Source organism: Mesocricetus auratus, unplaced genomic scaffold, assembly GCF_017639785.1.
Source record: "Mesocricetus auratus isolate SY011 unplaced genomic scaffold, BCM_Maur_2.0 Super-Scaffold_100037, whole genome shotgun sequence".
NCBI lineage: Eukaryota > Metazoa > Chordata > Mammalia > Rodentia > Cricetidae > Mesocricetus > Mesocricetus auratus.
In genome coordinates this window covers 7,162,303-7,234,391 of record NW_024429215.1, presented here as the reverse complement: position 1 = coordinate 7,234,391, position 72,089 = coordinate 7,162,303, and the positions used below count along the sequence as shown (strand labels likewise).

At 40.7% G+C, this 72,089-nt stretch overlaps 1 protein-coding gene across 6 annotated transcripts; it reads right to left on the bottom strand.

Moving 5' to 3' along the window:
* Positions 1-35,141: 35,141 nt before the first annotated feature.
* On the bottom strand, positions 35,142-70,941 carry LOC106022329 (leukocyte immunoglobulin-like receptor subfamily A member 5). Of its 6 annotated transcripts, XR_005872529.1 has the most exons (12): positions 70,589-70,934; positions 70,394-70,429; positions 69,882-70,166; positions 69,426-69,737; positions 68,837-69,121; positions 68,398-68,700; positions 44,286-44,881; positions 44,089-44,124; positions 43,628-43,909; positions 43,185-43,487; positions 38,670-38,845; positions 35,142-35,968 (listed from the first exon to the last, which is right to left on the bottom strand). XR_005872529.1 is itself a non-coding variant. In XM_040734115.1 (7 exons), exons 1-7 carry the CDS (start codon positions 70,638-70,640, stop codon positions 66,696-66,698), a joined length of 1,380 nt encoding a protein of 459 aa, XP_040590049.1. In that variant the 5' UTR covers positions 70,641-70,858; the 3' UTR covers positions 66,201-66,695. The 6 variants fall into 6 exon arrangements, 3 of the variants coding, with proteins under 3 accessions (XP_040590049.1, XP_040590048.1, XP_040590050.1); XR_005872527.1 differs by lacking the exon at positions 38,670-38,845; XR_005872528.1 differs by lacking the exons at positions 38,670-38,845; positions 44,089-44,124 and having other exon boundaries at positions 43,628-44,037; positions 44,140-44,881.
* Positions 70,942-72,089: the final 1,148 nt, after the last annotated feature.

Sequence of the window (72,089 nt, the reverse complement as noted above, 5' to 3'; positions counted from 1 at the left end):
AGCTTTTCATTCTCAGGCTCACTCACTGAACAAGTGCCTCCCTGACAACAAAGGCTGGGTAGGGCAGAGAAGTGGCATATACCCCTTGTCACTTCATTCTGGAGGGCTCTGAGGAGGGGTAGGAAGGATGGCACTAAAAAAGAAAGAGTCTGGCATCACTTGTCACATGAAAAACTAAATGTCCCAAAGACAGATATTAGGGTTCTAGCTTCAAGCTGGATATCAGAAAAGCAAAGCAGCCTGCCACTAGCTTCTTACCTCTACCTCAGGCTGAAAGGGCTGATCTCTCCACGAGCTCTCATCAAGCCTCACACTGCTGCCTCTCCTCAGTGAGGCTGGAGAATGAATGCCTCATACTGAATACTGAAGACGCTGCCTCTATTTTTATACCCCTCTAGTGCTGGAATTTAAGGAGGGAGATATGTTACACTTTTAGACTGATACAATCTTGTGTATCCCTGGGTGGCCTTGAACTCAGAGAGATCCATCTACCTCTTAATCCTGAGTCCTAGAATTAGAGGTGTGTACCATCACCTCCTAGCTTCTGGCTGCTGGGATTAAAGTGTGTGTCTGGCTCCTATTGCTGGTGGCTGACATTACTTTCTGAATCCTTAGGTAAGGATAACTAAATCATAAATTGCATATCACTATGATCCCTGATCACAGCCAGTGTGGGACAGCATGCAGAGCCTCAGGGTAGTTTGGGTAGGACATTGGTTGTGGATACATGACACATTTAGAATTAAAAGAAATCTTTTCAGGATCCAGATAAGTGGCTCAGTGGTTGTGAGCACTGGCTACTCTTGCACAGAACCACAGCCGGAACCCCAACACTCACTTGATGACTCCCAGTTAACTATAACTCTAGTTTTGGAGTACCTAACACCCTTACCCAGCAATCTTGAGAAGTTGATCCATGGAGTACACAGGAACAGGCAAAACATTCATGAACACAAAATTAAATTAGAGTTGAAATGAACCATTATAATATTTGAAGTCTAGACACATTTCTTCATCTAATCAACACTAGGAATTTTCTCATTGGAGAAAGGATAGGGCACTAACAATCTCAGTTCAGGCAAGACAATGGAAAGAAGTGGGTTATTTCTATACCCTATGTAAGCTGGAACCTTTGTGGTATAAGTGAGTCCATGAAAATGGGCTTTAAAGCACAGCCACAATTCCAGTTCTCTGTGCTTCCTGGCTATGGATGATATTTGACCAGCAGCCTGCTTTCCTAGCCATGGTGGACTGTAGCATCTCCTTCAGCCGTAAATCAAAATAAACTCCTCACAAATTTGTTTCCTGTCATTCTGTCACAGCAATTAGAAAGGTAAGAATACAGCACTTTCATGACGAACAGAAATACAATAGAAACTCCTAACTCTACTTCATAGAAAGAAGGAAATATGATCCCTCTCCACTCATTCTTATGGCTTAATTTGAAACCTGAAACAGTCTTGGTTTTTGTCACTGTATTCTCCACAGTACATTTTTTTAAATCTTAATAAAAATTAATGTGACTATAAGGGAGCGGGCTTATTTCTTGGCCATCTATTTTATTCTGTCACCTCCATATATGTATGATGTTGACTCTAATTTTGCTTTATATATAGTCTTTATTATGATGGTATCTTGACATGTATATGAGGAAGAGAATGATATTTTGATTCATGAATGTATTGGTAGTGACCAATTCTTGGAAGTTAGCATTGTGTGACCTTGAACTTTCATCTGGAGATAAGAGGCTGTCTGAACTTTACTAGAAATTTCTTGACTACATGCAACTTCCCATGACATCTGCACCAGTTAAACACGTTAGTGATAACATTATAGACATGCTTCCATTTCACAAAATGACAACGATCAATTGAACAACCATTGCAACTGTGAACTCACAACAACTGAAGTTAAATATTCAAGGTCTGGGCAAGATTGGCCCTGTCAACAACAGTCATGGAATGACAGGGACTCACTAGACAGAGCAATTAGTGATTGACTAATTGGGGGAGAGGTTGGGCCTTTGTCTTCAGTTTTTGGAAACTCTGCTGACCTTGTCAGACACCAAAGTACATCTCCAAACACAAAGTCACACAGATGGTTGTGGTTAAACTCAGGAAGTCAAAGCACAAAATAAATGTACATGAACATACAAAATTTTTTAGGAAGAGAGGGCAGAGAAGAGCTATAGGCATATGAGAGAGGATGAGGGTGAAAGTACATCATGTAATAATGTAATTGTACATGGGAGATTGTCAAAATACAAATTTAATTAATAAAATAGCAGGTTTTTAAAGAAAGGTATTGGGAATAACTAAGGGAAGAATTTGACCAATACTGAACCCAGCCTTGAATTTTCCACTTCTCTCTCTCTATGCTGCCAGTTTCTAAGTAGCTCGTGGTTATAGATTGTCTGTAATCCATCAGTTCTGTGAATCTGTGTCATTATATCTGCCTGATGTATGTCTGTCTGTCCCTCACAAAGAGCTCTTGCTCTGCGTTTGACTAAACACTGCAATCTCTAAGAGTTTTACAAAGAATTTAATTTATTGACTCCAGCTGAAAAGGGCTGACTCCATCTGAACATTATGTGACACAGACAACAAAACATACTGCAAACATACTTTTTTCCTTTAAATTAGAAACAAGCTTCCTTCACATATCAATCCCACCTCCCTCTTCTCCTCCTCCCCTCACCAACCTCCCACTCTGCCCACCCCATCCACCGTACGCTAACCAGGGAAGGTGAGGCACTCCATGGGGGATCTCCAAAGTCTGTCACATCATCTGGGGAGAAGTGATTTTCTCATCACTTCTTTCTCTCTGCAACTGGATTCTAGTTCAAGTCAGTGTTTAGCTGTAGGTGTCTGCTTCTGATTGCATCAGCTACTGGATGGAGGCTCTAAGATGGCATATAAGGCAGTCATCAGTCACATTACCCAGGAAGGGCATTTAAGGTAGGCTCTTGACTATTGCTTAAATTGTTACTTGGCATCAACCTTGTAGACATTTCTGGACATTTCCCTAGTGCCAAATTTCTCTTTAAACCTATAATGGCTTACTCTACTATGGTATCTATTTTCTTGCTCTCCTCTATTCTTCCCTTGACTAAGCCTTCCTGATGCTATGCTCCCAGTAAGTTCAGGATATTCTTGAACCTTTCCCCTTCATCAGGGGATCATGTATGCCTCTCTTACAGTCCTCCTTGTTTCCTAGCTTCTCTGGAGCTGTGGATTGTAGGCTGTCAATCCTTTGCTCTATGTCTAAAATCCATATATGAATGAGGACATACCATATTTGTCTCTTTGTGACTGGATTACATCACTCAGGATTGTTTCTTCCAGTTCCATCTATTTGCTTGCGAATTTCAAGATTCCATTATTTTTTTCCACTAAGTAGTACTCCATTGTGTAAATGTACCACTTTTTCTCCATCTATTATTCAGTTCAGGGGCATCTATGTTGCCTGCACGTTTTGGCTATTACAAATAATGCTGCTATGAACATAGTGGAGGAGATGCCCTTGTTGTATGAATTTGCCTCTTTGGGATATATGCCTAAGAGTGGAATTGCTGGGTCTTGTGATAGACTGATTCCCATTTTCCTGAGGAACTGCCATACTGATTTCCAAAGTGGCTTTACAAGTTTCACTCCCACCAACAGTGGAGGAATGTTCACCTTTCTCCAGATCCTCTCCAGCATAAACTGTCATTGGTGTTTTGATTTGAATCATTCTGATAGGACAGGATGGTATCTCAGAGTTCTTTTGATTTGAATTTCCCTAATTGCTAAGGATTTGAGCATGTTCTTATGTGGTTTGCAGCCATTATAGATTCCTCTATTGAGAATTCTCTATTTAGTTCTGTACCCCACTTTTTAATTGCATTTTTAGTGTTTTGGAAGTCAGCCCTCTGTTAGACATGGGCTTGGTGAATATCTTCTCTCATTCTGTGGGGTGCCATTTTGTCTTGTTGACTGTGTTCTTTGCCTTACAGAAGCTTCTCAGTTTCAGAAGTTCCCACTTATTAATTGTTGATCTCAGTCTCTGTGCTTCTGATGTTATGTTCACGAAGCAACTCCTGTACCAATTTGTTCGAGGGTAGCACTAGTTTCTCTTCTAAGAGGTTCATTGTGGCTGGGTTTATGTTGGGTCTTTGATCCACTTAGACTTAGGATTGTGCATGGTGAGGTTTGCTATGTTGCCAAGTGTGTGGTTGATTTAAGAGAAGGTTCAATATGGCGCTGAGAAGAAGGTATATTCTTTTGTGTTTGGATGTAATGTTCAATAGGTGTCTGTTAAACCCAACTGGGTCATAACTTCTGTTAATTCCTTTGTTTCTGTCTTGTGGTCCTCTCTAGTGGTGAGCCTGGGTGTTGAACTCTACCACTATAATTGTGTAAGGTTTTATGTGTGATTTGAGTTTCAGTAATGTTTCTTTTATGAATGTGGATTCCTTTGTAATTGGGACATGGATGCTCAGAATTGAGACTTCATCTTAATGGTCTTTTCCTGTGATGAATATAAAATGATCTCCTTCATCTCTTTTGATTGTTTTTAGTTTAAAGTCATAATTGTTAGATATTAGGATTGCTACACCTTCTTGTTTCTTGGGTCCACTTGATTTGAAAATCTTTCCCCAACCCTTAGCTCTGAGGTACAGTCTATCTTTGAAGTTGAGACATGTTTCTTGTTTCAGAAGAATGATGGACTCTGTCTTCATATCCATTCAAACACACTTTCCTGAATTATCCACATGCTATTTTCTTCATGAATATTAGATATTTTTACAAGGTTATTGTCTACTTTTTTTCCTTTTTCTTAGAAAATGGTTTTCATAACACACATATAAATATATATACATTGATCTCTGCATCTAGCTTCAAAGAGTACCTATCTAAATATCAACTCTATGCATCAGGTAAGAATATAAAATTTGGTGACATGGGAAAGCCAACGCAAGTAATGTTAGTTGTTCCATAGTTTTCTTAAACATTGGTTAAACTAACAGACTGAAGACATAGCAGGATATCAACCTTAAAACCTAAGTGACTTCAAACTATATTATTGATTATGGCTGTGAGGCCCAGAAAAAAGTTCCCATCTCTGTGAATATGGGTTTTTTCCATTGTAGTCTGACTCTACAAATTTTCCTCCTGTGAATTAAACACCTGACATGTCCCGCGCTACCGTCTCGCCAGCAAGAACGACGCAGAACACTCGGATCCTTCTGCAGTAAAGCTTTAATGCATCTTGAGAGATAGACGATCAGCTTCTTAGAGGGAGACCCCAAGCTAAGAAACCCAGCCCCTTATATAAGCCTAGGAGCTCCGAGTGAGACGTGTAGAGCCGGGATTGGTGGTTTGCACATCACCCCAGATGACACCACGGGAGAGGCACAGCTTAAACGGTTAACTCCAACTGACAGCAGATGTCAGCGCCATCTTCTAACGGTTAACTCCAACTGACAGCAGATGTCAGCGCCATCTTCTAACGGCAATAGCGATAGCGAGGGCAGCTCCTCACATCTCCCCCTATTCATTTATTTTTGAAGCAATAGGACACCCACAACTTTGGAGTGGAGATAGAGGTCAAATCCCCATGTGCAAATTCGGAACATGTACAAAGCTCCTCTCCAGGGTCTTATCACCAGAGAGAGCCCTGACCAGTCCGATGTCGTTTTTCTGGGGGAAGGAGATCATGACATAGAACCTTCATGCAAGATGACTTATCTCCCAGGAGAAAGTCGTTATACCGCAGACCTCTCCTGTGCAGTGCTTAGCCTTGCAACTCCTTGGGCTGCTGAAGCCTACCCACTCTATCCCGTGCAATGAGACTAGCCTCGTGGGGTGCAAGAGCTGGGAGGCCAGCGATCTATTGCTTTAACATGGTTAACCAAATGTCAGGGGAGGCTCCGTGTTCTAAGGCAGCAAGTGCTTGTGCCACCACCACTTTGTCTCTTTTGTTTGGGCTCTGAGCTTACACACCATCCAAAGCATCAACACTATTCCACAGCAGAGAACTAGGCTAAATGATCCTACCCCCACCCATTCCTTAAAATAAGAAAATGTAGATGAAATCCAGGAGGAGAGGCCTTCCATCAGAGAAAGATCCAGATGCGTCGAATTCACTTGCAGGATCGCCACTCTCAACTCACGGAGTGTCTGCTCAAACTCAAAAGTCCAATTCTGTAATAAATGTTGAGACAGAGCTTGTGACAGGTTAGCTGCTCTTGTAAAATTCTCATATTGTACTGAAGTGACACAAAGGCCAGGCAACTTTTGTTCACATCCCAATTGGGCCATCTGCCACAATATATCCAATTGTTCCTGAACCAAATTAATCTGTTGGTTTACCAACATCAGGCCTCCTTGTATCTGAGAATTGGCAGTGGCCTGTTTATCTAGGGCCATGGTCACAGTGGCCTATAGTTCATTAATGGTTTGAGTTGTCTGCACAGTGGCAGAAAGTGCAAGGGCCGAGGCGGTAACCGAAGCAGTAACCGCGGCGGTGGCTATCAGGCCCACAATAATAGCAGAGATCCCAAAAATCTCACTTTTCCCTAAACAAACTCAAACTACTTGGCACCTCAACAGGAACTGGAACAAATCGAGGCATGCGCATTACCAAAGCAAAAGGGTGCTTAATAGCATCCCAGCATAATGCATAAAAACAATTCTAAGCAGAGCAATTTATTTCTTTCTGATTCTTACCTAAGGTATCATTACTCACAACCCAAATAAAGGGCAGCTGAATAATTAGTTCTCTTAAAAGGGGTATACTTAACATTGGAGGAGGACCAATCAGATGATCCAGAGCTCTGTCCCTCACTCAGACTGTTGCCTAATGCCCCTTTCCAATCAAAAGTAATCTGTCCCTTCTCACTATATCCTCCAGCAATCATTGCCATAGGAGAAAGATCAGTACAGCTTCCATTAATTCAAAAGGATTAGCATTAGATCTTTCTGGATCCATATGAATAAAATTATCCTTTAATGAAGAAATCACAGTAAAGCACAAGCTTCCTACTAATGACAAGGTTCTCTCATCCTGAAAACTCTGTATCTGAGGATCTAAAGGCAAAAAGGCAAGCCCCAACTCTCTATTAGTTGTGAAAAATCTAGGGAACACCTGGGCATTCTGCATCACTGGCATCGGTAGGGGGAAGGTAGACATGATGGCCCACCGTAACTCTCCCATCATACTAGGAACCATCATCCCGAGTAGGAGAGTCTTCATCACCCACTTGGCCTCCATCCTTCTTATTCTGGAGTTGTGAAGGAGCTCTTCGAGTGAGTCTTTCAGGGATCCACAGGGGGTTTTCTTCCTCCTGTGGAAAAACACACACAGCTCCCCTGGATCTTATTAGAATAGGATCCGGGCCTTTCCAGAGATCAGTCAAGACCTCTTTCCATTTTACCATTTCTTTTGGCCTATCAGGCTCTAAACTGTGGCGATCGGCCGCAGTGTGGCCTTGGGCATCAGAGTTCAAGAAATTAAGGGTAAAAAGTGCCATGGATACAGCAACTCTTGGTACCGAGGGTAGAACATCCTCAATACTCCCCTTTTGTTTAATCAGATATGATTTGAGTGTACGATGGGCACGTTCCACAATGCCCTGTCCTTGAGGGTTATAAGGTAGGCCAGTTAGATGGGTAACATCCATTTGCCGACAAAACTGTCGGAATTTTTGAGAGGTATATGCTGGTCCATTGTCTGTTTTTAAAATTCTGGGTTTTCCCCAAGCACTCCAGGCCTCAAGGCAATGTTGAATCACATATGAGGCCTTTTCCCCTGTTAGGGGTGTGGCAAACATTACACCAGAACAGGTGTCAACAGAAACATGAACATATTGAAGCCTTCCAAAAGAGGGAATATGAGTAACATCCATCTGCCACATCTGCAATGGTCTAATGCCACGTGGGTTTATTCCCATGTGGGGAGCAGGTAAGAATTCGCAGCAATTCTGGCATTGAGTAACAATTTCCCTAGCCTCTTTCCTGGATAGAGCAAAACGACGGCGCAAGGTCTCAGCCGTCACATGAAAGCGCTTATGGAATTCTTTTGCTGCTTGTGCATGGGTAGACAAGGCAGCGGCCACCAGCTTTGTAGCCTTGTCCGCTAAGTCATTCCCTAAGGACATGGGACCTGGGAGTCCAGAATGTGCTCGGACATGGGTAATGAAAACAGGAAATCTCCTATTTAACAAGGCAGCTTGTATCTTTTGAAAGATGTTAGCAACTCTGCTGGAGGATCTTATTATTCCAGCTATCTCAAGGAGATTAACTGCATTAACCACATAAGAGGAATCTGATACAATATTGAGGGGTCCTGGAAAAGCCTCAAGAACCTCCAGTACTATCAGACATTCTACAACTTGAGGTGAAGTTTCATTATATTGTTTAGATATAACCCTATCCTTGACCACATAAGCTCCCATACCAGTTTTTGATCCATCAGTGTACACCACAGTCCCATCTGGGAGTGGGTCTTTAGCTGTCACTTGTGGAAACACTATAGCCTGGTTTAGGGCAAACTGTAAAATTGGATGCTTTGGAAAATGATTATCAATTTGTCCTGAAAAGGAAGTAACTAAAACTGCCCAATCACTAGATGTGGCTGCCAAGGTCTGAACTTGTGCAGCAGTATAAGGCACAATCAAGGAATCAGGATCCCTGCCAAAATGCGTAACAGCTGCTTTTATTCCGCGAAGCGAGCTGTGCAACAGCATCAGGGTACCAGTCAATAATCTTAGCAGGGGAAGCATTTGGATGAATCCAAAGTAATGGTCCATGTTGCCACAGGACTGCAGTTGGCAATTGAGCTGTCTTAAAAACACACAGATTAAAAGGTAGTGACTCCTCAATACGTTGTAATTGTGCTTCCTGTAAGGCCTCTTCCACCATCTGTAAGGCTCGGTGGGCGGCAGGGGTAAATTTTCTGGGTGAGGAGATATGAGGCTCACCCTCCAGGAGATCAAAGAGGGGTTTTAGATCAGCAGATGGAATTTTTAAAAAGGGCCTCAACCAATTTATATCTCCCAGAAGTTTCTGAAAATCATTTAATGTTTGTAAGTGGTCTTTGTGAATTTCTATTTTCTGAGGAACTATATTTTTGGGAGTAATCATTGAGCCCAAAAAGAGGCCTGTATCTGCAATTTGAACCTTTTCTGAGGCAATCTCTAATCCCCACTGTTTTAATTCAGCCACCAGCATGGGGAAAGCCTTTTGTAAAACATCTAACTCTTTGTGACAAATAAGAATATCGTCCATATAATGGATAACGATTAAAGATGTAAATTGCTTCCTAATTGGCTCCAAAGCCTCCTGCACATACAGCTGACATATTGTTGGGCTATTGGCCATGCCTTGCGGCAGTACCTTCCACTGAAATCTCTTGTCTGGTTCCATATGATTAAGAGAAGGGATAGTGAAGGTAAACCTTGGTCTATCCCGTGGGTAAAGTGGAATAGAGAAGAAACAATCCTTAATATCTATAATAATAAGCTTCCAATCTTGAGGAAGTGCAGAAAGCAAAGGAAGGCCTCTTTGAACAGGGCCAAAAAGATGCATCTGATTGTTAATGGCCCGCAGGTCATGGAGTAATCTCCACTTCCCAGATTTCTTCTTAATAACAAAAATTGGTGTATTCCATGGGGAGGTAGAAGGCTCTAGATGCCCCAGCCGTTCCTGTTCTTGCACTAATCTTGTGACAGCCTCTAATTTTTCAGAGGATAGAGGCCATTGAGAGACCCATAACGGCTCCTCTGTTTTCCACGGTATGGGTCGTGAAGCCTCAACGGCCCCTAAATAAAACCCAGTCCTTTTCTACCCCGATTTCCATGTTGTGTAATGGGTGTTATTCTGCCTTGTTCTTGCCTACCCAAGCCTCTACCCTTTGTATACCCCATCTTTGCCATAATGGCTGATGCCTGGGGGGAGTATTCATTAGTTAGGGCCATGCCCATGGCTTGTAACACATCCCGTCCCCATAAATTTACAGGGAGTGGCAACACATAGGGGGTAAAACATCCCTGTTTGCCCTCAGCATTCCGCCAGGTTAAGGCTGAGGCACTGATGGCAGGAGAGGACTGGTATCCAAGACCTTGTAGAGAATGAGATGAAACAACAGTGGGCCAAGACTTCGGCCACCAATGGAGTGAAATAATGCTTTTGTCTGCTCCCGAATCCATTATCCCTTCAAATTCTTTTCCATTAATTAACAATTTTATTGTAGGTCTCTCATTTAGGGGTATAGCCAGATAGGCTGAATCACTTCCAGAAGATCCCATAGCCCTTTTTTGTAAAGTGTAGGTTTCTCCATCCCCGAGGGAGGGCAGCAACACCAGTTGTGCAATTCTATCTCCCTGCTTTATAGAAAATACACCCCGAGGGCTAGAACAGAGAACTTGAATCTCCTCTTTATGATACGGGTCAACAATTCCAGGATATATAATGAGTCCCTGTAAAGTTAAGGAGCCACGGCCCAGAATAAGCCCAATGGTGGCAGGGGGCAAAGGTCCAGGGGAATGGACTGGGACCGGTTGAACATTCATTTGGGGCATGAGTAAGAAGTCGGAAGCGGCACGCAAGTCCATTCCGGGGGTTCCTCGGAAGCCTCTACTTCCTCTTGATTGCTTTTCTGAAATTGGTTCCCATATTTCTGAGGGCCCTGGGACCATGGGCCCCGTGACCCGTTTTTTGATTGGGGTACCTTGGGTTCTTCAATAGGGGGCAGAAGCCTCCCTTTCATATCCCGGACTGACCTGCACTCACTAGCCCTATGATAACCTTTACCACAACGATGGCAAAGCTTCGATTCTCTTGTTCTTTCAGGGGCTTGACAATCTTTCTTAAGGTGCCCCATTCTCCCACAATTAAAACAAGCTTTTCGACTAGGTAAATCTCTACGCCTGTGCGTTTGTAAAATGGCGGCAGCTAGTCCTGCATTGGTTAGGGGTCCCCCAGCTCCCTGCACACTCTGAGCCAATCTTGTAAACCTTTGCTTTTGCGAGGGCGATAGCCGCTCGACATTCCTGGGTTGCTTGTTCATAGACAAGTTGCTCAATCAGGGGCATAGCTTGTTCTGAATCACCAAAGATGCGACTGGCGGCCTCTGTCATTCTGGCCACAAAGTCTGAAAATGGCTCTTGGGGTCCTTGGACAATCTTTGTAAGGTGTCGACTGGATTCTCCCCTTTTTGTGAGGGCCTTCCATGCTTTAATAGCGGCGGCCGACACCTGACCATAGACACCCCAGATGTAGTTGGTTTGATTAAGGGCATGTTGACCCTGACCTGTCAGCATTTCAAATGTCCACTGCCTCTGATTCTCATCTTCAGCCGTGGCATTAACTCTAGCTTGTGCCTGGGCTGCATCATACCAGAGAGCCTTCCATTCCATGTATTGTCCCATGTTGGGAAGCACTGCTTTCACTGTCGTCTGCCAGTCAGTGGGAGTCATGGCAAAATTAGCAAGCCTTTCCACCTGTAATGTGGTAAAGTTAGCATTGACCCCATAATTACGAACGGATTCGGCCAATTCTTTGATTTGATTGTAATCTACAGGGGTATGTACTCTTCCGCCTTCCACATTCTCGAATACTGGAAAAGCTACTTGTATTTTTCTCCGTTCCTCTAAAGGTAAAAAGGAGTCAGTACCAGTATTCAGCCGAAGCTCATACTGCGGAGGCGCCGAGGGGCGTGAGCCCGCCGGATTTATAGGTGGTGGCCTCACATTCATTTTTGTTTTCAGTGGCCGGTGTCTATCAGGGTGATATCTTTCTTCCTCATACCGTGCCACCTCCTCCTCTAGACCACCTTCTTCGCTAGAATACAGAGTGTCAGAATCAGAATTATCTAGCTCCAAGGCTTCTAGCTCTACTGTAGGGTATGGACTAGATTCTGGCTTTTTCTTTTTCTTAGATTTGTTAGGGGGTGAATGATCACTCCCTTCTCTCTCTCCCCCTTTCTTAACTTCTTGGGGAGGGCCTTTTTTCTTAGACATGTCTTTCTTTTCGCGAGCTCCCATTCTCTCACTCCGTTCAGTTTCTGACATGCTATCCTGAACTTCCTCTAAGGTTCCCTGACTTTCTATTATAGCAGGGTGACAGGCCTCATCCTCCAAGCAGTTTTTAACTAGCTTCCAAATGGCTTTGGTACCTAAGTGGAGATCTCCTTCTGCATGCTTCCTGTCTAGTTCTTTACCTAGCTTGTTCCATGAGGCCACAGTGAGGGAACCGGAACAAGCATACCATGGTGCCACTCTATCTACCTCCTTCACAAAATTTTGAAGTGTTCGTGGTGCAATTTTAAGATCTCTTTGTTTTAGCACAGTCTGTAGGGCAGTAACCACTGACTGTGACAACCCCATCGCGCTGGCGGCTTATCTAAAAACGGCGCTCAACTCCGTTACCAGACTGACAGCACCAGACTGACAGCACCAGACTGACAGCACCAGACTGACAGCACCAGACTGACAGCACCAGACTGACAGCACCGTTCTGTCAGCACCAGCCACGATGAAGGAGAAGGACAAACAGGACTAGCACCAAAGCCTCCACTGACCCGTCCCACGGTGATGACAAACTAAGGCCAAAGTCGAGAAAAGGGGTGTTCAGGATAAAGCATACCTCTCTGAACTTACGTCCCTGCAGTTCTGAATCCGCCCCGTCTTCCGAGGGGTCTCCGCGGCGCCGGCGATGTTGAAGAGTTCCCGGGTTTCGGCACCAGATGTCCCGCGCTACCGTCTCGCCAGCAAGAACGACGCAGAACACTCGGATCCTTCTGCAGTAAAGCTTTAATGCATCTTGAGAGATAGACGATCAGCTTCTTAGAGGGAGACCCCAAGCTAAGAAACCCAGCCCCTTATATAAGCCTAGGAGCTCCGAGTGAGACATGTAGAGCCGGGATTGGTGGTTTGCACATCACCCCAGATGACGCCACGGGAGAGGCACAGCTTAAACGGTTAACTCCAACTGACAGCAGATGTCAGCGCCATCTTCTAACGGTTAACTCCAACTGACAGCAGATGTCAGCGCCATCTTCTAACGGCAATAGCGATAGCGAGGGCAGCTCCTCACACTGACAGATAAGTCACCAAGAAATTGTGCTATGACCATGAGAGAGACAGGTTTCACCAGATACATGGGAAATGAAATTTCTACAAGACCCATTTTTATCTGAACCTTCTATGAAGAGAAGAGCAGAAATCTGAAGAAGGAGTTAAGACAAAAAGGAAGCATGATACAAGAGAGCTGGGTAGGGTTACTATCTAAGCAAAACATTTTACAAATCTATTAAACTGTCGTAAGTAATGGTAACAATAGAATGGCTATCATGGGAAAATAAAAGACATTAAATGCCAGTGAGGAACTGGAAAAAGAGGAACTTTTATGTGCTTCTGATGGGAACTTAAATTAATTGATATGCTATGAAAGCCAGCTTGGAAGTTCCTCAAAAAAATGAACAACCTAAATATAGCATTTCTGGTGCACACCCAAAGGATGCTAATTCAACACACCAGAAAACTGGTTACACATACATTTTTATCATTGCAGTACTCATAAAAAGGAGGAAATGCGACAAGCCTAAATGCTCGCCTCCTGCTACAAGATCCCACATTATACAGCCATTATATCATGAGAAACTCAGAAAACATCAAGAATTATTCTGATGGATTAAACCAGTACAAAACCTGCATTTGGTGTTACTGTCTTGTGAATGAAGTGGCTGCTTCTTGTTGCAGATTTCTCTAGTAGCTTATTCCTTTCTGAAACAAACTTGGGATTTACTTCTCACAGGTTAGCACTACCTGATCATTTACTGGGAAAAATTTCTCCAGTCCATTAGGACTTTTCTGATTACACTCCCTAGCTATGTGTAAAACTTATTATCTATTAGTAGTATGGTTTACTGACTATATTCCTTAGCTATGCTTAAGACCTGTTTCCCACTATCAGGTCCTTGGTCTCCTCTCCATTGTAATTGCAGACATCTGCCTTCCTGCAATTATCTTTATTGACAGGCATTTGGTCAGTGTTTAGAGCACAGGGAAAAGCATTTCATCTAAGACTTTCCCAGATATCCAAGGACATAGAATTACTACATGATCAAAGTTGTTGATTCATAGATACCTAGAAAAACTAGGCATGTCCTGGTTTTACTTCACTGACAGACAGTGAAGTTGTAAACTAAACTAACCCTGTACTATAAGATTCTCAAACTTCTTGTTTTATTAACTCAAGTTCTTAACTCAGATATTTACTGCTCCCTCCTGTTTCCCTGAGAAGATAAAGACAAAAGTAATCAGCCCATTTGCTCATCTTCAAGGAAAAGTAAACTTTCCTGAAGGCCTGATCTGTCAGTGAGGCTTGAGCACTGGAAAGTACCAGGTTCTGTTTCTTGTACAAATTAAACTTACACCCTCTCCTTGACCCACAGCCCTATGAAATTGGTGTTAAGTGTTGCTAGCAGTTTTAGTTTATTGTTCTTAATGTAAATCTTTTATGCCTTTCTGATACTGAGAAACTGAAGCCTCACATTGTATTGAAAAAATAATTACTTTTGCAATAGTACTAGGGAGAATCAAGAAATGTAGTGCAACAGATAAACAGAGATAAAAGAAAAGAAAAAAGAATAAAGGAACATGCATAGGAGCAATTGTGTGCCTAGTATTACAGAATCCTATTATGCTGTTTTCAATTGATATCCTTGGAGGCCTGCTAATTTCTGAAGAGAAATGAGGAGCACTGGATCTGAGGGAGAGAGGGGGCAGAGCTAATAGGGCTGGTAGTAGGAAAGTCTGCCGTCAGGATGTGTAATATGAGAGAATAATTAGAAAGAATAAAGAATAATAGAATTTTATGCCACCATAAAAATGATGAGATTATATCCCCAAGTCAGGTATAGCTTAATCACATCATATGGCTATTTTTAGTTTTTCAACTTTATTCATCATTGATCTATTCACAATAGCCAGGATATGCAAACAGTTTTGATCTCAATCAAGTGATTAATAGTCAAAATGTGATACTTTTACACAAGACAATATTATTCTGCAATTAAGAGAAGAAAATTGATTCAGGCAGTAGTGGAATATGCCTTTAATCTTCGAATCCCATTACTTGGGAGGCAGATACAGACAGATCTCTGAGTTCAAGGCCAGCATGGCCTATAGTGTGAGTTATAGGATAGGCAGAGTAACACAAAGAAATTCTGTCCCAAAAAAAGAGAAAAAATGGAAAAAGTGAGGAGTAAATTTTCAGACAAATTGACACAAGTATTGTGAGTGAGCTAAATAAAGATTCAAAATATAAAGTTCACATATTTTCTCTCATTTGAGAAAGTGAGATCTTAATAATCAGATATGGATCTTTTACTTGGAACAACCATTGCTGTTTAGAAATATTTAAAGGGTCATGTGGAGAGGTTTTTAAAATGGTGAGATATAGGAAGCAATGTTTTACAGTTTAAAAGTGGAGCAGGAAAGGGTAAATAGGTATGGAGGAAGGGAGGTCTGGAAAGAGCTTGAATATGGAAAGTAATTATCTGGCAATAAAGACATTTTTAAAGAGTCATATGGAAATCAATCGGCTATTGTAGGTGCTTCCTCAACTATAAAACCATACAAACATAATTAAAAATAATGTTATGAATACTGGACTAAGGACCCTCCTAAACAGCAAAGACTAGCCAATTTTTCAGAGAGTTGATCAGAGAGTTTCCAAAACTCAGAAATATTACCCGCCATGCCATGCTTCTGGTCACCTTTAAGAACTTGGTAATATGTAAGAATATCTCCCAGAAATCTAAATGATGTCCTCAGTTAAGCCTCCTGGCAATAGTAGTTATGTAGCATGAACTGTAATCTCTTGTGACCAGGCAACACATCAACTGGAGGAAGTAGAAAAACAATCCAGCCACATATTATTCAGTCCCGTTTGTGGGATATAATGGGGTAAAGGTGCCCTAGAGATTAAGGGTGCCCTAGAGATAGAGCAAGTGGCTTATCAATGACTAGCCTAAAACCCATGCTAGGAGGGTAAGCCAACACCTGACATCCTAGAACAGCAGGACACAAAAACTGGTTGACCCAGACACCTGGAATAGAACAAAGTAATAAAGGGAACAATATTGAACAAATTGCTAGACAATTGTGTGGCAAAAGATGTGATTTTGGTATCATGCCATGTATGTATGAAGATGAGACAATGATCTCAGTTACCCCTTCCTCCTGGTATTCAGCTATATCCTTAACACATGCAAATAGTTTTGATAGCAAGATCCTGAATCCACACTGAAAGCTTAACAACAGATTTACCAGCCATCCTGATGTCAATCATCTATGTGTTCTTAAAACCACTACAATTTCTGAAGAGTACATGCAGGAGGTCTGTGATGTACCATGACCTCAAGCATCCCCATACTTTGAACACTCAATGACAGAGCTACTACCAATCCTACAAACCACTCATGCAAGTCATGGACTTTATTTTGATGGCTTTGAATAGCACCTTCTTTCCAAATGTACTTTGTGGATCCTTAACCTTTGACTCAGAAGAAAAGTGATGACATCCACATCTGCAGAAATCACTAGAGAAGTAGGATATCATCAGGAATCAGTGGTATAAATGGTAATGAACTATGTGTTTTCTGTTCCTCAAAATCCTGTGGATTAAACACAGTTACACAGTGGGTCTGGGGCTTGCCCCTGCTTCTCCAGCAAATTTATGAGCAGTTCTCCACCATACAGTCAGAGACATAAGGAATGAGTTATATTTTATAGTCCTATGCAAATGGAATTAGTTACAATGGAATTAGCTACTGAACTTCTGAGACAATAAGATAAACAGATATATTTTAAGGGACTGTATGTTGTCACTTAATAATGGATACATCAGCGTGACAATCTCTAGTCCTCCAGTTGAGGACTATGGTATCCTGGTCTGCTATTTTATCTTTTTTTCTTTTAACTTATTCTTCTCTAATATATTAAATCCATACTGCAAAGTCCCCTCCTGCCCCTTCCCCCAGTCACTCCCTACAACCTCCATATCCTGCCATATCCACCGCCTTCCCATCCCTTCAAAAAGGAGCAGGCCTTCTAGGCATATCAACCAAACACTGGATAATGAGCTGAAATAAGCCCAGGCAGATATTATTATGTTAAAGCTGGATGAAGAATTACCATATAAATAAAAGGGTCTCAAAGGTAGGCAAAGGAGACAGCCACTACTACCACTGCTATGAATCCCATATGAAGACCAAGCTACACAATGATGGCATATTTGCAAAGGACCTAGAACTTACCCATCCATGCTCCATGGTCTCTGAAACTTGCTTGAGTCCTGGCAAGTTGATTCTGTGGGCATTGTACTTACGGTACCCTTAGGCCCTTTGGCTCTTCCAATCCTTCCTGCCTCCCCTCTGAAGGACTTTTTGACATCTGTATAATATTTGGTTGTGGGATTCTGCATCAGTTGCTGGAAGAAGTCTCTCTGGTCTCTATGATGATGATTATGCTAGGCTCTGGTTCCACCACATCATGCAAGCATGACAAACTTATTTGTCATAGTTTTGTGGCTTGGATGATGCCCCAGTCCCTGAATTTGAGTCTTTTCCTGGTTACCTAGTTTGGCTGATTCAGGTTCCATGTTCCCTATTTCTAGGAGCCTTCATAATAACGTCATAGATTCCATGGAGTTTTCATTGTAATAGGTTTATACCTTACTTTGGAAATACCCCATTCCCAGTTGTCTATCCTAGTATTCTCTCCCTCCTTACACCCCTGCCTGTTACTACTGCCTATGCCCATCAACACTATTTCACATTCCACCTGTGAAGTCTAATTTATGTCCCCTTCCCAGGAGTATACTTGTGCATCTTAAGACCTCCTATCTACTTAGCCTAACTGGATATGTCGACTGCAGTATTACTAATCTTTGCAGCTAGTATCTGATTATAATTGAACACTGTCCTGGCCAGCAGGACATGAGAAGGTCGAGTCCAGAGAAACCTGGAATGAGGTGACAGGAGACACGAGAAATGGACAGCAAGACAGGCTTCTGGTCAAGCTGCAACATTTTATTTTTCTCAGGCACATTATATAGTCGTTAGGGGGTGAGGCTAGGTAAGGCAGAGTATTCCAAGAGAGGGGTCGTTGCCTAGCCACAGAATATTCTTAGTCATGGGTCACTGAAGGTGAGCAGGATTAGCAGGTGAAGATAAGCAGGATGTTAGCAGGGTGAAAAGGTTGCAGAGTGAGGGGTTGTTAAGTGACCAAACTCATTTGCTATCCACTATTCCTATGAGCCCAAGTTCTATTTATCAGGAAGTTGGGGAGGGGAAGAAGTTGTTTAGCTTCCTAGCTGCAAAATGTTCTTTCTTTCAGCTAGCTTCCTGTTGATTTATTAGGGGTTGCATGTGTGGGCCTTTGGCAGCCTTCAAGGTTTTGTTATAACGATTGCTCCTGGCAGAACGCAAACCATGCTTGTTCTTCTGGGTCTGGGTTACCTCACTTGGGATGATCTTTTCTAATATCATAAATTTGCTAGCAAATGTCTGGATATCATTGTTTCAAACATCTGATCAATATTCAGTTCTGTAAAGGTACCACATTTTCTTTAACTTTCTTCAGTTGAGGGACATCCAAATTCTTTCCATTTTCTACTTAGTATGAATAAAGCTGCTATGACCATAATTGAACAAGTGTCCTAGCAATAGGATGGGACATCCTATGAATATATTGCAGCAAGAGCTGAGCTGGGTCTTGAGTTAGATCTATTTCTAATTTTCTGATAAACTACCATATTGATTTCCAAAGTGACTGTGCAAGATGCACTCCCAACAGAAATAGAGGCATATTCCCCTTGTTTCACATCCTTGCCAGCAAGACATGTCACTTGTGTTGTTAATATTAGCCATTCTGCCAGGCTTAAGATAGACTCTCAAAGTTATTTTGGTTTGCATTTACACAATGGCTGAGGATGCTTCACACTTCTTTACATTTTGCTCAGTCATTTCAGATTCCTCTATTGAGAATTCACTATTTTAACCAATTATTTCATTAGATAATTTACTTTTGTAATATCCAGTCTCTTGAATTCTTTATACATTTCAGATATTTTCATTCTATCAGATGTGGTGTTGATTAAAATCTTTTCACCTCTGCGGGCTACCAATTTGGCCTACTAGAGGTGTGTATTGCCTTATAGATCTTTTCAGTTTCATGAGATCCCATTTATTTTCTATTTTTGTGCCTGTGTTACTGGTGTTCTCCTCAGGAAGTTGTCTCCTGTGCCAATGCATTCAAGGGTGTTCCCCACTTCCTCTTCTATCAGATTTGGTATTTCTCCTTATTTGTTAAGGTTTTTGATCCATTTGGACTTGAGTTTAGTACAGGGTAGTAGATATGGATATATTTTTATACGTTTTTGTACAAATTAGAAACATGAATGCTTCATATGTCAATCCCAGCACTCTTTCCCTCCCCTCCTCCCTTGTCCCTCCACCAACCCCTCTCATCCCTCCAACCAATCCCCACATCATTCCCCAGGGAAGGAGAGGCCCTCATTGGGGAAATCTCCAAAGTCTGCCATTTCATCCATGGAAGGACCTAGGCCCTTCTCCGTGTGTCCAGGCTGAGAGAGCATCCCTCTATTTGGAATGGGCTCCCAAAGATCATAAATATACCATGGTAAACACTGATCTAATAACCAATGCCCCAGTGATTTATGTGGCCTCCTAACTGGCAGTATATTCATGGAGTCTGGATCAGTTCCCTTTGGCCTCTCAGCCATCACTCTGGAGTTAAAGAGCTCCCCATTATCCGGTCAGCTGTCTCTGTGGGTTTCACCATCATGGTCTTGACCCCTTTGCTCATCACTCCTCCATCTCTGTCACTAGGTTCCAGGAGTTCAATTCCGTGTTTAGCTGTGGGTATCTGTCTCTGCTATCATCAGTCCCTACATTAAGATTCTAGGATGGCATATATGGTACTCATCAACCCTACCATGAAGGAGGGGCTATTAGTGCTGTCTCTCCACTATTGCTAGTTTGCCAGTTGGTGTTATCCTTGTGTATCTCTGAAGAATTCGCTAGTATCATCTCTCTCCTCAAACCTATAATGACTCCATCTATTATGGTATCTCTCATCCTGCACTCCTCTATTCTTACCTCGACTCAAGCTTGCTGCTACCCCATGACTTTGCCTCCCCCCATATCCACCTCTCTTTCTCTTGGTTCCCTCTCCCCTCTCCCAATGTTCCCAATCTGCTCAGGAGATCTTGCCTCATGCCACTTCTCTGGGGTATCATGCATCTCTCTTGTGAATCTCAATTCCAGACTCACTGGCACTGGGATTGTAGGCTGAAACTCCCCTGATCCATATCTAAAATCCATGTATGAATGAGTACATACCATACCATGTTTGTCTTTTTGTATCTGGGTTACCTCACTCAGGATGGTTTCCTCTAGTACCATCCATTTGCCTGCAAATTTCAAGATTCCATTGTTTTTCTCCACTGAGTAGTACTCCATCATGTAAATGTACCACATTTTCTCTATCCACTCTTCAGTGTGGGGCATCTAGGTTGCTTTTAGGATCTAGCTATTCCATGTAATGCTACTATGAACATAGTGGAACAGACATCCTTGTTGTGTGAATGGACACCTTTTGGGTATATGCCTAAGAGTGGAATTCCTGGATATTGTGGTAGACTGATTCCCATTTTCCTGAGGAACCTCAATACTGAGTTCCATAGCGGCTATACGAGTTGGGACTTCAACCAGCAGTGGAGGAGTGTTCCCCTATTTCTAGATAATATCCATCATAAATTGTCATTGGTGTTTTTGATTTTAGCCATTCTGACAGGAGTGAGATGGTATGTCAGAGTTGTTTTGATTTGCATTTCCCTGATTATGAGGGATGATGAGCAATTTCTCAACTGTCTCCCAGCCATTTTAGACTGCTCTATTGAGAATTCGCTATTTAGTTCAGTCCCCCACATTTTAATTGGATTATTTGGTGTTTTGGAGACTTACTTTTTGAGTTCTTTGTAAATTTTGGAGATAAGTCCTCTGTAAGATGTGGGGTTAGTGTGTTGGCTTTACGGACGCTGTAACGATACGCGACACACAATGACTGAAAGTAACGCTAAGTATTTTATGTAGAAAATTACTCACAAGATACCAAACCCCGAGAAGCCCAGCAGATCTCAGCTAGCAACTGGACCGGAAGCCGAACTCCAGGAAAAGAGAGCGAGACTTCCTGTGCGCTGTCTTTTATGCCTTCCCCCGTAACGCCCCTAGCCATGCCCAAAAGTGGGCTTGGCTAGTGACGTAGTTCCGCCTACGTATGTATACGTCTTCACGTCCAGCCGTATACGTCTTTAGTCCTGCCTAAAGTGGGTGTGTTTAGCGGTGTGGTAAACCGCCCTTTTATTACCTCATCTGTATGCGCCTCTAGTAAGTCACATGTTTAATGGCGGCATAGACTTAGTAAGTCACATGTTTAATGGCGGCATCAGACTTCCTCCTACATTAGTGAATATCTTTTCCCATACTGTGGGCTGTGTTTTCGTCTGGCTGACTGTATCCTTTGCCTTACAGAAGCTTCTCAGTGTCAGGAGGTCCCATTTATTAATTGTCAATCTCAGGTTTTGTGCTACTGCTGTTATGTTCAGGAAGTAGTCTACTGTACAAATCCGTTAGAGGGTACCTCCCACTTTCTCTTCTAATAGGTTCATTGTGACTGGATTTGTGTTGAGGTCTTTGATCCACTTAGACTTCAGTTTTGTGCATGGCAATAGACATGGATATATCTGCAGTCTTCTACATGCCAATAGTCAGTTCTGCCAGCACAATTTGTTGAAGATGCTTTTTTTTTCTTTTCAAATTTAAAATTAAATTAAAAACAATGATGCTTCACATGTCAATTCCAGGTCCCTCTCCATTTCCCTGCCTTCCTCCCATGCCCTCCCAACAAGCCCCCCCAAATATACCTTCATTTCCTCAGGGAGGGTGAGGCCCTCCATGGGGCGTGTCCACAGTCTGTCATTTCATCCATGACAGAGCCTAGACCATGCCCAAAGTTTCCTGGGTGAGAGTGCATCTCTCATTGTTGGATGGGAGTCCAAGTCCATTTGTATACCAGGGATAAATACTGATCTACTGCCCAAGGCTCAATAGATTACCTAGGCCTCCTCACTGACACCCACATTCAGGGGGGTCTTGATCAGTCCCATGCTGGATTCCCAGCCATCAGTCTGGGATTCAAGAGCTAACCATTGTCAGGTCAGCTTTTTCTGGGGGTTGAACCAGCCCAGTCTTAATCTCTTTGGTTATCAGACATCCCTATCTGTCACTGGATTTCTTCAGTTTAGCTCAGTGCTTAGCCATGGGAGTCTGCCTCTTCTTCCATCAGCTACTGAATGAAGGTCCTGTGCCCCAGCCTCTCTGGCCATGGGATTGTAGAATGGCACTCCCCAGATCTATGTCTAAAATACATGTATGAGAGAGTACATACCATGTTTCACTTTTTGTGATGGGGATACCTCGCTCAGGATGGTTTCTTCTAGTGCCATACATTTGCCTGCAAATTTCAGGATTCCATTGTTCTTTTCTGCTGAATAGTACTCCATTGTGTAAATGTACCACATTTTCTCTATCCACTCTTCGGTTGAGGGGCGTCTAGGTTGTTTCCAAGTCCTGGCTATCAATAATAATGCTGCTATGAACATAGTGGAACAGACATCCTTGTTATAGGAATGGGCATCTTTTGGAGATATGCCTAAGAATGGAGTTGCTAGGTCTTGTGGTAGGTTTATTCCTATTTTTCGGAGGAATCTCCATACTGATTTCCAAAGTGGCTGAACAAGTTGGCACTTCCACCAGCAATGGATGAGTGTTCCCTTTTCACCACATCCTCTCCAGGATAAACTGTCATTGGTGTTTTTGATTTTAGCCGTTCTGAAAGGAGTAAGATAGTATCTCACATGTGAGTCAAGAAAGTTGCATAATTCATGTTTGGACAATACAAGGACTTTATTATCCAGTTATACAGTGGTTCTGGGTCATAACTGTTTCGTCATAGTCATCTACATGTGATTGCTATTTATTAATTCGCTAATTATCATAAAATCACAGATATGGATAAACACTCAAAAAATAAAAAGATGGTATCTCAGAGTTGTTTTGATTTGCATTTCACAGATGGCTAAAGATGTTGATCACTTTCTCAAGTGCCTCTCAGCCATTTTAGACTCCTCTATTGAAAACTCTCTATTTAGTTCTGCAGCCCACTTTTTAATTGGATCTTTTGGTGCTTTGGAGACTTCCTTCTTGAGTTCTTTGTAAATTTTGGAGATAGCCCCTCTGTCTGATGTCGGGTGAGTGAATATTTTTCCCAGTATGTTTCCTTTGCCTTACAGAAGCTACTCAGTTTCAGGAGGTCCCATTTACTGTTGATCTTACTGTCTGTGCTACTGCTGTTATGTTCAGGAAGCTGTCTCCTGTACCAATTTGTTTAAGGGTACCACCCACTTACTCTTCTAAGAGGTTCAGTGTGGCTGGATTTATGTTGAGGCCTTTGATCCATTTGGACTTAAGTTTTGCACATGGCGATAAGCATGGATTGATCCTCATTCTTCTACATGCCAGCATCCAGTTATGCCGGAACAATTTGCTGAAGATGCTTGCTTTTTTCCATTGTATATTTTTAGCTCCTTGTCGAAGATCAGATGTTCATACATGTGTGGGTTTATATCAGGGTTTTCAATTCGATTCCAATGGTCTACGTGTTTATTTTTGTGCCAATTCCAAACTTTTTCATGACTATAGCTCTATAATAGAGCTTGAGGTCAGGGATGGTGATGCCTCCGGACCTTGCCTTGTTGAACAGGGATATTTTGGCTATCCTGGGTCTTTTGTTTTTCCAAACAAAATTGATTATTGTTCTTTCAAGGTCTGTGAAGAATTTTGCTGGGATTTTAATGGGAATTGCATTGAATATGTAGATTGCTTTTGGCAGGATTGCCATTTTTACTATATTGATCCTACCTATCCCAGAGCATGGGAGATCTTTCTACTTTCTAGTATCTTCCTTAATTTCTTTCTTTAAAGACTCAAAGTTCTTGCTATACAGTTCTTTCACTTGTTTGGTTAGTGTTATCCTAAGGTATTTTATCTTGTGTGTGGCAATTGTAAAGGGTGATGTTTCTATTATTTCTTTCTCAGCCCTTTTATCATCTGTATATAGTACGGCTATTGACTTTCTTGAGTTGATCTTGTAGCCTGCCACTTTGCTGAAGGTGTTAATCAGCTGTAAGAGTTCCCTGGTAGAGTCCTTTGGGTCACTTATGTAAACTATCATATCATCTGCAAATAGTGAAAGTTTGACCTCTTCGTTTCCAATTTGTATCCCCTTTATAGTCTTGTGTTGTCCTATGGCAATGGATAGTACTACAAGTACCAGGTTGAAAAGGTATGGAGAGAGTGGACAGCTTTGTCTTGTTCCTAATTTTAGAGGAATTGCATTGAGTTTTGGTCTATTTAGTTTTATGTTGGCTGTTGGCTTGTTGTAGATAGCTTTTATTATGTTTAGGTATGTTCCTGTTATCCCAGATCTCTCCAAGACCTTTATCATGAAGGGGTGTTGGATTTTGTCAAAGGCTTTATCAGCATCTAGTGAGATGATCATGTGACTTGTGGTTTTCAGCTTGTTTATATGGTTGATGACATTGATGGATTTTCATATGTTGAAACATCCCTGCATCCCTGGGATGAAACCTACTTGATTGTGGTGACTGTTTTAATGTGTTCTTGGATCCTATTTGCCAGTATTTTATTGAGTATTTTTTGCATCAATGTTCATGGGGGATATTGGTCTGAAGTTCTCTTCTTAGATTTGTCTTTGTGTGGCTTGGGGATCAAGGTTATTGAAGTTCGTAGAAAGAGTTTGGCAAAGTCCCTTCTGCTTCTATTGTGTGGAATACTTTGAGAAGAATTGGTATAGGCTGTTATTTGAATATCTGGTAGCATTCTGCACTGAGGCCATCTGGATCTGGGCTTTTTTTGGTTGGGAGACTTTTGATGCCTGCTTCTATTTCCATAGGGGTTATAGGCCTGTTTAAATTGCTTATTTGTTCTTGATTTAATTTTGGTAGGTGATAGCTCTCCAGGAAATCGTCGATTTCCTTTACACTTTCTTATTTTGTGGAGTACAGGTTTTCAATGAATGAGCTGATGATTCACTGAATTTTCTCACAGTCCATTGTTATGTCCCCCTTTTAATTTCTGATTTTGTTAATTTGCATGGTCACACTCTGCTTTTGGTAAGTTTGGACAAAGGTTTGTCTATCTTGTTGATTTTCTCAAAGTACCAAGTCTTCATTGAATTGATTCTTTGTATTGTTTTCCTAGTTTCTACTTAATTAATTTCAGCCCTCAATTTGATGGTTTCCTGGCAACTACTCCTCCTGATGGAGTTTGCTTCTTTGTGTTTTACAGCTTTCAACTGTGCTGTTAATTCTCTATTACAACTATAATCCAGTTTCTTCATGTGGGCACTTAGTGCTATGAACTTCCCCCATAGCACTGCTTTCAAAGTGTCCCATAGGTTTGGGTATGTTGTGTCTTCATTCTCATTGATTTCTAGGAAGTTTTTACTTTCTTTTTTATTTCTTCTTTGACTCAGAAATGGTGCAGTTGTGCGTTATTCAATTTCCATGAGTTTGTGGGTTTTCTGCAATTTGTGTAGTTGTTGATTTCTAATTTTAATGCATGGAGTTATTCCAATTTTTTTGTAGCTGCTGACGTTTGATATGTTGCCAAGTATGTGGTCGATTTTTGAGAAGGTTCTGTATGGTGGTGAGAAGAAGGTATATTCTTTTTTATGTGGATGAAATGTTCTATAGATGTTTGTTAATCCCAGTTGGGTAATTACTTCTATTAGTCCCTTTGCTACTTTTTTGGATTTCTGTCTCATACTCCTGTCTGGTGGTGAATGTTATGTGCTGAAAACTCCCACTATATGTGTGTGGCACATTATATGTGATTTAAATTTTAGCAATGTATCTTTTACAAAGGTGGATGCCTTTGTATTTGGGGCATAGATGTTCAGGATAGACACGTCATCTTGGTGGATTTCGCCTGTGATGAGTATGTGATGACTTCATTCTTCTCTTTTGATTGATTTTATTTTAAAGTCTAATTTTTTTAGATATTAGGATTGCTACCCCTGCTTTTTTCTTGGGTCCATTTTTACTATATTGATCCTACCTATCCCAGAGCATGGGGGATCTTTCCATTTTCTGGTGTCTTCTTTAATTTTTTCTTTAAAGACTCAAAGTTATTGTGATACAGGTCTTTCACATATTTGGATAGCATTAGTCCCAGGTATTTTACGTTGTTTGAGGCTATTGTAATGTATGATGTTCCTATGATTTCTTTCTCTGCCCTTTTATTGTCTGTATATAGTAGAGCTTGAGATGATCTTGTATCCTGCCACATTGCTGAAGGTGTTTATCAGCTGCAAGAGTTCCCTGGAAGAGTTTTTGTGTTACTTATATGAACTATCATATCATGTGCAAATAGTGAAAATTTTCCTCTTCTTTTCCAATTTGTATCTCCTTAATCTTCTTTTGTTGTCTTATTGCTGTAGCTAGAACTTCCAGTATAATATTGAAGAGATATACGGATAGTGGAAAGCCTTGCCTTGTTCCTGATCTTAAAGGAATTGCCTTGAGTTTCTCTCCATTCAGTTTGATGTTGGCTGTTGTTTTGCTGTATATAGCTTTTATGATATTTAGGTATGTAACTGTTATCCCACATCTCTCCAAGACCTTTATCATGAAGGGGTGTTGGATTTTATCAAAGGCTTTTTCAGCATCTAGTGAGATGATCATGTGATTTTATTTCTCAGTTTGTTTATACGGTGGATTACATTCATGGATTTTCATATGTTGAGCCATCCCTGCATCCCTGGAATGAAGCCTCCTTGATCATGGTGGATGATCTCTCTGATGTGTTTTTGGATTCCATTTGCCATTATTTTATTGAGTATTTTTGCATCATAGTTCATGAGGGAAATTGGTCTGAAATTTTCTTTCTTAGTTGTGTCTTCATGGGTCTTGGGTATCACTATAATTGAAGCCTCAAAAAAGGAGTGTGACAAACACCCTTCTGCTCCTATTGTGTGGAATACTTTGAGGAGAATTGGCATAAGCTATTCTTTGAATTTCTGGTAAAATTATGCACTGAAGCCATCTGGCCCTTTTTTTGGTTGGGAGACTTTTGATGACTGCTTCTATTTCCTTTATAGGACTATTTAAATTGCTTATCTGTTCTTGATTTAATTTTGGTAAGTGATATGTATCCAGAAAATTGTCCATTTCCTTTAAATTTTCAAATTTTGTGGAGTATAGATTTTCAAAATATTGCCTGATGATTCTCTGGATTTCCTCAGTGTCTGTTGTTATGTCTGCCTTTTCATTTGTGATTTTGTTAATTTTCATGTTCATACTTGCCTTTTGGTGAGTTTGGATTAAGGTATGTCTATCTTGTTGATTTTATCAAACAACCAACGCTTTGTTACATTGATTCTTTGTATTGTTTTCCTAGTTTTTACTTTATTGATTTCAGCCCTCAATTTAATTATTTCTTGGCATCTGCTCCTCTCAGGTGAGTTTACTTCCTTTTGTTCTAGAGCTTTCAAGTTGTGCGGTTAATTCTCTAGTGTGACTATTCTCCAGTTTCTTCATGTGGGCACTTATTGCTATGAACTTTCCTCTTACCACTGCTTTCAAAGTGTCCCATAAGTTTGGTTATGTTGTGTCTTAATTCTCATTAAATTCTAGGAAGTCTTTAATTTCTTTTTTTATGTCTTCTTTGATCCAGGAGTTGTGCAATAGTGTATTAATCAATTTCCATGATTTTTTTGGGTTTTCTGCAGTTTGTGTTATTGTTGAATTCTAACTTTACGGCATGATTGTCTGACAAGATGCACTGAGTTATTCTGATTTTTTGTACCTGTTGAGGTTTGCTCTGTTGCCAAGTAAGTGGTCGATTTTTGAGAAGGTTCCATGTTTGGCTGTGAAGAATGTATATTCTTTGGATTTTGGATGAAGTGCTCTATAGGTGTCTGTTAAACCCAATTGGCTCATAACTTCTATTATGTCCTTTGTATCCTTGTTAAGTTTCTGTCATGTGGTTCTATCTAGTGATGAGAGTGGAGTGTTGAAGTCTCTCACTACAAGTGTGTGAGTTTTCATATGTACTTTGAGTTTTAGTAATGTTTCTTCTACAGACATCGATGGCTTTGTATTTGGGGCATGAATTTTCAGAATTGAGACTTCATCTTGGTTGATTTCACCTGTGATGAGTATGAAGTGACCTCCTTCATCTGTTTTGATTGATTTTAGTTTAAAGTCTAATTTGTTAGATATTAGGATTGCTACCCCCGCTTGTTTCTTGGGTCCCTTTGATTGGAAAATCTTTTCCCAACTCTTTACTCTGAAATAACGCCTGTCTTTGAAGCTGAGGTATGTTTCTTGTATGCAGCTGAAGTACGGATTCTGTCTTTGAATCCACTCTGTTAACCTGTATCTTTTTAATGTATAAGTTAAGACCGTTAATATTGAGGGAAATTAATTACCATTTATAGCTCATTTTTGTTTCTTTTGGAATGGTTGTTGGTGGTGAAATTGTATGTGGATTTCTACCACGTTTCCTTTTGCCTATTGGTAAAGTGGTATTATCTGTTGCCTATGTTTTTCTGGTTGTAGTTAACTTCCTTGGGTGGAGTTTTCCTTCCAGAATTTTCTTAAGGGCTGGGTTAGTGGATATGTATTGTGTAAACCTGGTTTTGTCATGAAATATCTTGTTTTCTCCAACTATATTGATTGAAAGCTTTGCTGGGTATAGCAGTCTTGGCTGACATCCATGGACTCTTAATTTTGGTAGAATATCTATCCAGAACCTTCTGGCTTTCATAGTTTCCCTGGAGAAGTCAGGTGTAATTCTGATATTTTTGCTTTATATGTAACTTGGCCTTTTCCCCTAACTTCTCTTAATATTCTTTCTTTATTATCTATGGTTGGGGTCGTGAGTATTATGTGTCGAGGGGATTTTGGGGGGGTCCGCTCCAATTGGTGTTCTATATGCTTCCTGTACCTTCATTGGCATGTCTTTCTTTAGGTTGGGAAAGTTTTCTTCTATGATTTTGTTGAATATATTTTCTGTCCCTTTGATTTGGGTTTCTTCACCTTCTTCTATACCTATTATTCTTAAGTTTGGTCTGTTCATGGTGTCCCATATTTCCTGTCTATTTTGTGTTAGGGATTTGTTGGACTTAAAATATTCTTTGGTCGATGAATCTAATTCTCCTAGTGTTTCTTCAACACATGAGATTCTCTCTTCCATCTCTTGTATTCTGTTGGTTATGCTTGCATCTGTTGTACCTGACTGTTTTCCCAGCTTTTCTATTTCCAGCATTCCTTCAGACTGTGTTTTTTATTGTTTCTATTTCAGATTTCATCCCTTGCACTGTCTGAATTGTTTCTTGCAATTTTTGTTTTGTCTTTTGTTCCATTTCTTGTATTGTTTGGATTGTTTTTTCTTCCATCTCATTAAGGGATATTCTCATATCCTCTTTGAGGGCCTCTATCATTTCCATGAAGTTGTTTTTTATGTCATTCTCTTCTAGTTCATTTGTGTTGGGGTGTTCCAGTCTTGGTGCAGTGTCTCTGGACTCTGGTGGTGTAATATTGGTTTTTCTGTTGCTCCTTGTGTTTTTATCTTGTCCCTTTCCCATCCATTCTTGCAGTGGGTTCCAGAGGGTGCCTCTTCCTCTCCTGACGGGTGTGAGACCAGGGTTCCCTTCTGTTTGGAGTCAGCAAGTCCACTGTTCTGGTAGTTCTCCACTTCCTCGTCTCGTGGGTGGAAAAATGGACTAGGATGCTGGGATGCTTTGGATCCCACTGGGATGGATGGGAGTCCCAGTGGTATACCCCAAGTACAGGAGTGTGGCCTGGAGACTGTCACTGATAGTCTTAGTCATGTGCGTGGAGCAGGAGACTAGGATGCTTGGCTGAGTTTGCTCCTGCTTCTGGGATGGAAGTGGCTGTGGCAGTCCCTTAGCATCAGCAGCAGGTCTACTCTTAGTTCCATGGGTGGAGCAGGAAACTATGGTACCTTGGCTCCTGCCGCCTCTGCCAGGGTGGAAGACTCAATGGCAGAGCCCAGGCCCAGGCAGATAGTCCAGAAATGGGCCCGGGTTTACCTGGATCTGTGGGTGGGGCACGAGACTAGGGAGCATTGGCTCCTTCCACTAGCATGGAAGAGACAGTGGTAGACCCCAAGCCCAAGCAGCCAGACTAGTCCTGTTTCCATGGGTTGGCGATATGAATGTATTTTTATTATTCTTCATGCAACTTTCATTGAGATCAACACCATTTGTTGAAGATACCTTCTTTTTCCGTTATAAAATTATGGCTTCTTTATCAAAAATCAGGTGTCCATGAGAGAGTCATTTTATGTCTGGGTCTTCAGTTCTGTTCCATTGACCAACTAGTCTTTTTTATGCCAATGTAGTTTTTGGTACTATACTTCCATAGTACAAATTGAAGTAAGGGATTTTGATACCTCTGGAAGTTCTTTTGTTGCAAAGGACAATTTTAGCTCTCCTGTGCTTTTTGTTTTTCCCTATGAAGCTGGGTGTTGTTTTTCAATATATGTAAGGTATTGTATTAGAATTTTGATGGGGATTTCTTTGAATCAGTGGATTGATTTTGGTAATATGACTATATTAATTACAACTGTTTGATCAATGGCTCTGGCTTCTTATGGCTATCTCTATCTTATTCAACCTTTTCTATTAAACTATGTATTGCCACAAGGTGATGACTTACCCATAATACTCAGCTGGCATGTTACTCCTTCTATGGTTGCAGAATATCTTTCTGGTGGCTTCTCTCTGCATTCCTCTTCCCAGAAGTCTCCTAGTCTTGTAGCCCCACCTATACTTCCTGCCTAGCTCTATCTTACCTATCTATTGTCCAAAATAGCTATATTCATCTACCAATAAGATAAACACATTCACAGCATACAAAAGGTTATCCCCCATCAAATTTCAATTTTCTTGTATATGTTGAGACTTTTTTGTGACCGAGTGCGCACATGTTTGAGTTTTTCTTGTTTTGATTATGCTGGCTTTGGATTATTACTTGTGTTTTCCAGAATGTAGTTAACCTCCCCTGCTTGGAGATTTTCTTCTAGTACCTTCTATAGGATTGTATTTGTGGGTATATGTGATTTCATTTGACATGCTCATCCATATCATAGCTTCTCTATCTATGATCATGCAAATTTTGACTGGGTATTATAGTCTTGTCTGTCAACTGTGCTGTCTTAAATCTGTCAGCACATCTGTGCAGGCCCTTCTGACTTTTAGAGCCTCCATAGACTATTTGGGTGTGGTTACAATAGGTCTGCCCTTATACATCATTTGAATTTTTTCTTGTAGCTTTTAAAGTTTTCTTTGTTCTGTGTCTTTAGTGTTTTGAATATTAAGTAGTAAGAAGTCTTCCTGCACTGGTCCAATATATTTGGTGGTCAGTATGCTTCTCTTACATTTATAGGCATGTACTTTTATAGGTTGGAAAATTTTTCTTCTGTAGTTTTGCTTAAAAAACCTTTCTGGGACTTTGATCTGGGAATCTTCTCCTTCTCTATTCCTATATTTCTTAGGTTTAGTCTTTTCATAGTGTCCCAGATTTATCTTGATGATATGTGTCAGGGTTTTATTAGATTGAACATTTTCTTTGAAGTATGTTTCTACTTTTTCATTGGATCTTCAGTGCCTAAGATTATCTCTTCCATGTCATTTTTGAGTGTCAGCTACATATTTATCATTGAAGTACAGGTTCATTTACTTTCTTCAGCAAAGGTAAATAGATTCCATAAGGAAAAATCAGAGAAAATGATTAGTGGGCATAGAAAATAGACTTATAGGAAGATCTGTGATTTTTCTAAGTTGAATCTTAGAGACACAATGCTCTTCCATATCTTGAATTATGTTGGTGATGATTACATCTATAGTTCCTGTTTGCATACTTAGATTTTTCATTTCTAGAATTCCTTAATGATGTATTTTCTTTATTGCTTCTATTTCCATTTTCAGTTCTTAAATACATTTTCATCTCCTACATCTGGCATAAATTTAAGGAAGTATTGATGATTGATAGCATCTGAGAAGTCACTTTTCTCCAAGATTGTAGGTTATTCACACTCTAGTAAAAGACCACACATTGAGGAATATATAAGAATCACACATTGTCCTTGAAAGGTCAATAATGGGGAGTGGATTTGAAGTTGACTAGATTGGGAGGGAATGGGAGGAGTTGAGCAAGGCATAGATATGATTGAAACTCATTGTGGGAAATTCTCGAAGAACTACTAAATAGGTAAGTAAAATGACTAGAAAATGCACAGATGTTAAGGACAATTGATGTAATTGAAATCATTATGTTAAAGGAAGTATGCCAGCATCAAAAATAAAATGGCACACATATCCACAGTCTAAATTTAAAATTGCATATATGAGTTGATTCATTACACAATGAAAAACAACAATGGAATCTTGAAATCCAAAGGCAAATGGATGGAACTAGAAGAAACCATCCTAAGTGAGGTAACCCAGTCACAAATAGATAAACATTGTATGTACTCATTCATATATGGATATTAGACATAGATCAAAGGATTACCAGCCTACAACCCATACCGCCAAAAAAATCTATGAAACACGTATGTAAGAGAGACATACATGCTCTCCCAGAGAAAGGGAAAAAGACAAGATGACCTGAGAAAATTGGGAGTATTGGGGATGGGAGAGGGAGTTAGGAGAAGGAGAAGAGGAGAGGAGGAAGACATGAGGGACCAGGAAGGTTGAGTCAGAAAAAGGATAGAGAAGAGCAAAAAAAAGAGATACCTTAATAGAGGGGGCCATTATAGGTTTAAAGAGAAATCTGGCACTAGAGAAATGTCTAGAGATATACAAGGATGACTCCAATAAGATTCCAAGTAATAGTGAAGAGTCTATCCTTAATGACTTTCCCCTATAATGAGATTGATGACTACCTTATATGCCATCTTTGAGTCTTCATCCAATAGCTGATGAAAGCAGAAACAGAGATCCACAGCTCAGCACTGAGCCAAATTTCTGGAATCCAGTTGTAGAGAGGGAGGAGTGATGAGCAAAGGACTAAAGACCAGGCTGGAGAAACCCGCAGAAACAGCTAACCTGAAGAGGGGGAGCTTATGGACCCCAGACTGACAGCTCAGAAAACAGCATGGGACAGAGCCAGGCCCCCTGAATGTGGGTGTCATTTAGGAGGCCTGGGCAGTCTATGGGGCCTCTGGCAGTGAAACAGTATTTATCTCTAGTGCATGAATGGACATTGGGAGCCCATTCTCCCATAGAGCGATGGTCTCTCAACCTAGAAACACAGTGGACTGCCTAGCCCCTGCCCCAAATGATGTCACAGCATTTGATGATTCCTCATTGAAGGCCTCACCCTTTCTATGTAGAAGAGGGATGAAATGGGGGTTGGTGGTGGGTGTGGGAGGATGGGAGGTAGAGAGAACTAGGATAAATATATAAAATAATATTTTCCTAATTTAAATAAATATTAAAACAATAAAATAATTTAAAATTGCATATATGTGTATATATTTCTATATTTTAATATCTATAGGTCATGTAACTAAGAAGGAAAGCAAGAAATTGAGAAGGTAACAAAATATATTTGATGGGATAATGTAAAGTGAGCCACTGAAGGAAGAAGGGGAGCAATCCATCTCAAAGTGATAGCATAGTAAGTGTACTGACTAAGTATAATGATACATGTGCATGAAGATGCCACAATGAAACCTATTACTTTGAATAATAATCTAAATATATTTTACAGACTCAGTAGAAATGGAAATAAACTGAGTTCGGGGGTGATGCTGGGAAGGAAAAGGGAAGTTTTGAAACCTGAGGACTGGGACACATGTGTTTAAATCTAGTTTCTCAGCAGAGCAGAGTGTTAGATGTTCTGAGAAGCAAAATTCATGAAGGATACTGGAGCCCCATTTCTCAGTGTGTCCATGGCAAAATGAATATGTTATGGGATTTCTTCTTGAAATTGGTGGAACATTTTAAGAAAAATGATACATGAGCTGGCCACTGTTGTGAGACGACCAGCAATAAATAGGGAATAAGCATTAAGGGTCACATTAAAAGATACATCTTTTCCCTATCACAATGGCTGCCATCAAAAAATACAAAAAACAAGGAAAGACTTGAAGGAAATGAATACTGTCTATTTAGCGTGGTGACAATATCTATAATTATTATTGTCATAATACACCACCTTCATTCTTGAAAATGTCATAATAAAATTCATCATTTTATATGTTGCATGTATGTTCTCTTCTGAGTTAATTGTGAGCACAAAGACTATGAAGAGCAGACATAATGATCTCCACAGAAATTGTCCATGTATAATGATATTGGGTGGCATTCTTGAAATCTGGTTTGATGGTGGAAGTTAAAGCTTCTGTGGCTTGAATGTACTTGGAATAATGTCTTGAATGAGGTTAGTGAGTTGATCCATCTTCTCTGCATATGTGTATAAATTTGATGTTTTTACCAAGCCCCATGTACTACTGACATCTGTTTGATGATTTTGGATAGGCAGTGCTTTGAGGACATAAATCCAGAGGTGGATTTTTTTTCTCAATGTGGAAGTCTAAGGTCCATCTCAAAAATGCATATCAGTGGGTGCCTGAAGTACTTTCTGTGGCCACAGAGATCCAGTTCAGTACCACTGCATCTATTGCTAGCTTTATATATCATTTCTGAACATCATACAAGTGATATTATATCGGCTTTAAGAACATTTAGACAAAAGACATCTTTGTAGATAAAAGAGGTTACTGCTGAGGCTGGTGACCTAGAATTGATTCAGACATCTCACCAAGCAGAAAGAGATTTGACTACTCTGACTTCCACAGGCATATCATGTCATTTGCAGACACATCTACCCTTCACTCCCACAACTTCCCATAATATATTGATGTTTTTAAAATGATAACAATAATTAGAATATACTTCACATAATGATTTTACTTTTTAAAGTAATGATTCCAAAGCTGTTTTAAGAGTGCCCTACCAGTGAAATTCTTCGAACACTGATTTTTTTCCTGTGACAATCATTTCCTTATTAAGATAAATCACAAAATTGACATATGGTGAAAACTACAGGCCCCTTTAGCTTCTGAGAAGAGGTTCAGAGCATTATTTGTATTAAGTTACTTGTTTAAATTCTTGAGTCTTATTTCAGCTGATGTTTATTGTAACTGAGCCAAGCAGTTTGTATTCAGTAAAAGAGAAATGGAAATTCATAATGTAGGTGGGAACATAGTAATTTAAAATAATGGAAAATGCTATATGAAAATAATAAAGAGCAGAACATATACAATAATGAGGGTTCAACCCTACTTGATGGTACAGGATGTTCCCCCACATCATTACATAAGGAGAAAGGAAGAACTCCTCAGCAAATGCCCACAGCAAGATGCAAGGGAATAACGTCAGTGGCTGTGTGAAGAGTTCTCCAGCCCAACAGGCAGACCTTTCCCTTGCACTCAATTCATACTGATTCCTAGTATGTTTCTACAATACTTCTCCAAGATGGGCACTGAATTTTCTTATGAAACCACCCAGAATCCTCATATTTATTGTCCATTCCATGAGACTACATAGGATGCATTACTGTATCTCCCATCCCCATTCCATTTGCGTGTTGAACATGTCTAGAGCCATGACAAGACTCAAACACCAGTATTCCAAGAATTATAAGTACCAAGCTGGCCATCCCCATTCTCAGGAGATTCTCCACTGTATGATCACTCTGGGTCTCTGGTGCTGGGGCTGTGGACAAAGAAGGGAGGGAAGAACAAAGTCAAATGAGCTGCTGTATCAGTGAGAATGCTTCTTAGTCCCATGCCTTTGTTTGAACATGTTTTGTAATGCAGTGATGTGCTCAGCAGATCCTAAGAGCAGGTACACAATTAATGAAGTTTTTGTGAGAGGAGAGTGTCTAAACTGAGGTCTACATTCATGTTTCCTGCAAATTTTGTTTCATATGCTTTCATGTTAGACTAATCACATAACTTGATAGGGTACAGTATAAGCCATTTTCCTGTTGTACCATGATTCCTTTTGATCTTCTTATTGGATTCTTCAAACACATCAACTTGTTTAAGTTCATACTTGAGCATGAAATTCACACTGAGAATTAAAGATTGATGAAGAAAATCACCTCCCATTTCCAATTATAATCTAAGGAAGCCATACTATGCTTCCTGCTCAGTCTGGGTATGGGAACATGGAAGTTAATTCATGAATGTGGAATTATGTGTGAGGCCCATCCTGAGTGTTTGTATTCACTACCTCTTACCCCAAAGTCATGAAATGTGAGACTGACTCCCATCACTCCTAGGCATTCTACCTGTTGGCAATGCAGCAAGGAACCTACATTGCAGAAATTTAACCCAAGAAGTCCAACCTTTAGCCTTGATTGCCTATTCTGAACCTAAACTTTATGAACTGCAAGGAAGGAGCCTGAATTTATTGTCCTGGCCCTGTTTTATACCCCTACACACTGTCACCATCACAGTGTGAGAAAGAGCAGGGCAATTGCAGAAATAGTTTCTAGAAACATTCTCTATATGAGAAAAACACAAACAAGATCAGAACTAAAGGGAACTTAACATCTAGGTCAGAGCTTTCTGATTAATACTTGTAGAAATTGAGAATCACAAATGCATGGGGCTTTTGCATGTTACCCTCTCAAGACAGAATCCATCTATCCTGATTTTAGATTGAATCCCTGATCCAATCCTGCAACAGAGTTCTAGTCTAGACCTCTGTCTTGAGACTCCATGGGTTGAAGGGAGAGCCTAGCCCATTGTAGGTGGTATCATCCCCAGGATGGTGGTTTTGGGTTCTACATGAAAACAAGATGAACAAATCATGAAGAGAAACCAGCAAGCAGCATGCATCCAGAAATCATGCATCAATTCCTGCCTCCAGGTTCATGTCTGAGTTCCCATCATGACTTTCTTTTAGGATGAATCATGCTGTGAATGTATAAGTCAAATTAAATTTTTCCTCTACAACATGCTTTTTGTCAGAGTATATCATTTCAACAATAGAAAGTCTAAGACAAATCTCCCTACTCTATTGTTCTGACAGCATCATGGTCCTTCATATTCTGAATCATAGGGCTCCCTTCAGCCATCATGACTTGAACCATCCTTGGGTGTAGGAGAGATATTATGTACACATGAGAAACCCCATGAAGAGGAAAGATGACAGCTCATCCACAAAGTCATATTCTACTATGTGTAAAGAGACCTCATAAAGGGAAAGAGAAGTGTTTTGTTTATGTCTTCATAGGAAAACCCATCTCCAAATATCAAGAAAATACTAAATGTAGATACCTAAAGAAGAGAGGATGGCTACCCAAAGGACCATTCAACAAAAAAGAATCTAATGTTTGGTATCAATGTCTAATTCTCTTAACCTTGCACTTAAAATATGTATTTCTCTTTACTTTCTAATTCTCTTTTGGTCCCAATTCACTTAAACCAAAGTTGGCTTTAGAGTTGGATTTGGCTCTCCTCCTCTAAATCCAAACATGTTAAAAATAAAATTCAGAGTTTCTGTATAATATCAATATCCTCTTGATGTAAGACTGAAGAAAACAAAATCTAGGGACTGTCATCTATTTATACTCGGTTCTTCTCTGAAAGTCTAATTTCCCCTCACATTTACCATCTTCCTTATTGTTGCCTTTCCTGGTATGCATACATATAAAAGTTAAAAATTTCTCTGCTGACATTAACACTTGAGTTTTCCACAGAGAACAAGGAATTTCCTAACATCAATCTTCAAAATCTTTGGAAAGAAAATGGGGCCCCACATCATTGACTCTACCTAACAGTATCCTGGAACTGATTTGGGACTACATCATTCTATGTAACTCTGGACCAACGAACTGATATGTTGCACCTTCTACAATCTGGCCAGAGCCTCAGACAAGAACTTAAATTAACATTAGAACTTCAGTCAAGCATCTCCTACCAAGAAAGACTAAATGCAAATGAGACTTTCATTACATTAACATTTTCCTCCTACAGAATTCCATGAGGTTGTCATCATCCCATTTCAGCAGGAAGTAATTTTGAAAATACTATGCCTCCTTTCCTTGCTATTGATATTACAAGGTATTTTACACCTGATAGGGTCTGTTTTCAGTTATTTAGGGTTCGGATTGGAAAGAGGTGTTCAGACTTGGGCATCTCTTTCAGATAAGTTTGGGTTTTAGATGGGATAGATATACTTAGAATAGGATTTAAGTAAATTATAATTTGCTTATCATCTTCTATGTATATATGCTGTATATGTTTGAGTTTTATACCAAGTCTAAATCTTTTATTTAGACTAAAAGGGTAATTGTAGGGGAGATCTCACATACCTGAGGTACTGACCACCCCAATTTGGGGCATGGACAATGCGATGTGGGAAAGGAAAGAGATATAAGGGGAGAGAAAGGAAAAGCACTCACTTGGATCCTAGCCAAGGCTCAGAGGCCATAGAGTGGTGATCTGGCTTCTCATGTAACTGATTTTTCTCTCTAAATAAATATCTTAGACCCTCCTTTCCCAATATTTGTTGGGTAGATCAGTTCCATCTTCACTTGGGGCAGCAAAAATAGTGATGAAGCATTCTCATGTCAAAACACTGTTGAAAGAATGAGACTTCATCACCTGAGATAACTATCTCCACAGGGTTACTATTCTCTGTCCAGATATGTGGGCTACTTTTGCAATATCAATAATGTCTAAAAAGCCTACTGTTGTTGAATGCTATAGAAATCTCAGGAAACAAAGCTTGGGACTGTCTACTGTGTGTCTATTGAGCCTTGTGAAGAAATTCTGATCTTCCCCAATCATAATCTTAGGATAAGACACATTGGAGGGTCACATTCACACCTGAGGTCATCACAGGACTTGGCAAGACCTGGCAGAGGAGATTTACCATAGTGGACACCTAGAAGAAGAGGATGTAGCCTTTTAAATAATATTTTGTCTCCAGTTCTTAGACTGTGCTTGCAAATATTTGGGAGATGTATTTCCTGTGGTAAAATATGGAATACACAATATACCTGTACTCAAAAATGACAAAGAAGAGTCATTTTGGCTATCCTGTGGTTTTTTCTTTTTCCATATAAAGTTGGGACTTGTTCTTTCAAGGTCTGTAAAGAATTTTTCTGCGATTTTGATGAGGATTGCATGAATCTTTCTATTTGTTTTAGTAAGATTGCCATTTTTACTATGTTGATTTTACTATGGGAGATCTTACCATTTAAGATATCTTCTTCAATTTCTTTCTTTAAAGACTTAAAGTTATTGTCATACAGGTCTTTCGCTTGTTTTGTTAGAGTTACCCCAGATATTTTATGTTGTTTGTGGATATTGTGAAGATAACCAAAACAACCCTGTACAATAAAGGAAGTTCTGGACAACATTCCAGATTTCAAGCTCTACTATAGAGCAATTGTAATGAAAACAGCTTAGTATTGGAGCAAAAACAGACAGGTAGACCAATGGAATAGAATTGAAGACCCTGATATTAACCCACACACCTATAAACATCTGATTTTTGACAAATAACATAAAATTATACAATGGAAAAAAGAAAACATCATCAACAAATAGTGCTGGCATAATTGGATGCTTACATGTAGAAGACTGCAGATAGACCCATATATATTAGTATATACAAAGACCTCAACATAAATACTGCCACACTGAACCTCTTAAAAGAGAAAGAAGAAGTACCCTTGAATGAATTGGCATAGGAGACCACTTCCTGAAGATGGCACCAGTAGCACAGACACTCATATCAACAATTAATATATGGAATGTCCTGAAACTGAGGAGATTTTGTAACACAAAGATCACAGTCAACAAGAGGAAAATGAAAGCCCACAGAATGGGAAAAGATCTTCACCAGCACCACAACTGACAGAAAGCTGATTTCTGAAATATACAAAGAACTCAAGAAACTAGTTACCAAAACACCAAATAATACAATTAAAAAGTGAGTACAAAACTAAATAGAAAATTCTCAACAGAGGAATCTCAAATGGCCAAAGGGCACTCAAAAAATTTCTCAACATCCTTAGCCATCAGGGAAATGCAAATCAAAACAACTATAAGATACAATTTACACCTGTCAGAATGACTAAAATCAAAAACACTAATGACAGTTTATGCTGGAGAGGAATCTGGAGAAATGGGAGCACGGCTCCATTACAACCAGTTTGGAAATCAGTATGGCAGTTTCTCTGGAAAATGGGAGCAAGTCTATCTCAAGATCCAGCAATTCCATTGTTAGGCATATATCCAAATGATTCACATTTATGCCACAAGAACATCTGATAAATTACATCCATAGCAGCAAAGACATTAAGACCGGGCTGGAGAAACCCACAAAAACAGTTGATTTGACCAAGTGGTAGCACACAGATCCCAGTCTGACAGCAGGGGAAACAGCATAGGAATGTGGATGTGTCAGTTTGGGTGCCTGAGCAGTCTGTGGAGCCTCTGGCTGTGGAACCGGTGTTTATCCCTTTTGCACAAATGGACCTTGGGGGTTCATTCCCTGTGGAGGGATACACTCTCAGCCATTGGGAGAGGTCCTAGGTCCTACCCCAAATGATGTGGCAGACTTTGATAATCCCCCATTGCAGGTCTTACCCTACCTGAGGAATGGATGGGTGTGGGATGAGGGATTTGGTTGGGGGAATGGGAGCACAGGAGGGAGAGGGAACTGGGATTGGTATGTAAAATAAAATTGTTTTTAATTTAAATAAAATTAATTTTAAAAGTTACATGAAAAAATTCAAGAATGTTACTCATGCAGGGTGTCTGTCAAATGGAAGAAATGAATATCTATTTTCTTACAAGAAAGCTAGTAGTGAATGTTGTTAATAACCAGGTGATCTTTCTAAGTATAGATCCAAACCTCACCTAAGTCCCCCAGAATGTTTATCCCAGACTCTCACTCCATAGACTTCATCATTAGCTTTTAATTAATAAAGCCCATCCTTAGGGGAGATGTCACATATACTTAATAGCCTGCTGACATCCTTACTATCTCAAAGATCACACCTGATTGAATGTACTTAAGCCATAGAATCATCTTCATATTCACATGTACTTTGAGTTGAGTTTTGATATAATTATACCTAGTTGTTCACTGGAGGTTTTGTTAGATCAGTAATATTTTTTTTCAAAAATTGTACTGCGTTTACACAATAAGCTGCCTAGAGTCAGACTTTCAAGAAGAATGAACCTGCAACTACTATGCCAGCCTAATCTGAGTTTTCCTTATTGCTTCATGTGGGTCATTTCCCTGCCAGGAAAAAGCAAAGACTGTGGCCCTCATTGTCCTCTCACCTGTCACCACTAGCTATAGGAAGTCACGTTGCCCAGGCCACCCATCAGAGTTATAACAGTAACAGTGATATCGCCCTGCATTATACACTCCCATGGATGGGATGATAAACTTGGCTTTGGGATTAGGCACTGGTGCATTTACTCTGCCTCAGGGTGCTGGGCTTCCTTCTTTATATAGGAAAAATATATGAGTTTTCATAGTTGCCTCACACAAGATTGCCATGGGGTTTCTAACATGATCAAAGAGCATAGCTCAGCTTAGATGGTGGGTTTCTGGAGGGTACCTGAAAAGAAGTAAGTGACAAAGATGTGGATCTTTAAAGAGTTTTACAGTGAATGTGAAGCTCAGTCTTGAATAACAGAAGAACACACAGAGCTATCTGAAGATCAGTCTCCCTTCTGACCCTCCAAGTTCCATTTAGACAACACTCCTCATTGGTTTCTGTATCTGAACCCCCACAGTCTGCATCTGTATCAGTAGGACAATGGTCCTGTCCTTCCCTGTACTCATCACAATACAGGGTCTCCTGGGGAAAACTGTTTCAGTCTCAGTGTCATTCAGTAGAGAGGTGAGGACCTGAGACTAGAAGTTCTAGGATGCTACTTCCTTCTGACAACACTAGAGGATTATTTGAGGGATAGCCATGGCATCTAAAACTCTGTCTCTCACTGAGTGTGTTGAAACCACTTGGAATCTATCTTGAGACATCCCAGGATACACATACTATGAGCCCATAGAGCTGGAGAATGACTTGAACTCAATTTAAAAACAACTTGTAGCTCAGATTTTTAGATACTATGAGAGGGTCACAGATTCTCCTAAAATTACAGCAGGGTTTGGCAGTGCCAACAGGGTAGGTTTGTTGTAGACACCTAGGAGTGATGCATATGACCTATTAAATGGATTCACACAGTCTTGGTTGTCCCCCAGACTTGACTAATGAGTGGGGATATGTTTAAAGCAGAGTTTTCTTCAGTCACATCTGGGCATCCCTGTGACTCCTAAGTATTGACTCACTGTCACCACCAGCTCAAGGTAATCCCTGCATTCTAACCACACCAGCAAAGTTGTAAGAGTAACAGAGACAGCACCCTGCCTGCAGTGTTTTCCACAGAAGAGATAGTGAGTTTTGCTTCATTGTGATTCTCTTGGGTGTATCTTTCCCAGGGTTCTAGGCTTCCCTCTTAGTGTAGCACATACGTTTGTATTTCTCAGTTCCCTTCGCACCCTGTGGCAACAGAACTCTCTGGTGTGACCACAGAGCCTAGATCAGTCCATATTATGGGATTGTGAAGGGCCCTGGCAAGTAAGTAGAAAGAAAGGAGGTGAATCAGTTAGCAGAATCACACAGAGATAAATCCATCATTGGTGGGACACATAAGCTGATTTGCAATACCAGGACACAGGACATGTAATGACCACACTTTTTCTTCCATCTTAGACTTCAGTTTTAATATCAACCCATGGTTTTGGAACCTCAAGTCAGGCTGCCTCACACATTCTGTGGCACAGTTCAGTGGCCCTGACTCTCTGTCTCCCACAGCATGTCAGGTCTTTTGCTGGGATCCTTTGTCCATTACAATGATGCTCAAATGAAGGTACTGCAGTTTCTTACCTGGGACTAGGAGCTCTAGGTGGTTACTGGGCACTGACCACAGCTGGGAGCTGGTCCAATAATAGCCATAGCATGTGAAACTCCACCTCTGGTTGGGAGTCATAGGACCTACTGTGAACTGGGCACCAAAGAGATCAGGGTATATATTCTGTGTGGCCAAAGGCCTGGAGAACTTCTCATCTTCCTTCATTAGAATTAACCAGGTATATGCCTGTCGTGACACACATTGAAGGGACACATTTGCTCCTGATTTCACCACAGTGCTGGGAAGGGCTGACAGTTTCAGTTTGCTGGGGTAAACTCCTAGGATAGAAGAGGAAGCCTATTAAGAGACCTCATTTATGAAGCGTTGTTCCCATCTTATAAGATTTGAGAAAGGGGGACCCAAATGAGAATATTCTGTCCTCAAGACAGAACACAGGATTGGGGAAGGGTCCTCTCACCTGTCACCACCAGCTCCAGGAGGTCACTTTTTGCTGATCTGTCATTGGTGACTTTATAGTTACACCAGTATCTGCCTGCATCATTCCATCCAACCGATGAGATAGGGAACTTGGCCTTGTTCCTAGTTTCTGGAAGGGTTGTTATCAGGTAATCTGACCTTCCTTCTTTATAGAGAATATATTCCTTGGCCTGTAAGGGCCCTTCACAGAAGAATGTCACCTGGTCCCCAGTGGTTACCACATTTCTTGGCACTACCCTGAGTGTAGGTTTAGAGAGGTCCCCTGCAAGAAAATTGACAGCAGCTGGGTTCACATTACACCTCTCATATACAGACTCTCAGACCCAGGACCAGTCATTCACAGCATCACCCAACACCTACTGTTCTCCACATATTCTGTTCAGGAGTGACCTGTAATCCAAACAAAAATGTTCAAACTAGGGCAGCTGCCAAGACACTCACCTGCCAGCACTGAGTTCCTGAGGCCAAGACTCAATCCTGCAAGAGAGTTACCTGTGAGTGTTTGCACTGAAGCATGAGCAGGCCCTCTAATTCCAGATTATATTTGAGCTGCTGTGACATCCTGGTGTTCCTCGGCATGACTATGAGGTGGTCTCCCTCTTCAACTAGAATTCCCTCTTCCCATCTTGACATCTCACCAAGATACAGCAGGGATGTGAGAGGGGCAGTCATGGTGTCTTCCATTTGCTATAAGTATACAGAGAGTTGTTGTCCTTGCCAAATGGATGGACACAAAGTGTCTGTTCTTTCCAGGGTGGTGTCTCCTTGGTGTCTTGAGGGTGTAATATAACAGCCCCTGAGAAAGAGGAACTCTTTTTTCCCAGGCACCTGACTCTTCTTTCCCCAGTGTGTGATGGGATGGGCTGTAAAATATGTGACTTCTGTCTCTTGGTGCTGCTCTCGTTTTTCTTTTTGTTTCTGAGACAGAACCTCCTGAGCCTCATGCAGGTCTTAGTCTCCTCTTCCTTCTCCCTCAGCTTTCTTGTTCTGGAATCATGACCCCAAGTCTAATAGTGGTGTTTCTTCTTGCATTTTCACTGTTAGCCTCTACATCTAGCTGAATCCTGTCAGTCACTATGGACCAGGACGTATTACAAAATAAATGTGATATCTTCCTGAGCCAGCACCTTGAACTGAGGAGGCTCAGAGCTATTTCGTCATTTTCTCTCATTTTTTCTTCTTGGTTGTCCTTCACACTGTCCGACCACACACATGGCAAGTTTTATACCTTCCCCTGCAGGAGAATATATTTTGGGGATATATCATGACTTTTCATGCTTACTCACCCCAGTGACACCAGAGACAGAAACAAAGACAAGATCCTATACACATCTATGTGGTGAACCAAAGCATTATATTAAGTTTCCCTAGAAGCATGTGTTCAATCTTTTTGTTTTGGGTGCTTATTTTAGATTGTTTTGTTTGTTTGTTTCTTTCTTTCTTTGTTGAGATAGTGCTTTACTATGTAGCTCTGGCTGTCCTGGAACTCATTATGTAGACCAGAAAAGATTCACCAACCAGTACTACCTCCCAAAGTATGAGAACACTGTGTTCCACAATTCACAGCAATATCAGAAATTTTTCAGTGGTTATATCCCTGGAAATTTTAATTGAACTTGCTAAAAATGATGAAAGAATACTGATTAAATCAATCTTCTGGATGTCACCTCTGTGTAAGCACAGATACAGGGACTTCAATTGACAAGAGTCATGACAAGCCTGTAGAACAGAGATCCACAACAAAGGAAGACAAAGGTTGATGCTGCTGCAGGAAACAGAACAGAAGGGACAACTGCACACTAGTTCCTTCAGTTCTTCTGGATGCACACAGAAGGGATTTTCAGGGAAACACAGTATTCTCATGGCACTGGATTATATTCTATTCAGCTAAATAATAGCCAACATACATGATTTTCACAGGAACAAGCCTCTGAAAATGCTTACTTCTTTAGTGTTCCTATTCCATTGTTCAGAATCCTGGTTTTATCAAGGCTGACTTTTATTTAATGCCAGTTCATTGACAAATGCCCATTCCCACTTTAATGTTGTTAGCATTCAGACTATGAGGTTCAGCAATATGTTGATCATCTAATAACAGCGTCATTTTCACAATACGTATGGGTTCAGGAGTGCTTGAGACTTAGACATTCAAGCCTTGCTTAACCATGAGATAGTTTTGCAATGCAGTTTGTATACAAGAGAATTTTCTTCATGTAAATTTTATGGTTAAGGGGCCCCTTTGGTTATACATTAGTTCTAAACTGTAAAGGTCATCAAAATCATGGGACTCCGAACAGAACTGAAAACTGCAGTTCCCAAAACGCAGAAGGTTCTTTGTTCAAGAAAGGAGGCTTAAATTGTTCAGTCCTTGGACCTACCCTTGTAAAGGATCATTGTAGTCAGACTTCCTCCTCCATGGTGGGTGAGGCATGTTCAGGGCTCTAAGACAGTGTTGGTAGCTGTGCATGACCTTGCTATATCTGCAGATGGGTACTATGATAACTCATCTTACAGTCTGGTTCCTACAGTGACACTAAAATAGATTATTTCATAATTTTATTTGCATGTATATTGTCTCATGCACAATTATCAGTTTTGTTGTAGGATATTTGTAAAGGTGTTTTTGCTGTGATCAATGTAAGAAAAATCTGAATGGCTGATAGCTAAGCAGGAGGTACAGGTGGGACATCTGCTAAGAGAGAGAACTCTGGGAAGAAGAGACATAGTTACCAGAAAGAATCTACCAGAAAGAGGAAACCGCAGGTTCAAGATCTAAGAAAAATAACACCATGATAGTTAGCTGGGAGAGATAGGCAGGATTTCCAGGCATTGAATGGTGTACTAATATACTCTAATAAGAATTTATCAGGGTGTTAGGGAGATACAGTAGTAACTTAGAAGGGTAATACTCACATGTATTTGGTATTCTTTAGGTATGACCTTAAAGATCTCTCCATCATACACACACACACACACACACACACACACACACACACACACACACACACCACTTGAAGCCCATACTTCAGCATGTGAACATTAGCATGGAAGCCAATTGTATGAAGTTATTCTAGGAGAGCTGTGAACAAGCATCTCTTCATGCTATATAGATGAAAGTGTTAATATGTCCTGAAATTTTCCATCTGCCTTCTTGTGCAATAGTGGCACGACTATAAAAGAAATATCTAACTGCTTTCTTATGGCATGTGTGGTATGTTCAACAGGTGAGCATCTACCCACTGTTCACTCAGTCGAAAATCCACTGCAGCAGATGCTATAGCACCTACAGAGGAATCTACTAGTCTTCTTTTGCTGAATTCCCATGGAGTCAAACTGCCTTACAGATAAATTTTTATGAGCAGATTAGTACTATTCTCAGTATAGGCCGGGCTTTACTGTCCGCAATTGTTAATAGATAATTGAAAATTAATATGTGTGCATAACTGGTCAAAGTGTAGTGAATAGGTGACTACTGAGTGCTTGTTGCTACTCATAGCATCTATATCTATTTCTCCATGGTTATCAGAACATGGATGAATAAAGGTGAGGGATGAACAGTAGTGCTATGAAACACCATCTCCTGGATACAATGTTGCATTGTATTAATGAACTTATGACAAGTGTGGTTACATGTATAAGACTTGCATAACCCTGAATTTTCCAGATTCACACATTGTTCATGATGCCTATCTCTTCCTGTTACTATGATAAAATAATCTAGGTGTGTAACCAAATTAAAGAAGAAAGGTCTTTCATAGCTCACAGCTCCTGAGTACAGTTGATCACAGAAGAGAAATCAAGGCATCAGAAACTCGAGGCATCCAGAAGCATTATAGCCACATATAATAAGCAGAGAAGGATGAATGAATACATACTGGTGCTCAGTTAACTTTCTCAATTTTATAAACACCTGGTGCCCATTGTTCCAAAATTAGTCCCACCCACAATTAAGATGGGTCTTTACCCATTAACAAATGTAATCAAGGTAATGCCCTACACATATGGCAATAGACTCAGGAACCGTGAAGGGATATTGAAGGCCTAGATGGGCTCCTCATACCTCTGTGCTGACCTAAGCATCTTATGTCTTCAGGTTCACCATCTCCTTCTTGACTGTGTCCCAATTTTATCTCCATTGGGACATTTGGCCCAGTGCTCTGTGTCTTCAGAGCCCCAGTCCACACTCCAGTTTCCACACAATTAACAAGAACAATGGATTGTCAAAATGGAGTGTCCACACTTGACCTTAACAAAACAACTAGCATGCCTAAGACACAGCTCTACTCTTCATGGTTCTCAAATATTTCAAGAATCAATTGAGGACTAAATGAATCTCTTATAATGTGAGAAATCAAAGATATATCAGAGTTTGGTGGTGTCCAACATTCTCACACAGAACCAGTCATGGATGGAAAATGTTACCATGCCTGCTATGATCACTGACCCTTGTTGCTTCCATCATGGAGCTGGCTGAACTTGGTATAGAGGAATAGGCTTGAATTTGAAGGTGCCCATACAAAGGATTATATATACCAGTAAGCTATTATCACATACCATGACTTGTTTAAGAAAATAGTATTTTTTAAACTGCGTCAACAGCATCCCACCAGATAGTTCCTTTAATCACAAGGTAGCAACATTTTACAAATTATCAAAACATCACAATGAGTTTATGATGAATACCTACGGTTTCAAAATAGAAAATTTTGGTGCATCATTTATATTCAGTTATTTTTCGATTCCAGAATATGAATATCACTATTTTATGTTGTTGTCTTGCTATTTAGTCCAAAACCTTGTTCACAGTAATAACAATATCTGAAAAAATTGATACTCATAATGCAAAAAAGGGAATGTGGTAGCTTATAATAAAAGAGAATGTGACAAAAGATGGTGGTAGCACAAGATATACAAAGTTGAGGACCAAAAGTCACTGGTGTGACAACATGTTCCCCTGTATAGTGGACTGAAAAGAGAGGTAGGAAAAAATCTTCAAAGTCCACAGTGACGTAGAGTGTTGACTAAAGCCTGTTCCTTGCCAGCTGCTTTGGTTTTTCCCTACCAGTTGCCTCGGCTCTGCCACATTGTAGTCCCCAAATAACATACAAGATGCTGTACTAATTATGAATCTGTTGGCCGTTTGCTTGATTTCTTACTGACTATCTCTGACTTAAGTATTTACTCCATAATTATGAATCTAAGTATTTCTCTTACTGGAGAAAGGGGTCCGGGCTTCTTACTCCTAAGGCAGCTAGCTACATGATGACTCCCTGTGTTTCTCCTACCCTGAATACTCCTCGATTCCTAGTCCCACCTATCTTGCTTCCCTATTGGCCAACAGTGATTTATTGATATATACACAGGACTTCCCCATCAGTAGAGCATGAAAGCCTTAATGTGGTGGTGTAAGAGAACTCTGACCCCCGACCACAAGACCCAGCGACTCCACCCTTAGGCATATATCCAAAAGATGCCCATTCATACAGCAAGGATGTCTGTTCCACTATGTTCATAGCAGCATTATTTGTAATAGTCAGAACTTGGAAGAAACCTGGATGCCCCTCAACCAAAGAGTGGATAGAGAAAATGTGGTACATTTACACAATGGCTTACTATTCGGCAGAAAAAAGCAATGGAATCCTGAAATTTGCAGGCAAATGGATGGCACTGGAAGAAACCATCCTGAGCAAGGTAACCCAGTCACAAAAAGAGAAACATGGCATGTACTATCTCATATATGGATTTTAGACATAGATCTGGGGAGTGCCAGCCTACAATCCCATGGCCAGAGAGTCTGGGAAACAGAACCTTCATTCAATGGCTGATGGAAGCAGAGGCAGACTCCCATGGCTAAGCACTGAGTTGAACTCAAGAAATCCAGTGACAGAGAGGGAGGACTGATGACCAAAGGGATTAAGACTTGGCTGGTTTAACCCCCAGAAACAGCTGACCTGACAAGAGTTAACTCTTGAATCCCAGACTGATGCCTGGGAATCCAGCATGGGACTGATCCAGACCTCCTGAATGTGGGTGTCAGTGAGGAAGCCTAGGTAATCTATTGAGCCTTGGGTAGTAGATCAGTATTTATCCCTGGTATACAAATGGACTTTGGACACCCTTCCAACATTGAAAGATGCATTCTCACCCTGAACTCTTGGGGAAGGGTCTAGGCCCTGCCCTGGATGAAATGACAGACTATGGACACCACCATGGAGGATCTCACCCTCCCTGGGGAAATGAGAGGATACTAGGAGGGGGTTGGTGAGAAGGCATGGGAGGAGGGGAGGGAAATGGGGAGGGACCTGGAATTGACATGTGAAGCAACAGTGTTTCTAATTTAAATTTAAATTTAAAAATAAAAAATATATTTAAAAAAGAGATCTCTGACCCAACATTTAGGTCTTTTCCTTTACCCAAAAATCGCTTGTTTCAAGTGATTCCCTAAGTTAAACATTGAGGTTTCTTGTATAAAAAAACAGAAACTCCAGAAATCCTCAAATTTATTTCCCAGCCACCATGCAAGTGCTTACAAAGCCATATCTGATGGGAACAGCAGAAGTCATAAAGTCATCATAGCTGCTTGGCAAAGAGTCAGCAAATCTGAGCCACATGATGGCTGCTGTGCCACTTTTGGTTTTGATTTCTACCTGATGCATACTTTGAGGACTCTTAATATTTGTAATTTTGGAGGATATTATATTAATCAAAATTTTCTGCTGAATCTCTTATGCCTTTTCCCAGGAGTACTGCTTCTAAGCTTCCCCCAGAAAGTCCTGAACAAACTACCTCTTCTGCTTTTAGGGAGATGTCCTTATCTACTTGAAGGTCTTACTCATACCTTGGAGGTTGTAACATACATAGAGAAGCCAGAGGTCTCTTTATGAGACTGTAAGATATTCTTCAAACACAGGTTCATGCACTTGCTCAGGAACAATAAAGTAAAAGCAAAGTAAACTTAAAAGTTAAACAAGGTTAAGTGAGCTAGAATGGGGCAAAGATCAGATCAGATTGCAAGACATTTCCCTCTAGATATGTAGGTGATTACATACCATATCCAGCAATAAAGTTAAATTAGCTGAAGCTCTCTCTACCCTACACAGAGATTTATGTTGATGGACAAACAATGATGTCAAAATATGATAAAGAAATGAGATGTCAGGAACTTACTTTAAAAAGTTAGCACATGCAGAGTCACTGTGACATTGTAGGACAAAAGAACAAAGGAATGTCACAATTATGAGCAATTATTTAAAATATATATAAATGTAAACATTGTATTATGCCAGAATTTGAATAGTAAATGTGAGTGAGCATGGAAGGGAGGGAGAGGGAGCTGGGACTGACATGTGAAGCAAGGATGTTTCTAATTTAAATACATAATAAAAATTTTTAAAAATAAACCAAGATAACAATGTGATGGAAATGACTCACTGGTGTCCCATATCTGTGTCCCCAATCCTATAAGGGAAGATGAGAAGAAACATTGCATCTTATGAGAAAAGGAAGATGACCACAAAGACTTACAGAACGTGAGAATACTTGACAGGCAGGGAAGTCTACATTCAGGAAATTATACTTCTGTCGTCTGGGCGTTGCAACATCCCAAAGAGAACTGCATGCAAATCCCACATTCTCTTCCATTACACAATCTGCTCAGATTCTGCTTGCTGACTGTGGTTCTGCTTATCCTGGGTGTGTCATATGGCTGTACTTATCCAGTGTGTGATACTGAGTGTTCCACTTTTTCACTGAGCACATTTCAAAGCCCACTAATACTTTGATATGTAACAGTGTTTTGTTGTATAAAACCCATCTTGCTTCATATCGATACATTTTTCCAGTTTCTGAGAGCAAAAAGTGTATAAAACAGGAGACAAACAGACCTTTCCCCCTATGACACTTCACTAAACAAGTGGTGCCCAACCCTGTCCCATGCAACTCACTGTGAGAACCATGTAGGGAGGACAGAGACTGAAACTTCTGCAATAGCAACTTCCTCTTCTCTTGTCTCTTGCATGGAATTGGCTATTTTGGGTAAAAAGCAGAGAGCCTGGTTCTCCACACCAACCTTACCACCTGCAGCAAGTGGGAAAGCTGAGCTAGTCCCTCACCAGCTGCAGCACTCAAGAAAGCAGTCCCTGCACCTATCCTGGGCAGTACAATAGAACTGGCAGGGGAGCTGGAAGTAGATCTGAGAGTGGGCATGGAAGATCTGGCCTCACCATTTGTATGCCATATTGTGGTGAGGGAAAGGGACTGAGTCCCCCTCCCCACTTGTGGCAGGAGAGGACAGCTGGTATGAGTTGGGCCAGCCTAAGCTCCACACCGTATATGATCTTCTGGAATAGTGAAGGGGCTGTTTCTGCAGATCCAAAGCTACAGGATCTACACAACACAGTCCTACAAGAGGATATCCAAGATGAGTCCAAGTAAGGGTCAAGAATCAATAGTGTGTCAGAAACCAGAGGGTGTAGACTGTTATTCACTGTGTTACACTACAGCTTCCATAATGAGACTTTCCTTTATCTCTCTCTTTTTTCTTTTCTCCTGAATTTATTTTATTTTGTGTTGGGGTGGAGGGAGAGGCTGCAAAGCAGAGAGTGTGAAGATGAAGGTATGGGGAGATGAGTGGGATCAAGATGCATGATGTGAAACTCACAAAGAATAAATAAAAAGTTTTTAAAATGAGGAGAGCATGGCAATTTCCAGGAACCCATTATTCTCTGCTAAATCGATCTACCCCTTTGTCTCTTGGTTCACATTCTATGTTCCCCGTTCCCCTCTCTAGCTAATCTCTGAGTTACTGAGAGTTGTCAGAAGTGGGTAAAATTAAGATGATACCATTTTCTTCTTGAGACAAAAGCAATGAGTTTCCTTTTTCCTCAACATGTTGGGTTCTTTGAGACATGTTCTGACTGTATAGTTTCTGAGGAATCTCTGAACTGGGTGGGTCCCGTGTGTAATCCTTTTGCATCAACCATGAAGGTTCAAAGCTCTGTGATTCAGAGACTATTAGACTTCATGGATGCAGACCATGAGATTACTGCTTCTTACACAGGATCAAAACATGAGGCTTGCAGCCTCTGCTGAAGTCAGGATAAGATCGGGAAGTTCTTTCTGTGGGGAAGAGTTTTCAGTAAACATTACACAGCTGCCTGCTCCCAGGCCAAAGGGGAAGTGGGTTTGTGCTCAAGGTCTGGTGTCCCCACAAGGAACTTCAGGAGGCATCACCATACCTGACTTCAAGCTCTATTATAGAGCTATAGTCCTGAAAACAGCTTGGTATTGGCACAAAAATAGGCAGGTAGACCAATGGAACCGAATCGAAAGCCCTAATTTTAACCCACACACCTATGAACACTTGATTTTTGACAAAGAAGCTAAAACTGTACAGTGGAAAAAAGAAAGCATCTTCAACAAATGGTGCTGGCATAACTGGGTACTGGTATGCAGAAGACTGCAGATAGATGCAGGTTTATCACCTTGTACAAAACTTAAGTCCAAATGGATCAAAGATCTCAACATAAATCCAGCCACACTGAAACTTTTAGAAGAGAAAGTGGGAGATACTTTTCAATGAGTTGGTACAGCAGACCACTTCCTAAACATAACACCAGTGGCACAGGCACTGAGATTGACAATTAACAAATGGGACCTTCTGAAACTAAAAAGCTTCTGTAAGGCAAAGGACACAGTCAAAAAGACAAAAAGGCAGGCCACAGAATGGGAAAAGATATTCACTAACCCTACATCTGACAAAGGGTTAATCTCCAAAATTTACAAAGAACTCAAGAAACAAGTCTCCAAAACAACAAAGGATCCAATTAAAAGGTGGGGTACAGAGCTAAATAGAGAATTCTCAGTAGAGGAGGCTAAAATGGCCAAGAGACACTTAAGAAAGTGCTCAACATCCTTAGCCATCAGGGAAATGCAAATCAAAACAACTCTGAGATACCATCTTACTCCTGTCAGAATGGCTAGAATGAAAAACGCCGAAGACAATTTATGCTGGAGAGGATGTGGAGAGAGAGGAACACTCCTCCACTGCTGGTGGGAGTGCCGACTCATACAGCCTCTTTGGAAATCAGTATGGAGATTCCTCAGGAAAATGGGAATTAATCTACCACTAGACCCAGCAATTCCACTCTTAGGCATTTATCCAAATGAGGCAGGTTCATACAACAAGGGCATCTGCTCCACTATGTTCATAGCAGCATTGTTTGTAATAGCCAGAACCTGGAAGCAACCTAAATGCCCCTCAACTGAACAGTGGATAGAGAAAATGTGCTACATTTACACAATGGAGTATTACTCAGCAGAAAAAACAATGGAATCTTGAAATTGGCAGGGAAATGGATAGCACTGGAAGAAACCATCCTGAGTGAGGTAACCCAGTCACAAAAAGACAAACATGGTATGTACTCACTCATATATGGATTTTAGACATGGATCAGGATAGTGCCAGTCTGCACTTCCACAGATAGAGAGTCTGGGAAACAGGAAAGAACCTAAAAGATATGCATATATGCATAGTACCCAAGAGAAGAGGATGGAGACAAGGTCCTCTGAATGGATGGGGAACACGGCGAGGGGTGGGGGGGAGTGGCACCAGGGAAGAAGAGAGGGGGTGAAGAGGAATAGAATTGGTCATGGGGGAACAGGAAGTTGAGGGAGTGGGGGTAGAATAGGGGGAAGAGGGAATCATAGGTTGGAAGACAGATCAGGCACCAGAGTGAACTCGAGTTATCTAAAGGGATAACACCAATTGGCAAGCTAAGCAATAGTGGAAGGACCACCTCGAATGCCCATTCCTGATAATGAACTTGATGTCTATAACCATCCGGGAGCCTTCATCTGTGACTGATGGAAGCAGAGGCAAACACACAATTAATCACTGAACTGAACCCAAAGAACCCAGTGACAGAGAGAGAGGTGTGATGAGCAAATTGGCAAAGAATGGGCTGGCAAAACCAGCAGAGACAGCTGATCTGAACAGGGGAGAGCTCTTGGACCCCAGACCGACAGTGGGGAGGCCAGCATGGGACTGATCTGGACCCCCCAAATGTGAGTGTCAGTGAGAAGTCCTGGGCAACCTATGGGGCCCTGAGCTGTGGATCAGTGTCTATCCTTAGTATTCAAACTGTCTTCGTGTGCCTATAGCACAAAGAGAGATGCTCTCTCAGCCTGGACTCTTAGGGGAATGCCTGGACCCTACCCAGAGTAAAATGACAGACTCTAGATATCCCCTATGTGGAAGGATTTGGCAATAGGGTGGGAGTGAGGGGGTAAGGGGAGTGTGGGAGGAGGGAAGGGAGAGGGAACTGGGATTGACATGTAAAACAAGCTATTTAAAATTAAAATAGAAATGATAAAAAACAAGAAATAGAGTTTTTATGCCTCAGTACTCAAGAAAACATGAATCCAAATATGGACCCAGTGTCCCCATGTATTAATTACCCCTTCACCACAGTCTAACGGGTGGAGAAAAATAGTATATGAGCTACCCAGAAAACTATAATTTCTGTAAAACCACACATCAGGCCACTGGTCTTCAAAGTTTTGATTTCCAAGTACTATTGGCCAATAAAAGTTGAAAAGTTTCCATTTCATACAGACAATTTCACATGTGCATGCTATGTACATTTAAGGTGCTCACACATATTCTAAATGCTAGCAGGTGATGTTCTCTCTATGCCTTCCCCACTGTGGTCGACTGTACCCTCTTAAACCCTGAGTCAAAATCAATACTACCTCATCGTACTAGTCAAGCTTCGGTGTCACTTGGACTGGAATTTGGAATCACCTGGGAGACTCACTTCTGTGTGTGACTGTGAGATGGTTTCTGGAGAGATTTAGATGAGGAGGGAAGACTCTTCCTGAGCATGGTTTGGTTTCTATCCCAGAATAGAGAGGGGGAAAGGAGAAGAAACCCTGAGGAACACCTGTATGTATCCCTCTCTACTTTCTAGCTGGATAGAATTTGACCAGCCGCCTCACACTCTTACCCTGAGCTAGGGCTGCCTTCAGCACCATCCTTTTTTCTACCACGATGGACTTCATCCTTTTACTGGGAGCCAAAGTAACCCCTTCCTTACCCAGTCTATTTTTAGCAGGCATGTTAACACAGCAATAAAGAAAGGAACTAAGGAGAGGGAGAGAGATTTTGGATGTGAAAAAAGAAAGGGAGGAAGGGAGCAGAAGAGAGGGAGGGGGAGAGGCAGAGAGAAGGGAGGAGAAAGAAAAGGAAGGGAAGAAGCAGGAGGAAGGAAAGGAAGAGAACAGAATGGTGGGGCGGGGCAAGGTGGGGCAGAGCAAGGCAAGCTCTGCCTTCGCAATAGATTTTCCCACTTATTCTCTCACCTCATTCAACTGACCACATTCCCTTTTTCTGAATGGCCACAAGTTAACCAGTGTCTTATTGCATATTGTTAGAGTGCTAAGTGCCTGGCCCTGCTCAGTTGTCTTGATGCCTATTTTCTCTGTTGATCCAGATTACTAATATCTTAATTTGTAGGTGAATAATGTCTTCTTTATGGCATACAGAAAGAAGTATTTCTATCTGCACGTATTTATAGAACCCACATCATGGGCTGGCCAAAGAGGGCTCCAAAAGGCTAGCAATATTCCTAAAATATGCACGTACATCACTGGATACCAGGCAGATATAGGGGAAATAGCATGGAGCTAATGGAATAGGAGAAGAGCGCCATCCATCACGTGCTATGTCCATCTTGACCACGGCTGTACTATATGACTTCATGATACTTACAGGGTGCAGTAGGTTCTGGAATTCAGTTCTCTCCTCAGACATGGTTATATATGTACATGTCTTCATGGATGTGCTCATTTGTACTTGTGTCTTATTTCCCTAGTGTGCATGCAAAGGAAATTAAGAACACAGACTTTAATAAATGTCAGATTGAGATTTCATATTCATTGAGACAGAGGCTCACTATATTGTACAGTATACAGAGCACTGTACTATATAAAAGTCCTGGCTGACCTAGAACTTTCTAGGCTGATTAGACTGATGACAAACTTGGCTTCCTGCCTCTCAGTGGAGATTTAGACTGAACTGGTAAAGCGATCCTGAAACACTACTGACGTTCCTTCGCCCTACTAGTTGAAGATTCTGAAATCCATGTCATAGATTTTAGAAGGACATTTTTAAAAAGTTCAGTAGCAATATTAGATACCAATGGTGGATGATGAACATGTGTCAGGCACTGAACTTATCATTATAGTCAGTTTGCTTTCTCAACCTTAGGGCATATGCTTTAACATTATGCTTCTATAAGAGCTGAAAACACCTAATCTAAGCAATACAAACTGTCTAGAATCTTCCCTGGAATGTAGCAGGCATGCAACAAGAGTGACTGGCCATGCTAGTGAAGGGGATGGTGGGAATTCCTGCCCAGAAAGAGTAGAAGGGGAAAGGTGAAGAGGCATAGGGATGCCTACAGTGTGTGGTCTGCAATCTAGCCAATCTTTTCTCTACTTGACAGATTGCACCTTTTAAGCAATATTCTTTCTCTACTGCTAAAATAAAGCAGGTCCTGTAAGGGTAAAAGTCAGATAAACAATAAAAATAAACATAAATAAAAATTTAAAAACTATTTCCCACAAGAAAAGCAGTATATTTAAGGACAACAATAACAGCTCACTGTGTGCTCATAATGGCAAGCTGGAAAATTAACGAGAGAACCTGGACTCTGTGCATGAAGCCATGATGGTAAGTACCAGAGTGTGACACATCTGAGTCCCTGAAATATATGGCTATTTGTCAAAGCTACCTTTCTTAAATGTATTCCAATGGAAAAGCTGGCAGAAGTAAACAAACAATATCAGAGCGTCCCCTTCCTGTTCTTTGAACAAGTAGAGCACAATTTTGCAATTTGTGACACCGGGACCTAGACTTCTCTCCAAAATGGTCACAAAATCAACTCTTTCCCTCAGTTCTGTGATAAAATTTAAGCTACCAGTAACCTTTTCCAGACACCTTCTCTTACACAGCAACTCCCCCAAGCTACACCTGCTCTCTCTCCTCTGTCCTGCTGTTTTGTGCTTTGTTTATCACCACTGGATACTGTAAGGGTGTCTTCATTACTATAATACCATAATTATGTCTACACATGCATTAATTTAGTCACATAATTAAAATCTATATACTTCAGTATTAATTGTCTATTTTCAAGAGAGTTTTCAATATGCAAAATGGAAGCTTTTGTGGTATATGACTGTATTTGCAGAGTGTCTTAAAAAGGAGCTTGAGAGTGTGATTTTAGTGTCTATATAAATATTTTAAGACAACCACTATAATTTATGGCCAACTACATCTACAGTAAAGTGAAGTTAGTTGATGGTCACAGCATCATTTTGATACTCTGATTTTCAAACTAGAATACAAGTCTATACCATCTCCCCACACACTTGGGATTCTTTGTTATTTAATTAATTAATAAGCCCAAATAAAATTCCCAAAGCTTGTGGAAAGAGTTTTTGCATATATGTTGGTTTAGCATGCATTGTTAAAAGAATTCAGTATTCCCACACAGTGACCTAAGATGGGATATTTTCCCTTTGTTGTTAGCCTAGTTTCTACATCTGAATATAATGAGAGTTCCCTACACAATCTCCAAGGTTTGCCAAGGTTCAGTGATTTGTCAAAATTGAGTTTCTTATTTAGACTGAGGACAAATATTCAAGCTAAATGGGCCATGAGGAAGGGTTCTATACCCCATTCTGTAACAGAAACAGGATATAGCATACAGCTTATTAAAGTCATACAAATACAAGGAAATTTTAATTTTATATCATCAGCAGTTTTGAACACAATTTCAACCTTTGAACTCATGTAAGTTGCAAAGCATTGATTTTTGATAGAATATGAAGCTTAGAGTAAGGGCATTTTTAATGCCCCTGTGATTGGTGCTGGAAGCCGTATGAGTTCAGAAGACAGGAGTGTAAACACACACTGTCTTTGGAAAAGCAATATAGAATCAGGTCACACTTGGGGCTCATAAAAAGGCCCCTCAGGTTGCATTGAGGTCTTTTCTAACATATTGAAATTGATCCATTAGCAGTTGGATTTTGTGCAGGGTGATAAATATGGATCTATTTGTGTTCTTCTACATGCAGTTTGACCAGAACAATTTGTAGATGCTGTCTTTTTTCCAGTGTGTATTTCTGTATTCTTTATATATAAAAAACAGGTGTCCATAGATATGAGGACTTATATCTGGTTCTTCAATTTGAATTTATTGATCAGTGTGTCTGCTTTTAGGCTGGTACCATTCTGCTTTTATTACTACAGCCCTGTAGTACAATGTGAGATTGGGAATGATGACAGCTATGGAAGTTCTTGAATTATTTGGAATTGTTTTAGCTATCTTAGGTTTTGTGTTGTGGAATATTAGTTTAAGATGTGTTACATCCATTTATGCTGTGGAATATTTGCTTAATGATGCAAAGATGTTTTGCATTCTTTTATGTTGCACTTGTTTAACCTTGTAAAGCTGTGTTACTTTGCCTGTCTAAAACATCTGATGGGTCTAATAAGGAGCTGAACAGTCATTAGGTAGGCAGAAGAGAGAAATAGGCAGAGCTGGCAGGCAGAGAGAATAAACAGGAGGAGAAAAAAGAGAGGGGAAGAATGCCAGGGGCCAACCACCCAGCCACACAACCAGCCAGAGAAAGAAGGAAACAGGGAAATATAGAATAAAGAAAAGGAAGAAGCTCAGAGGCAAAACATAGAAACAAGCCAAGCTAATGTCAAACATTTGTAAGAGCAAGTCTCCCTGTATTATTTTGGAGCTGGGTGCCAGATGCTCAAAGGGCCAAAAAACTGCATTTTTCTGTTCCCACATGAATATGAAATTTGTTCTTTCAATATCTGTGAAGATTTTTGATGGGAATTGACCTTAATCTATAAATTTCTCTTGGTAGGATGGTCATTTTTACTATATTAATCCCATTGGTCAATGAGCATGGGAGGTATTTCCATCTTCTGATAGCTTCTTTTACTTCTTCCCTTAATCTCTTTAATTTTATCATACAAGTATTTGACTGCTTGGCTAGAGTTACCCAAGATATTTTTTATTTTGCTTTTATTGTAAAAAGTGCTGTTTCCCTGATTTCTTTCTCAGTCCATTTGTCATTGTGTATAGAAAGGCTACATATTTTTGTGAGCTAATTTTGTAACCATCTACTTTGCTGGTGTTTGTCAACTATAGAAGTTTCTAGGTGAAGTTTTTATGGGCACTTATGAATATCATCTTCTAATCAAAATACTTCAACTTCTTGTCTTCCAAATTGTGTCTCCTTGATCTCCTTCACTTATTATTTTAGCTAAGACTTCAAGTATGAAGAGAGTGAACAACTTTGACTTGTTTCTGATTTTAGTGGAAATGTTTGAGTTTCTCTCTATTTAGGTTAATGTTGGCTGAGGCCTTGCTGTAAATTATATTTATTATGGTACAGTACGTCTCATGTATCTCAGTCTCTCCAAGACTTTTATCAAGAATGGGTGTTGGAATTTGTCAAAGGCCTATTCTTCGTCTCTTGAGATGATCATGGGGATTTTGGCTTTCAATTTGTTTATATGGTGGAATACCTGTTTTCGATTTGTGTATGTTGGCCCATTCCTGAATCTCTGGGATGAAGACTACTTGATCATGGTGGATGATCTTTTTAATGTGTTCTCAGATTCAGTTCGCAGGTATTTTATTGAGAATTTTTGTATCTACATTCATAAAAGAAATTGGTCTGTTTGATGCCTGAGAGAACTGATCCAGACTCCATGAATGTAGTGCCAGGGAGGAGGCCACAGAAATCACTAGGGCCTTGGGCAGTAAATAGATCAGTGTTTACTATGGTTTATGAATGACCTTTGGGAGCCCATTCCAAATAAAGGTATTCTCTCTCAGCCTAGACACATGGGGAAGGGCCTCGGTCCTGCCCTGGATGAAATGATAGACTTTAAAGATTCCCCCAAGCATGTCCTCACCCTCCCTGGGGAATGATGTGGGGATTGGGTGGGGGAGCTGTGGGACTGGTGGAGGGACAAGGGAGGAGGGGTGGGAGAGGGAGCTGGGATTGACATGTGAAGCATTCATGTTTCTAATTTAAATAAAAACATTACAAAAAACACAATCTGAAGAAAGACCGGAAATAGTAAAGCTGGGCAAATGGTCAGAATACAATACAAGAATTACCAACAGAATACAAGAGATGGAAGACAGAATCTCAGCTGTTGAAGATACACTAGAAGAAATGGATTCATCAACCAAAGAAATTCTTAACTCCAACAAATCCTTAATTCAAAACATCCAGGAAATATGGGACACCATGAAAAGACCAAACCCAAGAATAATCGGTATAGAAGAAGGAGAAGAAAACCACCTCAAAGGGGCAGAAAACATATTCAACAAAATCATAGAAGAAAAACTTTCCCAACCTTAAGAAAGACATGCCAATGAAGGAAAAAGAAGCTTACAGAACAACAAATAGAGTGGATCACAAAAATAGTCCCCTCGCCACATAATAATCAAGACCCCAAATATACAGAATAAAGAGAGAATATTAAGAGTAGCTAAGGAAAAAGGCCAAGTAACATATAAAGGCAAACCTATCAGAATTACACCTGATTTCTCCATGGAAACTCTGAAAGCCAGAAGGTCCTGGATAGAACACTAAGAGACCATGGATGCCAGCCCAGACTACCATACCCAGCAAAGATCTCAATTACCATAGATGGAGAAAACAAGATATTCCATGACAAAACAAAATTCAAACAATACATATCCACTAACACATCACTACAAAAGGTTTTGGAAGGAAAACTCCAACACAAGGAAGTTAACTACAACCAGAAAAACATAGGTATTAGAGAATCCCTGTCTACCAACAGGCAAAAGAGCAAAGGGGTGAAATTCCACGAACAATTCCAACAATTACAACCACTGCAAATCGAAGATGAATGAGCAATCAATGGTCATTAATATCCCTCAACATTAATAGCCTTAACTCACCCATAAAAAGAGACAGGCTAGCAGAATGGATTCAAAGACAGAACCCATCCTTCTGCTGCATACAAGAAACACACCTCATTTTCAAAGACAGACATTACCTGAGATATAAAGGTTGGGAAAAAAATTTTCAATCAAAAGGACCCAGAAAACAAGCAGGGGTAGCAATCCTAATATCTAACAAATTAGACTTTAAAATAAAATCAATCAAAAGAAATGAAGGAGGTCATTACATACTCATCACAGGTGAAATCCACCAAGATAAAGTGTCTATCCTGAACATCTATGCCCCAAATACAAAGGCATCCACATTCATAAAAGAAATACTACTAAAACTTAAATCACACATAAAGCCCCACACACTTATAGTGGGATATTTCAACACACCACTCTCACCATTAGACAGGAACACCAGACAGAAACTCAACAAAGAAGTAAAGGGTCTAATAGAAGTAATTACCCAACTGGGATTAACAGACATCTATAGAACATTTCATCTACATAAAAAAGAATATACCTTCTTCTCACCACCACATGGAACCTTCTCAAAAATTGACCACATACTTGGCAACATATCCAAACTCAGCAGCATCATAAAAAAATTGGAATAACTCCGTGCATCTTATCAGACCACCATGCTTTAAAGTTAGAATTCAGCAACAATACAAATTGCAGAAAACCTACAAACTCGTGGAAATTGAATAATGCACAACTGCACCATTTCTGAGTCAAAGAAGAAATAAAAAAAGAAATTAAAGACTTGCTAGAATTCAATGAGAATGAAGACACAACATACCCAAACCTATGGGACATTTTGAAAGCAGTGCTACGGGGGAAGTTCATAGCACTAAGTGCCCACTTGAAGAAACTGGAGAATATTTATACTAGAGAATTAACAGCACAGCTGAAAGCTCTAGAACACGAAGAAGCAAACTCCCCCAGGAGGAGTAGTCGCCAGGATACAATCAAATTGAGTGCGGAAATCAATGAAGTGGAAACTAGGAAAACAATACAAAGAATAAATACAACAAAGAGTGGGTTCTTTGAGAAAATCAACAAGATAGACAAACCTTTGTCCAAACTTACCAAACAGCAGAGAGTGAACATGCAAATTAACAAAATCAGAAATGAAAAAGGGGACATAACAACGGACTCTGAGGAAATTAAGAGGATCATCAGGTCATACTTTGAAAACCTGTACTCCATAAAATTCAAAAATTTAAAGGAAATGGTCGACTTCCTGGATAGCTATCACTTGCCAAAATTAAATCAAGAACAGATAAGCAAGTTAAATAGGCCTATAACCACTATGGAAATAGAAGCAGTCATCAAAAGTCTCCCAACCAAAAAAAGTCCAGGTCCAGATGGCCTCAGTGCAGAATTCTACCAGAAATTCAAAGAACAGCTTATACCAATTCTTCTCTAAGTATTCCATGCAATAGAAACAGAAGGGTATTTGCCAAACTCTTTCTATGAGGCTTCAATAACCTTCATCCACAAGTCACAAAGACACAACTAAGAAAGGAAACTTCAGACCAATATCCCTCATGAACATTGATGCAAAAAAACTCAATAAAATACTGGCAAATCAGATCGAAGGACACATCAAAACATCCATTCACCATGATCAAGTAGGTTTTATCCCAGGGATGCAGGGATGGTTCAACATATGAAAATCCATCAACGTAATCCACCATATAAACAAGCTGGAAAACAAAAATCACATGATCATCTCATTAGATGCTGTAAAAGCCTGTGACAAAATCCAACATCCCTTCATGATAAAGGTCTTGGAGAGATCTGGGATAACAGGAATAATACTGAAACATAATAAAAGCTATATACAGTAAACAAACAGCCAACATCAAACTAAATGGACAGAAACTCAACGCAATTGCTCTAAAATCAGGAACAAAACAAGGCTGTCCGCTCTCTCCATATCTTTTCAACATTGTACTTGAAGTTCTAGCCAGAGCCATACTAAAACAAAAAGGGATACAAATAGGAAAGGAAAAGGTCAAACTTTCATTGTTTGCAGATGATATGATAGTTTACATAAGTGACCCAAAGAACTCTACCAGGGAACTCTTACAGCTGATTAACACCTTCAGCAAAGTGACAGGTTACAAGGTCAATTCAAGAAAATCAGTAGCCCTACTATATACAGATGATAAAAGGGCTGAGAAAGAAATCAGAGAAACAGCACCCTTAACAATTGCCACAAACAACATTAAATACCTTGGGGTAACGCTAACCAAACAAATGAAACACCTGTATCGCAAGAACTTGAATCTTTAAGGAAAGAAATTAAAGAAACCCTAGGAAATGGAAAGATCTCTCATGCACTTGGATAGGTAGGATCAATGTAGTAAAAATGGCAATCCTGCCAAAACCGATCTACAGATTCAATGCAATTCCCATTAAAATCCCAGCACAATTCTTCACAGACCTTGAAAGAACAATAATCAATTTTTTATGGAAAAACAAAAGACCCAGGATAGCCAAAACAACCCTGTTCAACAAGGCAACATCTGGAGGCATCAACATCCCTGACTTCAAACTCTATTATAGAGCTATAGTCCTGAAAACAGCTTGGTATTGACACAAAAACAGACAGACCAATGTAATCCAATTGAAAACCCTGATATTAACCCACACACGTATGAACATCTGATCTTTGACAAAGAAGCTAAAAATATGAAATGGAATAAAGAAAGCATCTTCAACAAATGGTGCTGGCATAACTGGAGTCTTGCATGTAGAAGACTGCGGATCGATCCATGTTTATCTCCATGCACAAAACTTAAATCCAAATGGATCAAAGACGTCAACATAAATCCAGCCACACTGAACCTCTTAGAAGAGAAAGTGGGTGGTACCCTTGAACAAACTGGTTCCGGAGACAGCTTCCTGAACATAACACCAGTAGCACAGACAGTGAGATGAACAATTAAGAAATGGGACCTCCTGAAACTGAGAAGCTTCTGTAAGGCAAAGAACACAGTCAGCAAGGCAAATAGGCAGCCCACAGAATGGGAAAAAATATTCAATAACCCCATTTCTGACAGAGGGTTGATCTCAAAATTTTACCAAGAACTCAAGAAGCATGTCTCCAAAACACCAAAGAATCCAATTAAAAAGTGGACTGCAGAACTAAATAGAGAGTTTTCAATAGAGAAGTCTAAAATGGCTGAGAGGCACTTGAGAAAGTGATCAACATCCTTAGCCATCCAGGAAATGCAAATCAAAACAACTCTGAGATACCATCTCACTCCTGTCAGAATTGCTAAAATCAAAAACACCAATGACAATTTATGCTGGAGAGGATGTGGTGAAAGGGGGACACTCTTCCATTGCTGGTGGGAGTGCCAACTGGTTCAGCCACTTTGGAAATCTGTATGGAGATTCCTCAGAAAAAATGGGAATAAACCTACCACAAGACCCAGCAACTCCACTCTTAGGCATATATACATAAGATGCCCATTCATACAACAAGGATGTCTGTTCCACTATGTTCACAGCAGCATTATTTGTAATAGCCAGAACTTGGAAGCAACCTAGATGCCCCTCACCCGAAGAGTGGATAGAGAAAATGTGGTACCTCTACACAATGGAGTACTATTCAGCAGAAAAAAATAATGGAATCATGAGATTCGCAGGCAAATGGATGACACTAGAAGAAACCATCCTGAGTGAGGTAACACAGTCACAAAAAGAGAAACAGGGCATGTACTATCTCATATATGGATTTTAGACATAGATCTGTGGAGTTCCAGCCTACAATCCCATGGCCAAAGAATCTGGGAAACAGAAACTTCATTAGTGGCTGATGGACAAAGAGGCAGACTCCCACTGCTAAATACTGAGCTGAACTCAAGAAAGCCAGTAACGAAGAGGGAGGACTGATGACCAAAGGAGTTAAGACTGGGCTGGTTTAACCCCAAAAACAGCTGATCTGACAAGGGTTAACTCTTGAATCACAGGCTGATACCTGGGAATCCAACATGGGACTGATCAAGACCCCCTGAATGGGGGTGTTAGTGAGGAGGCCTAGGTAATCTATTGAGCCTTGGGCAGTAGATCAGTATTCATCCCTAGTATACACATGGACTTTGGACTGCCATCCAACAATGTGAGATGAACTCTCACCCTGAACTCTTGGGAGGAGTGTCTAGGCTCTGCCCTGGATGAAATGACAGTCTATGGACACCCCCATGGAGGGCCTCACCCTCACTGGGGAAATGAGGGGATGATGGTGGAGTTGGGGGGAGAGCACAGGAGGAGGGAAGGGAAAGGGAGAAGGACCTGGAACTGACTTGTCAACCAACCATGTTTCTAATCTAAATCTAAACTTAAAAATAAAAAAGTTTAATAATAATAATAAATAAAAAAGAAATAAATTAGCAGAATGCTCACAAAGAGCATATGATTATTACTGAATGGTTTTAGAGTGCGGTGTTTGGTCATATCTTTTTTGGTGATGTCTTATATGTGGTTATTCTTTTCATTCTTTAATTGGACTTGTGATCATTTTTCTTCTGTTGTTGTTTTATTGTATTAAATTCCTTATACATCATAACAACTACATTCTCACAAAAAAGTGACTCACAATTCATAATGGAGAATGTAATGGCTTACACAAAAGGAATATATTACATGAAACTGAGGAGAAGCAAAATATGCAGAGAGGTGAGAACCAAAACCTCACTGCTAAGACAACATGTTCCCCCACATTATGGAATGAAAGGACATTAAGGAGAAATCTTCAAAGTCCACACCAACATAGGGAAAGAGCCTCAATGTGATGGTGGGAGAGTTTGCCACACTAGCATTTAAGTATTTTCCTTTACCCAAAACAAATGTACTTGCTGGATATTTCCTCACAATTGATTCCCAATATTAAACATTGAATTTTCCTATAAAAAATCTGAAATACTCAAATTTATTTCCAAGACTTGGTAGCCAGGCAACGACTATGGCTGTCTCTCTTCTTCACTTATAGGTTGCATTCAAAGTCCTTCTCTAACTGAGGCGAGCATAAAAGAGCAAAATCCCAAAAACTGTGAGGATCAAGGCGGACATGGTCATTCGAATGATGTTCTCCACTGTGTGATCCTGGGGCTGTGAGTCTGCAGATTGTGAATAGAGATGTCAGGACCAACCAAAGTTACCCTACATAACAGCATTTACATTGTGAACAGATCCCTCCTCTGTATAGAACTCGACTTTCTGTGATAATGCCCCAAGCAGAATTTTCCTTCTTATCTGTTATGGTTTCTGACATGTTCTGTGGATGGCTCGTAGTCTCAGTTACTCCTGGGTAAAAAAGACATGTTGGGAGTGTAAAGTGCTCAAGAGAACTGACATTTTTCCTCCAGTTTAATCTTCTTATTTCCTTGAGATACACATTATTCTCATCACTTAGCATGATGAAGATCTGTAATAAACCGTTTCTCTGCTGTATCAGGCTTTCTGTGGTCTTTGTCTTGGTTTCTTCAGCATGCCTATGCTCTGAGTTAAGAACTTCTTGTGAGGGAACTTATTTGTAAAAGAGTTTATCTGAGAGCTCAGATGGAAAATTATGGTCTCCTATTTCACCAAAAAGGAGAATCCTATGCTCCCAAGTCAGTCTGGAGTACAGAAGCCTGGAATCTCATTCCCCCAGGATATTATCCTTTACTGACTACTCTGGGGAAAAACCAAGATATAGCCACGAATCTTGTTTTCGGAGGCTAATGAAGATACCGTGCCCAAAATAGTGACAGTCTGGGGTTCTCTGCCTGCATCAACTCAAGAAGTTCCCATGATGCTTCTGTTTAACATTGCACTCTCTAATCATCACATTGTTAGTAACAAACAATACAAATACAAAGACATAAAGATAGGCATACAATATACATAAATGCAGATATATTCTAATAAGTAGCTAACCTAAATCATCAAGGGTTATGATAATAATGGGCAAGTAAAAATTTATAACATGTCACATGTCAGGAGAGGCTATAGTTTCTAAAGGAGAAGCCAATACTTCCAAGTTTCTTAAACACTTTAATTTCTACCTGCATTAGAAATGCTTATGCTTATACCCACAATAAGTATGGCTCTAACCAATTATCAGATAAACTTCCTGTGTAAGAGGTGGGGAAAATCATAGAGATCTACAACTCTACAGAGGCCTACTGGTCTCTGAAGACACATGTTTGGTATTAGTAGAGTATCAAGAAATGTTTAGGTCCCATTCTGGTGGATGCCACAGAGATCTCCAAAACTGGACAAAGTAGGAATAAGTTGTATAATGTGTTCCACATGGATACATCTACAACACAAATTTTACACATAAGATATAAGGAAAGTCAGCCGGGCGTTGGTGGCGCACGCCTTTAATCCCAGCACTCGGGAGGCAGAGGCAGGCGGATCTCTGTGAGTTCGAGACCAGCCTGGACTACCAAGCGAGTTCCAGGACAGCCTCCAAAGCCACAAAGAAACCCTGTCTCGAAAAACCAAAAAAAAAGATATAAGGAAAGTCAAGAAAGTGAACCAGCAGGCTTTTGTACATTGCATATCCCAAACTGCACTGACTGTACCATGGTATTTCATCGACTCAGCCTTAGGAGTCAAAAACTCCCTGCAGATATCATGGCCTTGAAACCTCCTGGAGGCAACAGGGTGTATGACAAAGGGATTCTGGTATCAAACATATGAGTGAATGAGAAGACTTCCTCACCTGAGACACGGATCTCCAGAGGGTTACTGGCCTCTGACCAAACATAGGGTGTATCTGTATAGTATCCATAACATCTGAAGGGACCATTATGGCTGTATGTCACAGATATCTCAGGAAACAGAGCCTGGAAGTGTGCATTCTTTATGAACTGTGCCTTCTGGGACCTGGAGAACTTCACTTCTGTCCCAATCAAAACAAACCCATTGTATCCTTTGGATGAGAGACACTGAAGTGTCACATTCCCATCCGAGGTCACCACAGTGCTGGGTAAAGCTGAGAGAGTAGGTTTGCCATCATGGACACCTAGGAGATGAAGAGGCAGCCTTTTAAAAGAAACATTGGCTACATTGTCTGCAATAGGTAAGCTGTGGAAGCATGCTTTTGGGAGACTATTTCCTGAAGACAGAGGCAAAAACTGTGGCACGTAGTGTCCTCTCACCTGTCACCACCAGCTCCAGGGTGTCACTACGCTCTGTCCACCCAGCAGAACTGTAAGAGTAACAGTTATATCGCCCTGCGTTTAGGCTGGTCACAGACGGGATGGAGAATTTCGCCATATTGTTGTGGTCTACTTGGGTCTCTGTGTTGCTGGTATCTGGGCTTCCCTCTTTATGTATCGCATAGGTAAGGGCTTTTAGCACACCCTCACACCAGATGGTAACAGAACTCCCTGAAGAGATCACAGAACCTGGCTGAGCCCAAATGTTGGGTTTCTGAAGTTTCCCTGAAAAGATGCAGAAGAAAAATAAGAGCATCTCTTGGGACAGTGGCACATAAAAGGTCACATTTGCCAATGACACTTCAGCTGTAATAGAAGAACACATAAAGACCTGATTTCTCCCTTAACTCATTAGGGCCACTGTGATTATCCACCCAGAATTTTGTATCAAAAGTCTAGATTTATCACACATTTGGTGAAACTGGTGTCAAAAGAACTGCCTCTTGATCATCCACAGCACATCAGGTCCTTTCCTGGGATCCTGTGTCAGTAGTAATCACATTCAAATGAAACTCCTGTACTGCCTTACCTGAAACCAGGAGCTCTAGGTTGTTGCTGGGCACTGACCACAACTGGGGGGTGCTCATGTAATAGCCATAGCATGTGAACCTCCACCTCTGGCTGGGGTTCACAGGACCCACTGTGAACAGGGCTCCAAACAGGCCAAGGTATTCAGGGTGGATATTCTGTGAGGGCAAATGCCTGGAGAACTTCTCATCTTCCTTCATTAGAATGAACACATCATATGCCCATTCTGACACACACTTAAGGGTCACATTATCACCTGAGGTCACCACCATATGGGGCAGTGCTGACAGGGTGATGTTGGAGGAATGAACTCCTAAGGAAGAAGAAGAAGCATGTTATGTGGACTTACATGAGAATCATTGTTCCCATCTTCTCAGAATTTTAAAGTGGAGACTCCCCCCTTTGAACATATTCCTTTCCTTAAGAAAACTCTGGGATTGAAGGAGGGTTCTGTCACCTGTCACCACCAGCTCCAGATTGTCACTGCGTTCAGATGTGCCGGTGGAGCTTTTATATTCACACGTATATTGCCCTGCATTATTCCATTGAATCGATGAGACAGAGAATGTGGCCTTGTTCTCAGTTTTTAGAATGGTTGTTGGCATCAGGTAATCCTCACTTCCTTCTTTGTAGAGATAATATTCCTTGGCCTCTGATGGTCCTTCACAAAATAATGTCACCTGGCTTCCAGTGGCCACCACATTACTTGGCACTGCCCTGAGTGTAGGTTTAGACAGGGCCCCTGAAACAAATTGGCAGTTGGTTCCACAGATCTCCCCATCTGACATAAATTCTGAGACACAAGACCTCCCCCATAAAATGCCCCTCAGATACAAGCTCTCAGACCCAGGACCATTCAGGCATCCCCAGCATCTGGCCACACATGCTATCCTCCATCTTCCCTGTTCATGAGTTACCTGTGATCCCCATCAAGATTGTCCAATCTGGGGCAGCTGGGAAGACACTCACCTGCCAGCACTTGGATCCAGACGTCCACACTCAGTCCTGCAAGAGAATTACCTGTGAGTATTTGCACTGAAACATCAATAGATCATCCACTTCCTGGTGCCTTCTGGAGCTGAAGAGACATCCTGATGGCCAAAATCATGATTATGAGGATGATTCTCTCACACAAGAATTCCCCATCCCCATTTGGTATCTCACCAAGATACAGCAAGACTGCGAGAAAAGGAGTCATGGCATCTCCAGTTGCCATACGTTTTCAGATACTTGGTACCTTTCCAGACACACAGGCACAAGCTGTGTGGCCTCTGCAGGCTTGTTTCTGCTTCCTGTCATGACGATGTCATATTAGTAGTTGCTGAGAAAGAGGAACTGCTCTACCCAGGCTCCTGAATCTTCTTCCCTGTGCTGTGATGGGTTGGACTCCAGAATGTGGTGCTTCTGTCTCTCTGTGGTTCTTTAGTTTTTGTTTCTGTTTCTGAGACAGAACCTCTTAAACTTCATTCAAGTTTCAGACTCCTCCTTATTCTCCCTAAGTTTCCTGTGCTCTGGTATAACAAACCCAAGTCTGACTGTGATCTCTTCCTGTGGAATATCTCCACTGTAAACCTCTACATCTGCCTGAATACTCCCAATCACCACACACTGGGACTTAACCCAAAATAAACCTGGTGCCACTTCTACTCTTAAAAGGCGATGAAAAGGTTGGTCTTTCCCTCAAAGCATCATATATCCATAAATACTGGTTCAACTGCCAGATGGCACAGAGACTGCTCAAGCCTCCCAACTGACACACACATTCAGGGGGCCTGGTTCGGTCCTATGTTGCTTCCCCAGCTGTTAGACTAGGACCATTAGCTCCCACTTGCTCAGGTTAGCCGTCTCCATGGGCTTCCCCAGCATGGTCCCAACCTGCCCTGCTCATCACTCCTCCCTCTCTGAAACTGGATTCCAGGAGTAAGGCTCAGGGCCAAGTTGTGGGGCTCTGTTTCTGCATCCATGAGCCACTGGATGAAGGCTCTAGCATGGCATTCAAGGGAGACATCAGTCTCATTATAGGGAAGGACATTTAAGGTAGACTCACCACTCTTACTTAGAATCTTAGTGGATCTCTGGACATTTCCTGAGTGACAGATTTCTCTTTAAACATATAGTGGCTCCCTCTGTTAAGACATCTCTTTTCTTGCTCTCCTTTATTCTTCCCCTGATGCCATCTTCCTATCGCTCATGTTCTCCTCCCCCTCCTCTTTCTCCTACCTCTTTCCCCCTCCCTCCTGTGCTCCAAATTTGTTCAGAAGCTCTTGTCTCTTTCCCCTTCTCTGGGGGAAAATAAATGCCTCTCTTAGGTTCATCCTTGTTTCCTAGCTCCTCAGAGCTTCTTCTTGATGCTCCTTTATGCCTTCAGCCAGACCAAACTCATGGCCAGTTTTCTGTCCTGCTGGGAGATGCTTTGAGGATGTTGTGTGAACTTTACCTAGGGATACAAGAACAATGCCTACACATGCCACATGAGAAAACAGTGACAGAAACAAATATTCCACACAAATCAAGTTGTGGAAGAAATGAATTATAGGAGTGTTCCTAAGAATTGGGCTGTCAATATTGGGGAGTCTTAGTGATTTTGTTTGTTTGTTTGCTGAGACAGGCTCTCAGTATTTTCCGCTGAGTGTACAAGAACTTGCTATGTATAACAGACAAGATC

Bases quoted from the DNA above. Each gene is read 5' to 3' on its own strand.
- LOC106022329 (XM_040734114.1), bottom strand. From the start codon at position 70,640: ATGGCAACTGGAGATGCCATGACTCCTTTTCTCGCAGTCTTGCTGTAT. The intron at 69,738-69,881 runs GTGACAGAACCC...CTTCTTCCTTAG, and splicing joins TCTGGAGCTGGTGGTGACAG to GAGTTCATTCCTCCAACATC. The intron at 68,701-68,836 runs GTGAGAGGACAC...TTCATCTCCTAG, and splicing joins CCTGGAGCTGGTGGTGACAG to GTGTCCATGATGGCAAACCT.